Below are 61,128 nucleotides of genomic sequence, written 5' to 3'. Positions count from 1 at the left end.
AGCCACACAAACACTAGTGTTTATACCAAAATTGCTCTCCAGGTAGCAAGTACATTAGTCATTATGACAAATGTACAAGCCACAACTTGCAAATTTGAAGCAACTGTAGATATAAACCATTTCATGCAGCATTTACAGACCAAGTCCAGACCAACCCCAAGCAACAACACAGATGCAACTACACCGTCGAAGCTACGCCAAGCCTAAACAAGCTTTTAGGATTGATTGGTGATGACGCTTTATAGAATGTAGTATGCTACCTCTTCTTACTAGAAGATTGCAGCAGTAAAAAGTTCCATTGAAGATGGCTGCATTGAACATAATTCTCTTATCTCCAAGTTATCAATCAGGCATTGTGAATGTTGAAAGAACTCTATTGCATACTTACTGTTGCTAACCATCGAATGCACGAATATGCACAATGGCATTGTGAATTCTGAAAGAACTCTTATTGCATACTGCTGTCGTTAACCATCGGATACACGAATGCACAATTACAACTTGAAAAGGCAGATATCATAAACAATTAACCCTTATTATATCCTTATTGGAACAAAAAAATACAAGCTTATGTACAGAGGATAGCACACTATAACAAAAAGTACTACCATACATTCCTCATTAGGGAGAGGGCACAAAAGCAAATCAGAACCAGCTTCCTATTTCTCCCCTGCGGCCAGGGCCATACTCGATTATTATTAGTCCACACAATCCAAAAGCTTAATGTATCTGCACATCACCAGGTTGTGTTTGAGAATCCTCCATTGCTTTACCTGCAGCTTCCTCCGCTTTCTTCTTCCCCGACGGAGACGTTCCAAGGAGCGACGACACCACACCTGTCACCTTCCCAACAATACCTGCCTTCTCTTCTTGTGGCACATCCGGTTTTGTACCACCCACCGTCGAATGCACCGGGTCAGCTTCAACAGCCGCTGCTGAAGATGGTGGCGGAGTAGTTGTTGGCGTCAGAGATCCAGCTGTCTTTGAACCAAAAGGCTTCATAAGAGTATCCTTCACCGTTGCCGCTCCCGTGCTCATCTTCTCTGTAATAAGCTGAGAGAGAGCTCTATCCTCTTCCCCCGGGTGGAACCGAGCAGCTGTACTAGCAGGCACATTCTGCTCTTCACCATACGCAGACTCTGTTGCTGCGGTCGGCACATCTTTATTGGCATAGCCCAGTTTTGATGCCACTGCATCCTTTGCACTCACTGCCGTCTCTTGCGCCTTCTGCATATATGATTTGTTGTCACCTTCTGTTGCGGATGTTACATTCTCCTTTGTTGAGGTTCCACCATATCCAAGCTTTGCTGCCACCGCATCCTTTGCTCCAAAGGCCGCCTCTCTTGCCTTTTGCGTGTATGTCTTGTTATGACCAGCTGGATTCACCTGGTCACCCACTGCTTCGGATGGGCTTCTTTCAGCAGATGGGCTTTGATTATCACCATAGCCTAGCTTGCTTGTTACGGCCGCTGTTGTGCCTGCTGCTCTCTCTTGTATTTTCTCCAGAGCTGATTTATTCTCTGGATTTTGTTCACCAACCTGAGTGGGGGTTGTGTCTAAAGGAGCATTGCTGTCGCGAGTCAAATTTTTGTCAGAGCCATAGCCCAGCTTGGAAGCAATTGTATCTTTCAAGCCCGTCATTGTGCCGGTTGCGCGACTAGTGATAGAAGGCTTGTTTTGACCCCCAGACTCAACTAATTCACCGTGAGGTGCCTCAGAAGATTGTGTACTGGGGGTTGTGTCCAAAGGCGCATTGCTGTCACGAGTCAAATTTTTGCCAGAGCCATAGCCCAGCTTGGAAGCAAGTGTATCTTTCAAGCCCGTCACTGTACTGGCCGCACGACTAGTGATAGACGGCTTGTTTTGACCCACCGACTCAATTACTTCACCCTGAGGTGCCTCAGAAGAGCCAAACACCTTCTCTTTTGCTTCATCGAAAGCGGTCTTTGATTCTTCACTCCTCTCTGTATTTCCACTTTCATCGTAAGATTTTAGTCCCACAGAACCTGCACCTGTAGCAGCCGCGGTTGCAACGCTGTCTTTCGCAGAGGTTGCACCCTCAACAATGCGGTCCTTCAATGGCTTCTGCTGCTCACCTTCTGCCGATGTAGGTGTATACCAGGCACCTTTGTTGTCCGATGTCTTCGACACATCGGAAGGTTGATCATAATCCATGGGTACGACTCCAGCCTGGGTAGAAATGATTTAAATTTCAGCCAAATTGAGCAGAACACTTATATTATAAAGTGCATTAATCGTCAATGACCTTGTCATCAGAAGCAGAAGGTGTGACAACTAAATCCTTTCCATCAGCGGTTTTGCCTTCTTCAACTGGGATACCTTGGCTAGCTTCTGTGGTCTGCCCACTCGCAATATAAGGAGAGACACCTGCAGACACTTGCCCTGTATCATTACGCAGGAATGGAAAAAAAAACAAACATTCAATTTATGAATGCTATAGAGTCATTAGAACTAATTAGCTTAAGCATTTTCTTTGATGATAGTCAGAATTGGCCTCTAATTATCAAATACAGTGGATAATTCTATGTTGTTTACTTCTATGTTAATCCCAAAATGCAGGGATAACTTCAATTGAATGTTTTGATGATTATGATTTTTTTTGTTAAATCACTTGTATGTTTAATCCCACAATGCAGGAATAACGATATGCTTTGATAATTATCAAAATTTTATCAGGCGCATATACAGACAATTGAGTGTATTGCTCTTTGTAGATTATTTGGATAATTAACCAAACGAAACAAGGCTGAAATTATCAAGTAGGCCACGACTATTAAAATCTTATTTTCCTTAATCCTAAATAAAATCAGCTTTCCCACATGGTTTAATTGTTAAGGCGGCCGTCAGCTACATAAATTTTCCATCATTAGCATCCAGAACTCTTCTGCTAAACTAGGCCCGACAGCACAGGCATGGTCTTTTGCTTTTACAACATCCTCATGCTGAAAATGCCAGAACCCGGGGTATGCATATTCTCTTCAAGACATTTTTAGGTTGTGCAGTACTAGCAAAACATCCTAGTGCTCTGGGGGGGAGTACCTGGTGCCTCCTTTGGCTTTGTGGCCTCAGGCTCATCTCCCAACTGCAGTTGAGCCAAACGCTCGTGCACACCAGCAGCAGGATCTACATGGGGATCAGGAATAGCTTCATAGGCCTGCCCCTTTGGCCCAGGCTCCACAACCACATCTGCACATCACCGCATTTCTCTTAGCGCTTATTGCATGATCACACTATTTCTTCACCTTGTGAATTGACAAAGTTTACCTTGTTCCTCCCCAGCTCGCTCGCCTGATTGCTGCGACATTTTTTTTGCCAACACCAACAAGATAATATTGGTCAGTATCCATCTAGGATCAAAGATGTATATTGAACAAAAAGCATGGTATTCTTGCACGCGGACTGCACATCTCTTAGGTTCTCTTCCAGTCTATGACATCTAGAAGCAGGCTAGACAAAAGTCTTCATGCAGGTCGCTATATATGCGACACAATAAGATAATTAATCAAGCAGAAATAGATGATATTCGGTTCGACCATGCCACTAACCTGCTCGTCACTTCCGCTGTCTTCCTCTTCACCGCTGCTGGACTCATCATTGTTTTCTCCTGCTGCACCCGGTGATTTGGGCTTCTTGATCTTAGTTTTGAGTTTCTTAGCCTTCTCCTTCACCTTCCCGATAACCGATTTCTTCTTGTGCCCATTATCGGGCTGCTCCTCTGTGCCCACAGCATGTTCCGGACCGACTTCCTGGAGCGGGACACCCAATCCAGTAGCTGCTGCATATGACACAAAATGATAAGCACTCTGAAGGTCGATTACCAAATAATTGCATTTTGATATAATATCAGTCTTAAATGGATTACCAAATAATTGCATTTTGATATAATATCACCACTACCCACTAATCAAGGAGTTTAAGATAGTGTTAAATGGGTACCAAATAATTGCATTTTGATATAATATCACCACTATCCACTAATCAATCACTCTAATAGGAGTATTACACTTCTACCTCTTTGTCGTAATAGCCACAAGAAGTTGAATCTGATTTGGTAAAGACACCTCTTGCAGGGCGCAGTCCAAACCAAGACAGAAACTTGCATTACATTACTAAAGGGCCTTTCAGATTAGTCTCAATTAGAAATTAGCTGATTCTACATTTGATGGCCATTGATTCATCCCCACTTTCGGGCTTGTAGATCTATCGCTGCACCCATGTACACCTTTTCTTATTCAAGTTGCATTGTTGCGACAAAGATGGCAGAGACTCACTCTCTACCAGGAATTGGATGATGCTCAGAGAGAGCTCCCCCCCCCCCCCACCCCCAGCAAAGAAAGGCCATTAAATCACAGTTTCTACCGGACCAAACAAAGTAGTTACGAGGAGAGAATTTGCATACCAGCAGAAGGGGGTACTTCCTGTGCCTGCATATTGATGGAAGAGCGTTCCAAAAAGGAAGATTATGGACTGCTGTCTTGCAGAGCTGGTGAAGATGTAAGTGATGAAGAGCTAGAGTTAAAAGATATAAGAAGAGGATGTTCTGTAGATCGGAGGATGAGTAGAGTATATGTGTGTGTATATATTGTACGTGGAAGTTATGAGAGGGAAAGATAGAGAGAGGTAGGATATATACGAGGTCGCTAGTGCCGAGATGGAGAGGGCCAGATGGCAGCTGCTTCTGTTCGGACACGTGGAATAGAAGAACACTCGACACACACACACCCTCTCATGCGCCTTTTCTCGCCTGCTTAAAATTATCGCCTTCCACTCGCCACCTGTTCTCTCTCTCTCTCTCTCTCTCTCTCTCTCTCTCTCTCTCTTTTCAAAACTTGCTCCGCTATTGTCAGTGCACCACATTTGGCATACATATCCACCAATGCATTAGCAAGCACATGGTTATTTTCTATAAAACCCTCTCTAGCAATTTCAGCATGTACTTCTTTGCCTTTCTCTAGTGCTCTCATGCTATCACACACTTTCAGGACACAAGGCAATGTTAGCATATCGGAGGAGAGACCCTCGCTTTGCATTTTTTGATGACGAGCAAGGGCTTTCTCATGCTAACCATCTTGGCAATAATCCGAGATCAATGCAGTCCAAGAGACTTTAGTTATAACTGGAAGCTCATTGAGTACTTGTTGTGCTTTCTCAAATATTGCGCCGCATCTGGCATACATGTCTACAAGTGCATTCCCGAGCAGATCATGTATTTTAAGTAGGCCCCTGCTCACAATTCCCACATGTATTTAGATGGCCTTGCCAAGTGCTCCTAAGTTGCCATAGGCTTGTAAGACACACAACAACGTCATTGCATTGGGAGACAGGCCCTTACCTTGCATCAGTTTCAAACACTCAATTGCTTGCTTGTCATGCCCGGAATGACGTACCCAGTAATAAGGCCATTCCAAGAGACAACATCCTGAACTGGTAGCTCATTGAGCTACCGGATGCGCTTTAGAAAGAGCACCACACTGTGCGTACATGTTCACTAAATCATTTCCAAGAACAATATCATTCTCTAGAAGTTGATTTCTCGCAATCTTTAAATGTATTTCTTCCCCCATTTCAGTGGCCCCTATGCTCCCACAGGCTTTGTAGCAATTAAAACAAAAGTAAACCACAATTGCACGCTACCATGTGCACTCTACCAATTTCTTCTGGTCATGTTTTCGTTGCAGGTGCAACAATTGAATTGAAAGAAGAAGAATTGGATAACGCGCACAACATGGACTTGGAAGGTAAAGCATGTTTGGTTATTGTTAGCGTATAATGTCATGGTGTATGTGCCCTATCGGTAGAGCGGGTGGAATGGGTGAGACGCCTTGTTGTTTCTGTAGAGCCAACAAGAAAGCAGTCGGGGCTGCAATCGCAGCTACAAGCTAAGAAAGCACCTTCTTCATGCAATCGGGACCGTGGCATGGTGGAGATTTCTGAATCCTCAGCCATCACACCTTGCAAAACCCAAAAACGTGTGAGAGTTACTGACGACAGGCTGGTCGAAAAATCCAAGGGGTGCCCAAAAAGTCAGCTTCAAAGTAGGATCTCATTCTGCCATCACTTTGACATTTTTCAGTAAAGATTTTGCACCCTCCATGCGTTTCTAAGCATGGGCTCATTTGTAGGTCCTGCGTTGGTGACAAACAGTGCAACGTCGAAGCTGCTTCCACAACATGAACATTCCTTCGAAGAGAAGGCTACTCTGTAGTACTGGGAATGCCCGCTTCTAATCGCGAAAGCGGAGGACGGTTAGCCTAGCTTGATTGAAGCGCATGAAACAAGCAACGTTCCACTTTTGAGTATCATCGTTGTGAGGCAAACTGATGCGTCATGAGTGCGAGTGCAAGTGCAAGAGAGTGAGCGCTCAGTGTGGGTGGAGCTGTTGTGGATAATACACCACCACCCCTTATCATGTTTATGTATTAAAGAATAAGGTTAGGAAAAGACTACACCCTTATGATCTCCCACTTGAAGGCCATAGTGGCCCAAGTGGCCTATGTTAGTATAAACGTGTATTAATGTGAAGCATCATGAGGCTTCACCCTATGCACATAATCTCAATGCAATGTGCGAACCGCTTTGTGGCTAAGCTCTTCGTAAGAGCATCTACAAGGTTGTCATCCGTGTGAACTTTGGCTAACTCAATGCGTTTGCTAGCCAAAATATCCCGTATCACATGATACCTGACCTCGATGTGTTTTGACTTGGAATGAAACACGGGGTTCTTTGCTAATGAAATCGCACTCTGGCTGTCACAATGTAATAGTGGAGTCTGGTGTATACCAAGGTCTCCCACTAGATGAGATAACTATACAGCTTCCTTGCTAGCACTAGAAACTGCAACATACTCAACCTCAGTGGTGCCTAGTGTCGACACAACCTGCATAATCCGAATCAGGGTATCCAACTATGGATGCATCATTGTTCCCAAAGCGTAAGCACTTGCTGGAAGAACCCTTGATGTATCTCAAGATACGTTTCACTGCTTCGAAATGCTTTCTGCCCGGATTTTCCATTTACCTACTGACCACTCCCACTGCAAATGTAATATCTAGTTGTGTGCTAACCTTGGCGAACTTGAGATTGCTGCCAACTGTCGAAGAATATGGCACCTTTTCCATCTCTGGCTTTTTAGCATCTTATTTGGGGCAATCATTCTTGCGAAGTTTTACATATGCAGCCATTGAGGTACTCAATGCTTTTCCCCCTTGCATGTTAAAACATTGCAAGACCTTGTGAACATACTCTTCCTATGACAGTTCAAGTATTCCACGCTTATGATCTCTCTTGACACACATACCAAGAAAATGATATGCATTACCCAAAATCCTTCATGGAAAACTGCTTGGTTAAGGCATCCTTGAGAAGTGAAATCTCAACTTTAGACTTCTCGGCTATAAGCATATCATCCACGTACAAGATCAGAATGATGAGGGAGCCATCGTTCCACTTCCTTGTGTATAAGCAGTGATCCTCTTGGCTTCATACATAACCTTGGGATTGAATGTACTTATCAAAATTGATGTACCATTGCCTTGAACCTTGCTTTAGACCATACAAAGCTTTTTTGAGTCTACACACCAGTTTTGGCCTTGTTGGCTTCTCATGTTTGATCTCAAAACCTTCTGGCTGCTTCATGTAGACATCTTTTTCAATATCTTCACATCCATTTGGACCGATTCCATGTCCTCGATGGATACTGAACCAAGCATAAGACGTAGTGTAGTCATCTTGACTACTGGAGCAAAAATCTCGTTGAAATCGATGCCTTTCTTTTGTTTGAAGCCCCTAGCAACCAATCTAGCCTTATACTTAGCTTGGGATTTTTTGCAGTGTACTTTTGTTACCATATACATGTGGTAGTGATGTGTGTGAAAACACTTAGGACCGCCGGTGTATTTTTTTCCTCACTAGGATGTTTTCCTCCCCGTGCATTAAATATATGTCCACCACTTTAGGGCTATCTTATCTTTCCATTGTGCACTAAGTAAAACACTATTTGTTGTGTGCCTTGAGCTTCTTTTGTCTTCTCCAAGGTGTGTGTTTTTTCCTTCAACCCTAATTCCAACAATTGGTATAAGAGCTGGATGCACGGGCTTAGTAGTCAGTGTCGCCAGTACACGCCTGCTCACTTTCTCAGATCTTTGTGAGATTTGGTGAGCGTCAACAGGTTGACAAAAAACTTCAGTAGTGCTCATAGAGCTTGGTGTGCTCAGAATTTTCATTTGGGCTCATTTCGGCCTCCGTTTCCACTATAGGCAGTATTGTGCAGGCTATTTTGTCATTTTGTGCAAGATTTTTGTCAGTGTCGTTTGTCACATAACAGGTCATTACAGTCTTGTATGTTTTGTGCTATATATCACGAGTTTTTCACGCTTTGTTTCTCCTCCTTTTGGGTTGTTTTCACATTAGGTGCATGAATTCTCCATGGCTGACAACAACACATATGTGTTCAAGATGTTTGCTGCCGAGGACAGATTGGATGGGGACAATTACCTTATGTGGGCTTACATGATGCAATATGTCCTTGTGTCAAAGGGCATTTGGAACATTGTGCACGGCATTGATGTATGTCCTGGTTCTGTGGATACATGCAATGTTCAGGATGCTGCTGTTTTGTTGTAAGGATTGCTACTTGGGTTGCATTTATACATCTGTATTGAAAAAAATATACGTACGTATAAAATGCTATTATACGTCGAATTCTTGAATAATGGTCGAATACTCATATTTTTTTATTTCGATTGAAAGATCTTTCGATCAAAGTATCTTTCGATCGAAAAAACTACTTATATAACGACAATCGCCAATTTCGATTGAAATTGGTGACTGTCTTTTACATTGCAGAGGTTTGACTACACAGTTGGAGAGCTCTAGTGCATTTACCGACAAATAGAGACTATTGAGGTATAATTTTTTGCTTGCTTATGTGTACTAACTTGTTTTTTTGTGTTGTGTCAGACTCGTGTGGTGTAGAAGTTTTTCTCTCACCACAGAGTTGGCTTGTAGGCTATAGTGTAGCCATCCAGCCACTCCAAAAGTAAGTAGAATCTAGTCGCTCTTCCCATTCTGTGTAGCTACTTGGCTCACTGTAGGGAAGGGTTTTATGATAGACTTAGATTCTCACTCGTGTGGTGCAATAGTATATCTCTCACCACAGAGCTGAGTTAAAATTTAGTCGTTGACTCGTGAAGTAGGCATGGTGCTACACCTCTCACTTCAGAGTGACCTATAGGTTTCTCAATTTAGATCAGGAAACATCATCGTTTGTACCACATAGAAACGCAAGAGTATTGCTCGTCAAACAGAGAGTTGAGAGATGCATACCTCATACCCTCTTCATCTCTGCGTGACACACCGATTACCCTTGTGCTTCAGACTCCAAAGACAGATGGGGGTCATATCTTACACATCTTTAAAATAGATAGTTTTAAAATAATATCTTGCACATATGACAGACACCAAGCTGGCGAAACATCAGCAAAAGTTTTCCTTCCAAGTTATAGTACACCACTTTCATCACATGTCAGAGCCTTAACTTCATCGCTGTCTAAACCCTTCAACTCTGGAGCATTATTACCAGTTCACAGAGGCCTTAGTGAAGTCTATATTTGAGCAGGTCCAACTCATATTTACGCCCACTTTTTCTGACATTGTCATCAGGTTCATTATCGAACATGGTCAAGCAGTCTATTGGACATATTGCAAAAAGATGTTTTAGGACCTAAAAAATCCAAAATCATTACTTTGCTAGGCATAGCTACTCACATAAAACTTGTGCAACACTTGTATATTGAGTTCAAGAGCAAGGAGAAGCTGGAAAGAGCAGCAAAGAGAATGAGAGTGGAAGCCAACTCTTTCGATGCTGCCGAAGAGCTAGGAGCTACCATTAGAATAGAGCCTGCTACTAGTGCCGCTCTCGCTCTCGATCAGTCTCAACTTCCCCCTTGCATTGCATCTTTTACAAGATACTACAATCTTCAACATATAGGCTCCACACCTGGGAGAAGGGAGAGGGCACACATGAAGCGTGTGAGTGTCACCCATCCTGCATTTAAAGATCTACTGTATGCGACTAAGATCTTCAAAATCCACTTGCATGGATCCACAATGGATCAACAGGTTAAAGACGAAGCCATAGTTTTGGGCATTGCTCATCACAACATTATTTATCCACTTGCCATGGTTCGCCAAGTGGATCGTCCAATGCTCACTTCACGCTTTTGGAATGGCGGCCATCTAGAGCAATGTATAAAAGAGTTCAATGCAGATGGAAATCAACTATTCGCGATCATGTGACCACTCAAGGAACAGTAGAGATGTTCCAAAATGACATTTTGCAGATAGTTAACTATCTTCTTCAGACCCTAAAGTATTTACATGCGCACGACTATCTCCACAATGACCTGCACTCCCATAACAAGATGCTTTATTTTGGACAAAAGGGGGTCTATGGAGGCATTGTGGATTGGGGTTCATGTACAAAGACTAAAATAACGGTATTTCTTTCCTCCTCTCCACGGCTGGCAAATAGAAACTAGAAAGCAAAGCGAGAGAGATTTTCCATGGGCCGCCTCAGAATGGATATCCTAGTAATCTCCCTCCCTGGAATAAAGCCTTGGACATTTTCTCCATGTGTCATTCATACTTGTAAACGGATCTTAAAGTGCATGTTGGTGCTCAAGAGAAAAACAAAAGGGATTTTTAAAGCAATGTACTTATCCACCTTGAGAGTGGCAACTCAAGAAACCATTGCTTATCTAATGCTTCATATATCGTGTGTCTATTGGATGATGCTTTTTTAACTTTAGTTGTGATAGAATCTCCTGATGTTGTTGTTGAAGCATGTCCATGAAGGGGAGTTGATTAGGGAGTGTGATCATTTGCTTACGTAGACACATGCTCCGTCCCCTCATTGGCATCAGACATTTGAACATGTGTTCAAGTTGTTTGACATCATCAATTTTCTTTTTATCTGCAAGAATTTGCTATGCTATGCGAGTGAACTTTGGAAATCTAGCATGAATATCTCTTGGTGGAGAGGTACACTCTGACACAGTTGCCAAGGACTTTAAACATATGCTCTTTGTTCTGGTCGCATTTGTCATAAAATATAATATCTAACTTTACCAAATGATTTTCTCATATTAAACTGATCATTTAATATGGCAAGCTAAAAGGAGAACAAGAGTTAGGATATAGACATGTGCTTCTAGACCTATCTCAACATGGGACCAAAAGGAGAAATGGTTGCATCTCAATAGGGGTCCAAAAGGAGACGGTCTACCAAAGAGCAATGTGCAATAAAAGAGTTCTACATTTACCTCAAAAAGGGACCAAGAGGAGAGATGGTTACATCTCAATGGGGGTCCAAAAGGAGGTAGTCTATCAAAGAACAATGTGTATCTAATGGAGCTTAAAAGACCTTAGGGTTAGATTCATTAAAGACCTCCAAAAGTTTGTGTTAAAAAGTCCTTTGACCTTAGGCAAGTTAGGGCTGACCTTGAGGTGGGAATCCTACCCAAGCATGATGTGCTTGTCAACTTGTTAAAAGAGTGTGAGAACCTTGCCCAAATCTTGAGGTGATTTTTATGCTTAAATGACTAAGGTTCTTGAAGTGTTCAATTCAAAGATAAACTCTCAAGAGGCATAAAGGGTTTCCATGCTTGAAAGACTAGGTGCTTCAAGTGTTCAATTCAAACAAAATGGCTTAAGAAGCATAAAAGACACACGTTAAGATATCCTCCACATGTGGTTCTCATGATATGGTTAAATCCTATTGGATAGGCTTTAAAGGGGTCCAATTTGAATTTAGATGCATAAAAATAAATAATTAAGTTCTTTCTCTCAAAGAGGAAAAAGAGGACACGTGTTCAAATGATATAATTAATAATAAGAGAGAGAGAGAGAGAGAGAGAGAGAGAGAGGTGGACCAAGCTTGAGAGAGGGGGGGGGGGGGGGGGGGGGATACTCTCCCACACACACACACACATTCTCACATTGTGTAAAGTGTGTGCAAGAGCTCCATCTCCTTCTCCAAGATTGTTGAGAAGTTGAGAGCCTACACCAACAATCTTGGCTGTGGAATGCAAATCCAACCAAGAGCCATGCTTCAATACTTAAGCTTGCCATATTCTTCATCTTCATTACTACGCTATAATGCTATTGCTAAGTAAGAAGAGTGATGATAAGTGAGGAGCTATTTCTTTCTCCTATGAATGATTCTTCTTCCTCTTCCCTACCCTCATTCCCCACTAGCTCTCTCCACCTTTGAAGGTGTTTGAGGCCTTGGGACTAAGGCTTGGGATAGTTAATTCTTTTTTCAAAGTTTATGTTATGCTTGTGATGCATAAAGCTTTCCATCTTCATAGCATCACCAAGGTCACAAGGAACACAAAGATTGTATTATACCAAGTCTCTCTTGATGGGAGAATCTATAATACAAACGCCTTTTGGAGGGAGGTACCGGCTCCAAGTAAATCCGGTCCTCAACTATTGTCATGTTCTCTAATACTCTCTCTCTTGCAAAAGTATTGTTCATGCCAAGTTAATTGAGTACTATGTTTATGTTGTTACCATCAATTAAGTTCACCCTCTATGCTCTCAAAGTGATCTCACAAAAATGCTCACTTTAATTCTTTTAATTCCGCTATTCTCAAATTTCATAGGCCATTTTCATTACATTGGTATTAGAGAATTTGATTTCTCTTTTCTTGCTTAAGAAGAGAAGTCCTTAAGTAGCCTATTAGTAGTTGATTTTGTTAAGTAAGTGGGACTGGATCAATTATCAGTTTTGTTGAGCCCACTATGTGGGATATGGTGCACACCTCGAGAGCTTTGGTCTTGATAATGGGATCTTTTTAGACTTGCCTACGGATTTACCATTATTGATCCATAAGAAGTCGTTATCCCTTGGAAATTCTGCTATGTTAGACCCATCCCACTACTCTCTATCATTAACCAGTTTGAGCCGTGGATGTAGATACTTAAGTGCTTATTTTCAAAGGCTAAGAGTAGTAGCAACTAAGGTTTTGAATCGCCAAAGGATACACTAAGTAAACACATAAGTATAATTAGTATGACTGACAATAGCCAAGAGAGTAGAATGAACATTGATAACTTTGATTTTTCACATGAATGTGCTAATGATGATGCCCCCATGTTTATCAATTATCTTGTTACTAGGTTGCATCAAGCTATGGGCAACCCTACTTTGCAAGCCGAAGTTACCCAACAACTTCGTGCTTATGGGATTTCCCTTCCTCTCAAAGAGGAGAGAGAGTTTAGGAGGCCTCTTGATGAGACTCCCAAAAGAAGACTCTCTCCCATAAGAGAGGAGGAATCCAAAGAACGAGAAAGAAGTGAATCCCTAAGTTTCTCTAAAGATGTGGCTCCATGAAGACGGCGATCTAGACTATCACCAACTCCTCCCAAGAGGAAATGGTCAACCCATAGTCCTTCTCCTCGTCACTCCGAAAGGGAAGAGAGGAAACAAAGGAAGAAAAAGGAAAGAAAGAGGTCACCCTCTTCTCGTTCTTCTTCACCTTCCTCCTCTTCCAACAAAAGCTATGACTATCCTCCTAGAGAATACAAGAGAGGAGGACATCGCAAATCATACCCTGCATGGTGAAGATCACAAAAGCTCAAGAAGTTCAAAGAGGGAGAAAAGAGTATCTCTTTTCTCACCTATGATGGCATCTTTGGTGCCACATACAAAATATTGGCCTTCATCCAACAGTTTGATGGGGCCTTTAGAGACGAGGGCTTCACGGAGTCCTCCAAGCTACACCATGTAGCTATGCACTTCCAAAAATCTACTCGTCAATGGTGGGCTAGACTTTGTGGCAATAACAAGGTCCCAAAGACATGGAAAACTCTTATACGCGTTTCCATCGTGAAACAATTCCTTGCAAGCGATGCAAAGGACAAAGTGCTTACCGAATGGTGGAGCTTGAAGCTGTTCTTCAACGAGTCTTTCCACAAATATGTAGACAAGTTTTGGGATTTACATATCAAAGCTACAATCTTTCAAAGGATAGACTTCTCCAAACAAAAGCAACAATTTTGTGCGGTATTACTTGAAGAAATGGCTGAGTATGTAATCTCACAACGGCCTAGCACTATCACCAAAGTCATCTACTACACTATGGTTGCTTCAAGGATCAATTTCCAACAAGGGGTCAGAAGAAATTTCAAGCCCATGGAAAACAAGGATAAAAAATGAAGCTAAAGGGAAGAGCAATGCTCAAAACTCTTCCCAAGGCAACACCAATACCAACAACAACAAGTCCAAGAAGAGAGGAGCTTACAAAGGTAAAAATAATCTCTCTCTCTCTTGAAGAATTAGAGGCCTTTCATAAAGACCATAAATGATTTAAGTGTGGGGAGCAAGGACATGGTTATCATTCTTGCCCCAAAAGAAATGTACGCAATGACACTTCTAGAGCTTCCACGGTTGAAGCTCCAAAAGAGGATACTCATTTCAAAGGCTCATCCCTCTCCTGTGCTTGGGGGAAAGGGAGCATGATGCCTTCATCTTGTTTGACCCTAGCTCTACTCACAAATTCATATCAATGGAGTTGGCCACCATGTTGGGCATTCAAGATTTTGAGATGGGAGATAATGTAATTACTGACACAGCTTTCAAGGGACACCAAGCCTCCGTTACTCCCTTGATTGGGAAGTTGAGGCTTTATGTCCAAAGCTATGTCGACAAAGAAGACTTTTTTTAATCTCTCCTCTCCAACATGAGGATGTTATCCTAGGGGCACCATGGTTCAACCGCATGGCTGCCAACATGAAGTTCCCTGAAGGGAGAATCTACTTCACCTATAGGGAAAATAGCATGTACATGTACATAGATGCTAATGAGTCAGGGAACACCATATCCCTGGTAAATACGCTTGCTTTTGATAAGTCAATGAAAGACTCTACTTTTGCGTATATGATTTTTGTTAGAGAATTTGTAAATAATTCTAATGTTTTCACAAGTAGCAATAAAGGGAATCAAAAGTGAAAGGGCGGTGGTAATGCGTGTGCTAGTCTCCACCCAACCGTGCTATCTTATAGCCTCCCCCTAGCGTACACATTGTCCAGCCGTGCCGGTGGCCTTGCCCGTAGGACCCATGTCCTTACATTACCCCCCCCCCCCCCCCCCCCCCCCCTCTCCCCCCGCCCCCTGGAGAATCGTTTTTGTCCTCGAAAATGAACGTAGAAAAACTTTTCTTAAGTGCGGAGACATTCTCCCATGTAGAACCTTCTTCAGGTATATCTAGCCATTTTACCAACACCTGTCGTCTGACATGATGTCTGGTGCAAAGGTCATGAGAATCCAAAATCTTTTCGAGCTCATGAGGGATGCTTGGCGGTTTGATAAGGTCAACTAACACACCTGTGTCAATGACATTATCATTATGTCCTAGCTGTTTTTGTAAACGGCTAACATGAAAAACGGGATGAACTCGTGAGTGCTCTGGAAGAGCTGACTTATAGGCCACTTGACCTATACGTTTGAGAATGGTAAACGGTCCACAATAGCGTGGTGAAAGTTTAGAAACTTTTCCCGTCTTCAGACTTTCTAAATGCTCTGGAACTTTGAGGAAAACCTTGTCTCCTTCTTCAAAAGAGCAAGACGAAGATGCTCATCTGCGTACTTCTTATATCGATCTTGAGCTTGCTTAACATTTTGTCAAGCAACTCGAAGGATGTCAAAGTGGTCTTGGAGAAAATTCTTCGCTTGCTGTATCTTCTCCTTAGCCAACCCCACCGTAACGGGTGATCTGGGTTGAAATCCATACAAAAGCATAAATGGACTAAACCATGTAGTCACATGCTTTGAACTATTATAAGAAAATTCCAATATAGGTAAGTAGTCTTCCGAATTGGTTTTCTTCTTGCTAACGTACGCTCGTAGCATATCCTCTAGCACTTGATTAACTCTTTCTCTTTGACCATCCGTTTCTGGATGATCAGCCGTACTTAGATTAAGTTTAGTTTCCAACTTTTGGAGCACAGCTCTCCAAAAAGTGATTATAAAACTTTCAATCTCTATCACTAATGATACCAGTTGGAAGCCCATAGAGTTTATATATATGCTCTACAAATAGCCGTGCTAATTCCGGTGTCTTAACCATAGTCTTAGTGGGAATGAATCGACCCATCTTGGTAAGACGGTCTACAATTACCCATATGGCATCATGGACATGATTTGTAGTAGGTAGTCCTGCTTCAAAATCCATAGAGATACTCTCCCACTTACCTTGTGGAATCTCTAAAGGATGTAAAAGGCCACCTACCTTGAGGTGCTCTACCTTATTAACTTGGCACTGTTGGCAGTTTAGTACGTACTCTTGATATCATGATGTAAAACCGGCCAATAAAATTTCCGTTGAACTAAGGCATACGTCTTACAAATACCTGGATGACCAGCACTTGGACTATCGTGACACTCAAATAAGATTTGGTGCCTAGTGTCTGAGTCCTTTGGCACACATACTCTACCTTTGTGGACTAAGTAGCCATCATCAAATGGAAAAATTCTTCCATCGCTTAAGCTCTTCTTGAGTAGGGGTGGAGCTTTGTGTGTTGGAGTTTTTATCTGTGCGTGCAAAGACATGTTGATCTGGCTGTACAGAGACATGTGAATGTGAGGGATCCCTTTTTAAAACTGCACTCCATACTTTAGCATATGATTGATCTTGTGCACACTTTCCACGTAATGATTCTAAAAATCCACTCTTTATTTTCGTGAAAGCAAGTGAATTAATCTGAGGCATCCGACTTAGTGCATCCGCTACTACATTATATTGCCCCTTGCGATATTGTAACTTACAATCATAATCTTGAAGGATTTCGGCCCATCTAGCTTTATGGCCTTTCAAGTCTGTTTGAGTAGTAAAACATTTGATACTCTCATGGTCAAAAACTACTTCAAACTCGGCACCACATAAATAGTATTGCCACTTTCGTAAAGCGTGAATTATGGCATAGAGCTCTCTCTCATAGACATAATAATTCTGTTGAGCTCTATGTAACTTTTTACTTTCAAAGGCTATAGGTCTTCCCTCCTGGAGAAGTACCGCACCAATTGCTTTATCACTAGTATCAGTCTCTACCACAAATGGCTTAAGTGGATCGATGATTGCAAGGATGGGAGCAGTGGCTATAGCTACCTTGAGCTGTTCGAAACTGCACTTTTGGGCTTCTTCCCAAGAAAAGGTCTTACCTTTTTCTTTAAGTTGATCCGTCATAGGAACAACAATTTTGGCATAATCACGGATATAATGTCGATAAAATCCAGCCATGCATTAAAATATTTGAAGCTCCTCAACCGCGTTGCGATGTGGCCATCGAAGAATGGCAGCGACCTTGTCAGTGTCCATTTTGATGCCAGAATAAGAGATCACATGACCGAGGTAATGTATCTCTGTTTTAAAGAAATTGCACTTGCTTTGCTTAGCATACAACGCGTGAGCTCATATAGCTGTTCAAACACTAATCTTAAGTGTTCTATGTGTTCATCTTTAGTCTTACTGTAAATGAGAATGTCATCAAGGAAAACCACAACAAATTTTCCAAGATAGGGACGTAAGATACGGTTGTTTGCTACAGATTTACATGTGTGGTATTTTGACAGTGGTGCTACAAAGCACATGACCTCACATCATGATTTGTTTAGCTCTCTTGAGTCTATCCCTCTTGTGACAACAATGCCTCTTATCCGGTTTAGAGAGTTGGAAAGATTGTGCTTACTACTGTAAATGCAGTTTTTTCACACTTGTTGATGCATTATATGTTCCTGGGATCAAGAAGAATCTTTTGTATGTATCTGCACTTGCTAGACTTGGGCTTGTAGTAAAATTTGTGGATGACAGATGTATGGTACATGATCTCAATTTTGGTGATGAAATGGTTGCATATGGCATTTTATGTCGTGGGCTGCATAAGCTCACTCTATATGACAAGTGTGGAAAAAATTTTGCAAATGCAATTGTGGATTCTAAGGCTATTTCAGATGCAAAACTTTGGCATGCACGTTTTGGGCATTCGAATTTCGCCAGTTTGTTGCAGAAATCTTATATGGCTGCTTCTTTGCCGCCTCTTGAAGCACCTATTAAACATGTTCGTGAAGGTTATATTTTGGGTAAGATGCAACATTTGAAGGTTCCAAAGGATGGTTCCAATAGGGCTCCATGCAGGTTGCAGCTTGTACATAGTGATGTTTGTGGGCCCATCCAAACTCCGTACATTGATGATTACTCGAAGCATGCAAGGATATATCCGCTTAAAGCTAAGCTCAAAGTGTTTATGTGCTTCAAATAAATTTTAGATATTGTTGAAAATGTCTTGAAGGGGTGATTTGCCTCCTAGAAAAAAGCCATTGGTACGAAGTGGGTTTACAAGTTGAAACGTTAGCCGGATGGTGAGATTGATCGCTATAAGGCTTGACTTGTTGCAAAGGATTATGCTCAACAAAAAGGCATACATTATGAAGAGACTTTTTCTCCCACTTGTCGTATGAATACTGTGCATTTTTTATGTGAATTGGCAGATCATTTTGGTTGAGATGTACATCAATCAGACGTTGTTACTGCTTTCTTGAAAGGTGACATATTTGAGGAAGTTTATGTAACATAGCCTCGCGGTTTTGTCAAGAAAGGACAAGAGGATAAAGTGTACGTATGTAAGAAAGCTTTGTATGGGTTGAAGCAATCTCCTTGTGCTTGGTATGAGAAATTTGATACTCATTTGGTCAAACGAGGCTTTCGTGACAGCCCAACAGAAAGCACATTGTATGTAAAGCATGAGGGTGATGTACTTCTCATTGTCGTTCTCTATGTGGATAATTTGCTGATTACTAGACCAAATGAGAGCTATATTTTTGAATTTAAGGCTGATTTGAGTGCTACTTTCAAGATGAAAGATATGGGGCTATTGCATCATTACTTGGGTATACAATTTAAGCAGTGTGATGATGGTATTGCCTTGTGTAAAACAAGTTACATAGAGACATTGCTATGTAAGTTTGGACTTGAGGATTGCAAACCTATTGTCACCCCCATAGAAACATGTTTGAAATTGAGTCTTCATGATGCTGGTGATCCTGTCAATGTCACTCTTTACCAAATTTCTATTGGCTACCTTATTTATGTATGCAACACGAGGCTGGATATTCAGTTTGTAGTCTCACAGGTAAATAGATAAAGGCATAGCCTAGGGTCTAAGCATTGGCAGAATGTCAAGAATATTTTTTGCTACGAGTGACACTTTACATATTGGCTTGTTTTATCCCAAGGGGGGATCATTGCCGCTAGATTTACATGCTTTTTTGGACTCAAATTGGGCTTGTTGTTTTGACACGCGAGTTTCCACGAGTGGTTTTTGTTTCATGCTTGAGAGTTCATGCATATCATAGTTGAGCAAGAAGAAACCTACTGTGGCCACTACTAGTTGTGAGGTTGAGTACAAGGTAGTCTTCATAGCTACAGTTGAGTGTGTATGGCTCACACGCCTTATGGCTGATTTGGGTGTTGGACATGACACTATCAATACTATCTACACTGACAGTCAGAGAGAATTGGTAGTTACGAGGAACCCAATTTTTCATGCTCACACAAAGCACATTATGGTGCATTACCACTATGTCAGGGAGAGGCTCTCAACAGGAGAGATCAGCTTGGCTTATGTGCCAACAGAGGGCAACCTTACAAATCTTTTCATAAAGGCATTGTCTCGTGAGAAGTTTGAAGCTTTCTACAAATCTTGGGGATTACTCCCCTTTGTGGACTGATCATGTCCCCAAGGCATGGCACTTCCCTATACTCTGTGTGCCACCTCTCATTCACCCCATCACTCCCAAGGGGGATTTGTTACCATATACATGTGGCAGTGATGTGTGTGAACACACTTAGGACCGTCGGGGCATTTTTTCCCTCACTAAGAGGTTTTTTTCCCATGCATTGTATTTTCGTCCACCATCAATCTAGGGCTATCTTATCTTTCCATTGCACACTTAGAAAAACACTCTCTATTGTGTGCCCTGAGCTTCCTTCGTCTTCTCCAAGGTGTGTGTGTTTCTCTGCAACCCTAATTCCAACAACTTCTCCTTGTACACCCATTTTCAAGGCAATGCCTGTTTACCCCTGGTAACTATGTCAATTCCCAAGTCTCATCGGCTAAAATCAAGTTACGGCTCATCGCAGTCAGTGACAAACACATAGTCCAATCTTGGCTCAAACCGCTCAGGGACATGAGATACACGCGTAGATCTCCTCACTGCCTGTTTGTTGGATTCCGCTCTCTCTGGAGCACTATTAGTGGTAGGAAAATCACTAGTAGACTGCGTTGGTTTTCCCAAATTTGTGGAGGCTACAACCTCAACTCTAACTTTTCGATATTCGGTCTCTTTAAAAGGATGTCTATGCATTTTAGACTCATTGAATATCACTCGTGAGCTACAAATAGCCTTTCTTATTTTTGGGTGCCAGAGACGATATCCCATCTCTCCATATGCCTAATAACCAATGAAGATGCACTTGTGTGACTTGGGATCTGAAGTTCTTTGGGAATGTGTGAGAATGCTTCATACCCAAACACACATAGTCTATCATAAGTTGGCTTCTTGCCAATCCACATCTCTTGCAAAATCTTGAAATTCAAGGGAGTACTAGGCCATCTATTGATGATATGTATTAGTGTCATAATATTCTCTCCCCAAAAACTCAGGAGGTAAATTCACCACAGATAACATGGGTGTGACTCTTTCTTGTATCGTACAATTCATGCGCTCAACAATTCCATTCTGAGTAGGTGTGTACAGTGTAGTAAACTATCGCCAAATCCCTATTCACTATAGAAAATTTGAACTCCGTGGAAACATATTCTCCACCATTGTTCGTTCAAAAATAATTTAGTTTTCTACCAGATTGGTGCTCAACCATGCTAGGAATTTCTTGAATGTAGAAAACACTTTGTGTTTCCCCTTCAAGAGGTAGACCCACACCTTCCGAGTAGAGTGATCTATGAATGTCAAGAAATACAGTGATCCCTAGAGATTTGTGTAGCATAGGCCCACATAAATTGCTATGAACCAAATCTAGAGGGTTTCCCAACAATCAATGTAATGGCGGGGAACTTTGCCTAGTTTTCTTTCCATATATGCAATGCTCACATAAATTGAAATCAAAATAGTTTAACACAGGTAAGTACCCCAAATGTTGAAGGATTTTCATTCCTTTCTGGCTCATAGCCAGCTATGCCACAACTCTGTAGAAGGCTGCTCCGCTACATAGATAGAGATCTCTTTGAATGAAGAGACATATAAAGAGTACATTGAGCCAGATTTGTGACCTTTTATGACAACCAAATTTTCTTTACGCACCATCCAAGAACCATTGCCAAAAATAGTAGTATAGCCTAGAGCATCAAGCTAACCAATTGACACCAAACTCTTAGTCAATTTAGGAACATGTTTGACTCCACGAAGCATAAATTTAGTGCCATTCGTCATGCATAACTTGACATCTCCATACCGCATATATCAAGCTCATAGGAATCTTCAAGCTTGACTGAACCACGCATAGTAGTATATGTGAAGAGTCATTCCTATGGGGAGTAACATAGAAACTGGCACCTGAAGCAATGATCCAATTTTTTGCATAACACTCATTAAGAGACAATAACGCATTTGGACTCAAATAAGAAGCACATCTAACGCCTGCTGCACATCAGGACAACCTCTTGATGTGGATATTTCTCCACATTGATCTCCTTGATTTTTACACCGATCCATAATAGCTTTGCCCTTTTCACGCTAAACACGAAAATCTTTCTTTAAATGGCTTTTCTCAAATCATGACCTCAACTCTTGATGCGATTGTGGCGATCCTTACGATCCTGTGAATGACCACAACTATGACTACATCCACCTCTTTGCCCATGTCGATTATGGCCATTTGCCATATATGCATCTCCATGCCCACCACTATCAAGAGATTGACGTCTAGTCTCTTCACTGAGCAATGCACTACATCATTGAACTTTAGTTTACTACCTGGTGCGTAGTTGCTAATCGCACTATTGAAAGTATCCCAAGGAGATGGGAAAGAGCATAACAAGAAAATGGCCTTCACTTCATCATCAAAACCCAACCCTTTTGATGTCACGTGAGAAAACGTGCTATTGAACTTATTCAAGTGTGCATTAACAGTGCTACCTTCTTTCATATTCAAATGCATAAGTTTTTTCATCAAGAAAACTTTGTTAGAAGTTTTCATCCCAAGCTACGCATAGAGAGTCCCAAAGATCTTGTGCTGTAGTCTTGTCTATAATTGTGAAGAATATGGTCTCGCCAAGATGTAATCTAATCGTGGACATAGCACGGGCATCCAACTCTTCCCACTGATATTCAGTGTAAGCATGCTCTCTATGCTCTTTCAATGGCACTGCCAGGCCCTTGTTGACCAAGACATCAAGCATATGTTGCTTCCAAGGTGCTATCGTAAAAATGACCAAGGATTTATGGCAAAAAAATTTGTGAGAATTTTGACAGAGTTTCCCCTAAAATAGGAGTAGAAACTCAAGACAAAATGCGGCAAAATCACTGGATGTAAGTAGTCAAATGTTGCAAAAATTCATATGGTCGACTCGCGAGAAAAATCCGGCAGAGTCTCCTCTGTACCAAGAGAAAAATCTCAGGACATGAAACAATCAATGCATAAACTAACAAAATCAACCAGTAGGCATAAGATTGACGTAAAAAACTATCATGTGACTGCCAACTTGGCATCAAAAGCAAAAGTTTCTGTCCAGATAGATGGCCTATGGCAATGATACCAAAAGAGGGGTACTCCAACAACCTGTATCACCGTTAGTGTCTCAATATTGAAGAACACTCTAGCTCAAGAAAACCTCATGCAAACGATCCTCCAAAGGCTAATAAGACTCAAGACTAGTCATAGTCTTAGAAAGGGCTCTTCCGGACCGACTCTTAAAAACGACCGAGAAACATTCTACCAAAATCGCCAAAAAATGTCTGCACACAATATAACCGCAACTCAAGGTACATGAGAAATCACACACAAACAAGCGCCTAGAATTGTTGCATGTAGTAAACATATTCGTGCAAGGATATCTGCTTTCAAAAGAGCTCAATGCCACTATGTGTGCTCAAGAAGTATGCATTTGTCAATGCATGACCATCCAGAGAAGCTGCCATCAAAATGACTGCCAAGAATTCTTGAAAGGTGCTATACCTGTGTGTATCTGAAAATCTATAAAACTCGTAAAACTCCACCTGTGATGTTGATGCAGAATGCTACGCCTCAATCAAAAGTGATCTACAGCCGGATATCCAATGCTAACACCACTTGTAGTGTCAAATCCAAATCTATGCCTCCGAGCAGTGTGCTCAGGAAGTCCTGTCTCTCAAGACCGCTAGCAGAGAGAGTAGCTGCTCTTTGTGTCCCACTAATCAAGCAAAAGTCTGGCTTGTGGTGGGAATTATGGACTCATGCAAAATCCACAAGTGTATGCATCAATAAACCACAAAAGACATACATCCAGTCTGTGTTTGTGTCTGAGAATGATGTCGATGACGTTAAAATTGATGTCGGAGATGTCAAAGAAATTCAATGCTGAAACCAATGTCGATGAGAGTCGATGCCAAAAACCGAGATCGAGTAGAGTCGATGTCAAAGCCGGATGTGCATACACACATTGTGTGTGGCGATGTCGGAGAGCGGATGTCGGATATTTGGAGTTGGAGAGACGAAGCCGATGTCGAAGAAGCCCAAACACTCTATGTGTGGTCAGGTCTCTGATGTCTCTCGCTCTCTATGCACACATGCAAACAATCTTTCACTCTCTCTCTCTCTCTATGCACACATGCGAAGAAGCGTTCTCTCTCTCTCTCTCTCTCTCTCTCTCTCTCTCTCTCTCTCTCTCTACTGTAGTGCTCCAATGGTTAGCAGAAGAAGAAGATGAAATTTAACGGTATGCGTTCATCTTAATGCTATGCTATATTGCTTCTGTAGCGCTATATTCTAAGAATTGACAGTGTTAAGAATTTAAATTCTACTAGATTAAGCTACATCCAACATTATCTCCTTTCCAAAATCAATGCTACCTCAAAATACCAATAGTGCTTTCTGCGTGCAAGAATAATCAACGATATGTATCGTTTTGCCTTCAATTTGCAGCATAGATTTGTGAAGCAACTCCAAAAAGGATTCCTTCTTTGTAGAGTGTCGAACTTCAAAGAAAAATCTATGGAATAGAGCCTTAGTTCAAGACAAAGCTCGTGCATTCGCCCCCATCATTGGTGCCGAGAGAAACGTGCTCTGATGCCACTTGTGAGGCGAGCGGACTCGTCGTGAGTGCGAGTGCGAGTGCAAGTGCAGGAGAGTGAGCGCTCAGTGTGGGTGGAGATGTTGTGGATAATACACCACTTCCCCTTATTATGTTTATGTATTAAAGAATAAGGTTAGGAAAAGATGGGTGGCGCTTGACACACGGCCGGTATGGCCTGCACCCTTACAACTACCTATCAAAATTCACTCCCAGGTTTGTAATTGAAGGAAAAGTCCTAAACAACTAAGAAGCTTACAAGATGACCACCCAAAATTTCCAATGTACTTCAAAGTGGACATTGTGGACAAGCATAGCTTTGATACTATTACAAATTTTGTGAACTCATTGATAAACCGGTTCACTAAGAAGCTGCCTGTAGGTACCTTTGTCCGAGTGGAGGGAGCAACAAAGGGGACGGCGATAGCTCTGGTCTATCCTTGCATGTTGAATCCACAATTGTTGTCCACTCCACAAACATCGTTCCCTATTCGCTTGAGCTGAATCTACCACAAAACCATGATCCGACAATTCCTAAACAAAGCTGCAAATGGAGCTGCTAGAGGTAGTATATTTTGTTTTGGTACTATTGATTTTTTCATAGTGCATAGAAAAAACTTAGAAATGAAGTCTGGGAGTACTCGCAGTGAGTGGCGCATGGGCCGACAACAACGATATATAATTTTTCTTCTTTATTCATGCGCTCCTCCTCTAGTTCTCTTCTCCTGTTATTTACACGTGAACAATTTCATGCAACTCACGTTTGTCATAGATCGCAAGGAGGAGTACACTATCTTCTTGAGGGAAATTGATTATGGGAAATTGGTAATGCGTGTGGCACATAATGTAGGAGTTTTTATGGGCCCCGAAGACACTCTGTCTGCGATGGACTTGACTATTCTCATCCCCGTTTATAGCAAGAGAATGCACTCAATACTTACGAGGGATTTCAAAGGGCAAGTGAGAAGCTTTAGCTATGGTAAAGAGGTGAGGCACATTGTCCCCAGAGTCATGCTTAACCACCTTGTGCACTTGCCTATTTGTAAGCTTGAAACTGATGCTTTTCTTTATAGGTAACCGGAGTGCCGAGTTTCGAGAATGCACTCAAAACTTACGAGGGATTTCAAAGGGCAAGCGAGAAGCTTTGGCTATGGTAAAGAGGTGACACCCCGGTTGTCCCCAGAGTCATGCTCAACCACCTTGTGCACTTGTCTATTTGTAAGCTTGAAACTGATGCTTTTCTTTATAGGTAACCGGAGTGCGGAGTTTCGTGAACGTGGATAGTGTAGGTTTCGTGAACTAGGGAGATTCTTGCTTGGACTTCCCGTGCAGGTACCTTTACTGTGAACATAGGAGGACATGTAATCGCCTTTAGCGAGAGGAAAGCCTAAACTGCTTTTGGTTGTACATTCTATGTGCATAATTGCACCAGTGTGTATCTTAGGCCTGGGAACTTTTTACTCTCTATAGGAGAGGTTTTCTCCCTTGGCATTCAAGCTTATGTAATGCAACACTTTTCCCCTCATATATTAGCTGTATATATTTTGTCAAATGCTAGTTGCTTGCACTATGGTTGGCAGTTAATGTCAAAATTCAATGTCTATAATTCTCTACTCATTGTGTCAGCATCCCAAAACCTACACTTTGTCTCAATTGTTCTTGCAAAATTGTATGAGGCATCTATTTACATGACACCATAATCCAGATAGTGGTTTTGCAAACTTTATCCAGAGAACCTTTGATAGCATGGCCCATAATATATAGCTAGCTGCTTTTAAATCTTCTATAAGCAATGAAACTTCCTTCCAAATGAATAGTCACATTTTGAGATAAGCTTTAGGTCTTGTTGGCCTTTCTTGAATGGCACCTTCAAAATAGCCTTTAGCTATGTACTAAAATGCTTACAACACCTTGTTGATGTTTGTTTGGATAAAAAATTTGAACTGTAGAGTCTACAACCATACGAGTCCTCTGTAGACAATGAAAAACACCACACCATTTTCATAAGCATGTTACATGCTCATTGTCATGAGCATGTAACTCCTACCCTTTCCTTAAAACATCGTGAAGTGTTCAAACTCTTTTTTACCCTTTGGTACCTAGCTTCACACTGCATATTACACTATATACATTATGGCATTCTAGCCCACGCATCAAAATGAGTAAACGTGAGGTTTCAATTTTTATTTCACATTGTATAGGTCCCATGGCACAAAATCCACTCCCTATAAATTTTCATATCCTCTAGTATGTGCCACAATAATCTTTGTATAGCATCCTATTGAATGTTGGACATTCCATCTTCACTTTCATCCTCACTTTGCAGATAGTAAGGTCCATCCGCTTCTTGACTTGCTTGTGCATCAAATGATGAGTATCCTCTCTCCTTTTGAACAGCTCAATCTTTCCTTGCAGTAATGGAATCTTCATTTCTGTCCCATCCAACTCACACAAAATATAAGTTACATTTCCTTGACAATATAGGACCAAATCAGCACTTGGCAAGATTCCTTATTATAGTGTGTTGGTTATCAAGGTTCCTATTATACACCAATACCAGATATCCTTCTTTAATAGCTTTTAGCTTTAGTTTGTGTCTTTTATCAAACCTTGTCTATTCTTTAACCTTGCATCTTTTGATCATTCTACTACAATCTCGATATCTTCAAGCCTTCTTTCTAGTTTTTGTAAATGCAAAGCAAAAGGTCTTTCCTATTAATTTCATCCTCCCAAGGCATTACATTCCATGTAGGAATCACATTCTCAAGAGGCATTAAGGGTTTTCGACCATACACCTACTCAACTGGCATATCCTTAGTGAGTGAGTTATGTGTTGTACGATCAACCCATAAAGCATAAGAAAAAAATGTTGGCCACTCTTCAATTTTGCAAGCCTTAGCAAAATCTTTAATAATAAGAGAATGCCTATGCTAAGATTTACCATTTCAATCAAAATTGTAAGCAATAGTGAGAGCAAGTCTGATAACCAATCTAGACAATATCTTTTTTTAATGTACGACCTTCCACTTTGTTAAGTATGGAGCCTGATGTATCCCTTGTACTTTTTAGTATTAAAAACACACATTTGTAAGGCCCCTGTTATGAGGTGAAGCCATCGTGCGTGAAGAAAAATTACTTGCTGGGAAAATCACTCGGCGGACTTCTCATCTCAAGGGTGGCCACACATGGGCGCATTGGAGAGTCCAACTTGGACTTGTCTTGTCTATACAAGGGAGGCTACACACAGCTACCTCTCATAAGAGAGGGAAGCCCTTTTGGACTATAAAAGGAGGCCTCTTCTACCCTCATAGAAGTCCTTTTCGAATGGCTCAAATGAAAATTTCATAAACAATTTGATCACCCTTAGCATAAACAATAGTGTAAAGCTTTGTTCCTATAACACCATTTCCCTCCATTAGGAAGGGAATGGGGTGTAGGAGGGCCTCTTTATCTGCCATGTGATTAAAAATGAGATTAAGGAATGAGAAAATGGGAGACTCCCGTGTGGATTGAAATGGTGGGTGTGGAAAGTCCTAAAAGTGAGTGGTCAAACTTATAGGCCTAGAGGTGGAGGGTCTTTTCTTTTATCAATAAAATGAGAAAACAAAAAAATATGAACCATTTTCCAAATAAAGTTGGGTTAAAAACCCATTGTTTCTCTCTCTCTAGAGGCTATTGACTCCCCCCCCCCTCCCCGCCAAAAAGGGAGTCTTTCAAAAAACATGCTGACATTATCTCTCTTCTCTTTACTCTCTCCAAGGTTGCTACCTTGTTTTGAAGATTAGGCACTTGAGCATTTCTTGGTAAGCTCATTAGGATTCTTTCAGTATATATGTTGGTAAGAACTAAGCTTCATTCCTATTTCCAATGTTCTCGTCACTTTTCTCACCATATTGGTTTTTTTTTCATCTTGCATGTAGAGATTTGTAGCATTTCCATTGTCTGCTTTTGTATACATCTTAGCATTTTTGGTTATGCAAACATAAGAATAATTGTGTATATGAACTAATCTTGATTTTTTTTGCAGGGTGTGTTGCATTTCTTTCATGGCTTCTCCAAGTGCTCGTCAACCCAAGAGTGTTATTGACCTCACAATAAGTTGCAGTAATGTGCTAGATGCAACCAAGCTCAAGAGGTGTACACTCAGTGTCAAGGAGACCTATGGATTCTCGGGTGCATCCTTGAAAGGAGAGAACCATGGATTTCAAGGAATCTCAAGATGGAAAGCGGTTAGCAAAGGTACATCATGTGTATATAGCTTCTCAATTAAATCTTGACACATCCTTGTCTCAACCTAGGTTTCATGCAAACTTTACATATCCTACTTCTTTTTTAATGTTTTGGATCATCTTGTTTATGCTCTTACCTCTTAGGTTTCTTCAACCACGCTCATGACTTGGTGTGTTTTTCTTTCATATATATTTCCATCTAACTTGTACAATGGGAATTTGTGAAATCTTTTACATGCAGCTTTGAAAATATCCATGCGGACATTGACAAAGTTGCTATATGTAGATTGTTTAACTTGAGGGCTTGCCTCATAGGAGATATTCTTCTAGAGCCATGCTTATTTCACATTGAGGTGAAATGGGTGTTGTAATATGTCTCCCATTAAATTATCAAACTTGGATAGTCTACAATGGACTAAACCAAAAAATGCATTGATAGCAACAACCAAAAGAAGGATGGAGGTGGATCGACATGCTGCACTGAAGTGTACATATGCATCCATAGAGAAGATGAAAGAAAAAAATGGGAGTTTGGGAGGCATTCGACTCTGATATTTTTCTTTAAGAGACTGTGAACCTTCAAATATGTCCCTACAGTGATACAATGCTCGACATCTATGTCAATGATGACTGGCATCTTAACCACCTTTGGAACTATCTCAATGTTGGATATTAATTCCTTGAATAATATTCATTTTGTGTGAATAGCAATGTTGTCAAATCTAGAAAAGGGAAGGGTTTTACTTTTAAGGATCTCTCATTCCCACGATGTATCATTGTACTAGCTCAACCATAGGGCCATATCTCAATGAAAATTTTGTTTTACATCCCATCTCTGTGCATAATTGGTGATTGTAAAGTTAAAGTTATTTTTTTAGTTTTTAATTCAATTTAGGTGATGACTTAGGTAATTCATTAATTTTTTGAGTTGTAAACATGTCAAATTTAAAGTAAACAAGTCTTAAAAAAATGCGTACAATCATGTCAATGCACTAGTTCCCATGTTTGAGGGCACAATTGACATGGGGGAAACATCATCCATCCATGCAATCAAGGAGTTTGTAGAGTACATGGAGGCACACATGTCCGAAATGAAATTGTTTTAAGGGACTTACACCATATGGTTTTCTAAAGCATATGTACAAATTTGACAATAATTTTTAATATTGCCTATTGGAACTTGTCAAAAAGGGCTTGCTAAGAGGGACTAAAAGGTAGAGGATGAGGATGATCTCATCGACTTGGAAATGGGGTATATAGCACCTTAATTGGAACATGGTCATAGCTTTGCTAGTGCTTAAGGAAAGAGAGAGGGGTAAGAACAAATAAAAAATCAAGCAAGAATACTTTGAAATCCTTGTTGATGAGGAAGATGGGGAGGTTGAAGAGGTATGTGAGCATGAGGATTGAATAGAACTTGTGCTCCTACAATACTTTGGCCCCACAAATGGCATAGATCAAGTACTAGATGGAGATGGGGTGATAGAGGAGGTTCTAGTCTTCCATCTACTCACTTTGCATGCAATGGTGAATAGTGGGTCATCGATTTCTTTTCCTCAATGACATTTCCAAGAGTGTGGGACTTCAAGAGCATGAGAATTTTAAATTATTCACACTCCACCCTTAAGAGTTTAGCTTTGGGAATAATGAGCTTCGTGCTCTTTTAATATTTTTGTATATCACACAAGGTCATTATGTTGGCTCTTTATTTCCTATTCTTCTTAGACATTGGTGGTGGGGGAGGATGTGGTTTTCGCTTTTTATGAAAGGACATGGTTCTTGTAATTTTTCCTTCACTCTCTTGTGATGATCTATTCCTTTGTGGTTTGATCTGTAATCTTCTCTCTCCTTTAAAAATTATTTGTCCTATTCAATGAGGGTCTATTTTTGTGTGTCCTTTTTGCAATAAGTCCAGTTATCTCAAAAAATGGGGTCAATTGGAAAAGGATACTCAAGACTGTGTTACATTGAGGACTTGTTGGGTCCATCAAAGTATGGAGACATTTTTACACCATGATCAAGCTGCATGCTACATTTTTGGGACCATAAAGAGGATTTTTCCATGTGATGCCCTGCTTGTGGGGAAAATTATGGCCAAATCGGGCGGTATTTGCACCAAAGTGCCACGTCGAGGCGTTTTTGAGGATCGAAGGAGTCGAGAAGATGCTCTCTGTATCAGAACACACAAAAGGGTAGTTTGAGTAGAGCTTTGGTATAAATGCCACCTGATTTGGATTTGCCCCGCAAGCATGGTCTCACATGGAAAAATCCTTTTATGGCCCCAAAAATGTAGTACATGTGTCAAACTTATACCATGGTGCACGGACTATCCTCAAGCCTCCTTGAGACTCAACAAACCCCTTACACATGATTTTTTGGTACATATTTTTCCGCTGGCCATTGACCATCACCCATCGGCCTTGTATATATCGGCCATTTTTTGGCCATTGTTTGGCCAATATATTTTGACAAAAGGGAATATTTTTTCATAAGCAAGTTTAGTGGCCCAAGCCACCGACTTGATCCAGGAACTTTTGTGCATATGTCCTAAGAGCCACCACTAACTTGGCCCAAGGAACTTTTATACATACGTCCTAAGACTAGTAATAACACAACCCCCCACCATTCTAGCCTTTGGTCAAAGATTTATTAAGTTTTAAGTACCTCCTTCAACTACTAAATAAAGAGGCCCTCGTATACCCCATGATCTTATTAATGTCTATAAAGTTTGATTGTACTATTAACAAAACCACATGTATCATATTCACATTTAGATTAGATGTCCTTTATCTAGAAATACCACTAACAAGATTTCCTTTGTGACCAACCTTTCATTGGCCACTATTGACATCCAAATATGTGTAGGAACGTGCCACTGTAAGAGTTTTTTGGCTTTGAGATGAGCCTTGATATGAATTTCTATGGGGCCTAGAAAATGGGAGAAACTTTAGTATTTCAAGACAAGTGTACACAATTAACCACTAATTAAATGATAACATAAAGTGCTTCAAGACAATGACAAAGAGTAGAACAAGTAAAGAGATGAACATTGTAAGATGGTAAAGATTGGATTGCATTTATCAAGTGCATGAGACCTCTGGCTTAGAATATCAATTGTGTACATAAGTGTTCCATATATAGGAAAAAGAGCTAGGCTCTCACGTCTTTCTCCCACCACCATGATGAAGGGTTCGTCCCTTTTTTTCTATTGCTCCACCTCCTCTGGCCCCATTATTTTGTCTTTCATTTGCGACACCTTTATTTGCAGTAACTTTAGCAGACACCTTCAATTGATTCTTGGTTTTTGAGGTTTGGTTCCACACTTGAATGTCCATCTTGGTTTGGTTGGTTCTTGGTATGCAACAACCACTAAGTAATTGATTATATCTCCTTAGGTCTTGAGCATTCAAATATTGTAGCCTTAATGTCCATGGAATTCCACATTATTGACTTTTGTGATAACCTTTTGAAAATCAAACATGTACAGTATCAAAATCTCAATACAATGCGATCCTCTTGAATCCATAGGTGATTTTGATTGCAATATAAATGTTCAACACTTTACCTCTTCCAAGAGTAGGTAACTGCGCATTGTTGAACTTGAGCCAATCCATACTTGAGGTCTCCAATGTTGTTGAATATATGGAATCTTCTGAAAGAAGAGATGATTAATAAATAATCCTTCTAATTTCAAAAGAAAAAGTTCTAATAAGTCATTCATGGGAAAAATATACTAACCACACACACTTTAAACTGGCACTTACCCAAGGATCCTTTGCCAACATTGAAAATGTGTGACCCTTGATAAGCTTTGCATTACATTGAATTTGCACCATATAAAGTAGATCTCTAACTCCATCGTAATCCTTTGGGAGCTATGTGCAAGCACACTTATGCTAGAAATTACTTGCATAGAGCATAGTTCTTAGAGAGAGAGAGAGAGAGAGAGAGAGAGAGAGAGAGAGAGAGAGAGAGAGAGAGAGAGAGAGAGAGAGTGAGTGAGAGAGAGAGAGTAAGAAGGAGATGCTACAAACTATGGAAAGAGATCTCAAAAGTGATAGGGAGCTAGAGTTGGGAACTTGACACTGTACATCAAGAAAGAGGTTATAGGACTACAAGCTTGGGAAGAGAGCTTCAGAGGAGAAGGGAACTTTGTTCAAAAAAGGATATGTTGGAGCTATGGAGAAAGAGGTCACTGATCTAGAAGGAGATGTTGGAGCTATGGAGAAGAGGTTACAGATCTAGAAGGAAAGGTTGGAGCTATGGAGAAAGAGGTTACATATCTCGAAGGAGAGGTTGCAACTATGGAGAAAGAGGTTACAAATTTGGAAGGAGAGGTTGTAGCTATGGAGAAAGAGGTTGCAAATCTAGAAAGAGGGTTGTAGCTATGGAGGAAGAGGTGCAAATCTAGAAGGAGATGTTACTATAGAGCTAAAATGTTTGGTGGGTTACTTTACAAAAAGGTACCCTAGCATGAGAATAGAAGAGGAGAGAGAGATGTCAGGGCGTTTTCGAGAGAAAGTGGGGACAAAGATTTCAGATCTTCACTTTTCATCTTGGAGGGGGAGAAAAAAGAAGAGAGAGATGACAAGGGGGAATAGGAGAGGGAAACTTTTAATATTTGAAAATTAAAAATTTAGTTTTGGTGGGAGTAACTCCATGCAAATATAGTAAATCTACATATACACTTCAAGAAAAAAGAAATATTATTTTTATAAAGGCATGTGTAAACTATCTACCCCCCATTCTAGACTTTGATCAAAGCTTGATTAAGTTTTAAGTATTTACTTAAACTTCCAACTAAAGAGGCCTTCCTATACCCCATTCTCTTCCTAATGCAATAACCATAACCTCTTCATCTTCATATCTTTCCCTAGGTAGCATTTGTGCCATTGGTTTGTATTCCCTGTATTATGCTTAATATCCTTAATGTAGTAAAGTCATCACAACATAGCAATATCAGGAGTTGAACAATTCGTAATCATCCCAAGAAGAGGTAAACAATCCATTTTCACAACCACAAATACCCATTCGAGTACTCTTTGTCACACTTCAATGTTATAACATTCCCGACAAGTTCCACTTTACTTGTGCATAATCTCGCTGGCGAAAACTCAGACATCAAGTGAAGGAAATGGATTGATATCAAATTTTACATGATATCTTCAGGCTTTGAAAACCACTATCTTGGATTTGTAAGCTCCTCTCATATTAGACTTGATGCATATGTGAGCTCTTCCCAAACTATTGGTTAATGGGCCCTAATCAAATGACTAAACCATAATGAGTCTTTCCTAGGTAGGTTACTATCCTTGGCTATCAATTAATTACGTATTGACCATGCTTAGGTTGAAACCAAATCATCTACCTCTTGCATACCAACTGTGACACCTTGGGGTAATATCCACATTTTCATAAATAATATATTGCATGGAAGATTGTTCCAATGAGCATATGTCTCCATCCACGTTGCAAACACACTCTAGACTAGCATGCCACTCACTAAATTAATCAATGAGTTCATGGATATTTTATATGGAGCTACATAAGCTCCAGCTCCATTTTGCAATTTAGACATTCCCATCCACTCGTGTGCATTGTATATACATATGATCGAATAGCAGATTGAGAGAGAGAGAGAGAGAGAGAGAGAGAGAGAGAGAGAGAGAGAGAGAGAGAGAGAGAGAGAGAGAGAGAGAGAGAGAGAGAGAGAGAGAGAGTTTATAAATAGATATAATAACAAATCCTCATATGTTAGCATCTAATATCATCCATTAGATTATGGGCAATAATCCAAAAATTTAGTTTCTTTTCATTCATGTCCTACAATAAATGTGTGTTAGTATCCTATAAATAAAACACCAATACATATCCTCCCATTAAGAAAGAACTATCCTTAGCTGCTATGTTATGACCCTACAACTCATAACTTCAGAAAAAGGGGTTAAATACACCAATACATATCCATTAAGAAAGAACTATCCTTAGCTGCTATGTTATGACCCTACAACTCATAACTTCAGAAAAAGGGGTTAAATAAAATATCAACAATATAATACATCAAAACAAAACTACAAAACTTAAACAATCTTTGCTGATGGATTGAGTCATCGACATACTGTGTATTCTAGTGTCCCTTACCAGTAGAAAAAGAAATATATGCCATATCTTGGTAATTCATGATACATTGGTCACAAGCATCATGTAACAACCAAGATCCATCAATACCATACCGATGTCATTATCATATCAACCTAATTTTTTTCCTTTCCTACCACAATCTAAACAATACACCATTATGGGTGGCACTTCAATTTGCTCATCCATACCAAACTCTTGAGATGTTTTTGCCCCCGTGTTGGCCAAGTTGTCAGCATCCTCTTTAAGAACACTCAACAATAGGTTGTAGAATGATCCATCTTGATCTATATACTTCCTTTGGATGGGTTCTCTGATAAGTCTTGCTTCAATTATATGAGCTATTGTGTTTTCCATCTGTGTCTCTCTAAAATGTGTGTTTTCCATTATATGAGCTATTGTGTTTTCCATCTGTGTCTCTCTAAAATGTAGACGCGACCACTATAGTCCATATACAAAGATCCCGACTGCATATATACCAATTGTACGGTTTGATGGCTTGTGTAGATCTTCAAATAGAAACTTGGGTCAATTTTCTAGATATCTTTTTTCACGTTGTCTTGCAAAACCTTGCTTCATTGAAATCTGTAAACATCTGAGTATTGTGGATCTAGCTTCACTTTGATCTCTATAAATTTTTCTTCTTTTGTTGCTCCTTATATCCCTATGGCCTCCTAATTCAGCATACAAAATCTTGTCTCGACTATATGGCATAGAGCTCTAAGATCTGCTTGTTGCACTCTGCTCCATGCTGCTTTTATTGGCTAGTGCTACTTCATTTGAATTCTCTGCTCGACTTGTGTCCATGATGTGCTTGGTATGTAAAACTTTCTCCTATTAGATTCTGATGTTGCTTAATCAAATTTCCTCCTTCTCGGTTTGAAAAGACTGCTTGGGCCAAAGAAATTTTCCTAGCTGAATATTCTTTCGACTTGCAAGAGTTGGCTGACTATATCTTGAATGAGTTAGAATTGTCTACCACTCTTTGAAATGATGAAAAACTAGGCCTTTAGTTCTTTAATCATTGCCCCATGTTTTTCCAATCCTAAGTTCAGATTGCAATGCAAACACACAATGATAGCACTCGCAAAGTTGTAGCTTGCATGATCACTCTTATATTGTTTGACCCTCCTTGAGTGAACTGCAATGCTCTTTCCAAAATTGGGCTAGAATAAAAACATTTTTGGCTAGCTGAAGAGGTTACGACCCAATTTTGAAGGTTTTATAATTTCCACGTCAAAATTTGAAGCTTTGCCGAGTTTTAATACTGAAATTTTATAATTTTTTTCCAAAATAAGTTCAAAATCTTAGCCCCAATTCACCCTTTTGAAAATGTACTAAAGGCCACGATTATCCAAAACCAGTTTTTGGTTTGGAGTTTAGGGAGATCCTTTTTGGCTTGTTTGGTTCTAATGAATTTTTGATCGCTTGATTGAAGTCGATTCCTTTCGTCCTTCTCAACAAGATTTTTTGCATTTTCAATCGGCTCATGACTCAATTCACAATTTTACCCTTTTGAAAATGTACTAAAGGCCGCGATTATCCAAAACCAGTTTTTGGTTTGGAGTTTAGGGAGATCCTTTTTGGCTTGTTTGGTTCTAATGAGTTTCTGACCACTTGATTGAAGTCAATTCCTTTCGTCCTTATCAACAAGATTTTTTGCATTTTCAATCAGCTTAGTAGTCTCACCTTTTTTTTCTTTTTAGGCTTTATTTCTTGATTTGTTCGTGGTTGCGGTCACCTCAATGAAATTTTTGCACTTAAAAAAATAAATAACATGATATTTTGATATTTTGATGTTTTTTAATTTTTCAAAGTTTTTATATTTTTTGTTCATTTTTATATTCTTTTACGATTTTTTCTAAATTTTTGGGATTTTATTTGGATTTTCTATTTTTTGTAAATGTACTAAAGGCCGTGATTATCCAAAACCAGTTTCTGGTTTGGGGTTTAGGAAGATCCTTTTTGGCTTGTTGGGTTCTAATGAGTTTTTGACCGCTTGATTAAGTCGATTCCTTTTGCCCTTCTTAACAAGATTTTTGCATTTTCAATCGGCTCATGACTCAGCTTAGTAGTCTCGCCTTTGTTTCTTTTCAAGCTTTATTTCTTGATTTGCTTGTGGTTGCGGTCACCTCGATGAAATTTTTGCACTTAAAAGAATAAATATTATGGTATTATGATATTTTGGTATTTTAATGTTTTTTAATTTTTCAAAATTTCTATATTTTATGTTCATTTTTATATTCTTTTATGATTTTTTTAAAATTTTTGGGCTTTTATTTGGAATTTTTATTTTTTGATTCTTTTTTATTGTTTTTTATTGTTTTTTATAATTATTTTGTTTTTTTATTTTTACTTGATTTTAATGGTAAAATTTTTACTTTTGATGTTTATTGGGGTTTTAGTTGGTTTTTAATTTTTTAAAAATATTTTGTTTTTTGTTTTATGAAAATTTTGGGTAGATTCTTTGGTATTTTTCTCTTTAAAAAAAATAATATATTTTTGGATGTTCTACTATTGAATAAAGGCTAAGTAAAGAAAACTAAAAAATGAAATCAAATAAAATAACAAACAAACAAAAAACAAAAATAAAAGTACCTCAAATTAAATTAATAAAAAATCAACCAATACTTACATGGCTTGCAAGTTGGCATTGACATCATGGATTACGACAACATGCAAGTGATGGTGCGCGGTTGGTATTGGTGTGTCTGTGCAAAGAGGGCGATGTGCAAGCGTAATAAAGAGTGAGATTGGGCCACTAGGTGTTGTGTGTGTGTGTGTTAGGTGTCGTGGGGTGTCTTCAAACACAAGTCACCAAAGAGGAGGTGGACCCAAGAGTAGGAGCAAAGAGAGAGAGAGAGAGAGAGAGAGAGAGAGAGAGAGAGAGAGAGAGAGAGAGAGAGAGAGAGAGAGAGAGAGAGAGATTATAAATGGATATAATGACAGAGCCTCATATGTTAGCATCTTATATCATCCATTAGATTATGAACAATAATCCAATGATCTAGTTTCTTTTCATCAATGCCCTTCAAAAAATGTGTGTTAGTATGCCATAAATGTGTGTTAGTATCCTATAAAATAAAACACCAATACATATCCATCCATTAAGAAAGAACTACCCTTTGGTGCTTTGTTATGACGCTACAACTCATAACTTAAAAAAAACGGGTTAAATAAAATATCAACAATATAATATATCAAAACAAAACTCCAAAACTTAAACAATCTTTGCTGATGGCTTGAGTCATCGACATACAGTGTATTCTAGTGTCCCATACCATTAGAAGAAGCAATGTATGTCATATCTTGATAATTTAGGATGTCATTGGTCACAAGCACCATTTAACAACCAAGATCCATCAATACCATACAAATGTCATTATCATAACAGTTTAAATTTCTTTTCTTTCCTGCCACAATCTAAACAGTATACCATTATGGGTGGCACTTCAATATGCTCGTCCACACCAAACTCTTGAGAGGTTTTTGCCCATGTGCTGGCCAAGTTGTCAGCATCCTCTTTCATGACACTGAACATTAGGCTATAGACTGTTCCATCTTGATCTCTATACTGCCTTTGGATGGGTTCTCTGATAAGGCTTGCTTCAATTGTCTGAGCTATTGAGTTTTCCATCTATGTCTCTCTACTGCAGACTCGATCACTATAGTCCATATACAAAGATCCGGACTGCATATATACCAATTGTATGGTTTGTTGGCTTGTGTAGATCTTTGAATAGCAACTTGGGTCAATTTGTTAGATATCTATCTGCACCTTGTGTTGCAAAACCTTTATTCACTAAAATTTATAAACATCTAGGAGTACTGTGAATCTAGCTTCACTCTGATCTCTGGGATTTTGCCTTTTGTGCTGCTTTTGTTGCTCATCAGGTATCTATGGACTCTTGAATCAACATACAAAATCTTGTCTCCACTGTGCCATAGAGATGTAAGATCTGCTTTGTTGCACTATGCTCCATGCTGCTCCTATTGGCTAGTACTGATGCATTTGAATGCTCTGCTCAACTTGTGTCCATGATGTGCTTGATATGTAAAACTATCTCCTAGTAGATTATGATGTTGCTCAATCAAATTTCCTCCTGCTCAATTTGAAAAGATTTATGTTGTTGGGTGATGATATCTCGAATGAGTTAGAATTGACTGCCACTCTTTGAAATGATGAAAAACTAGGCCCTTAGTTCTTTAATCATTGGCCCATGTTTTTCCAGTCCTAGGTTCAGACAGCAGTGTGAAAGCCTCAACACACAATGATTGCACTCACAAAGTTGTAGCTTGCATGATCACTCTTAGCTTGTTTGACCCTCTTTGAGTGAACTGCAATGCTCTTCCCAAAATTGGGCTAGAATAAAAACATTTTTGGCTAGTTGAAGAGGTTAATACCCAATTTGGAAGATTTCCCAATTTCCGGGTCAAAATTTGAAGCCTTGGCGAGTTTTAATATTGAAACTTTGCCAGTTTTTTCCAAAATTAGCTCAAAATCTTAGCCCTTATTCACACTTTTACCTTGTTGAAAATGCACTAAAGGCCACAATTATCCAATTAGTTTTTGGATTGGGGTTTAGGGATATCCTTTTTGGCTTGTTGGGTTCTAATGAGTTTTTGACCGCTCAATTTAAGTTGATGCCTTTTGCCTTTGTCAACGAAAAATTTTGCATATTCAGCCAGCTCATGACTTGCGGCTCATGACTTGGCTTCTTCCTTATTTTTCTTTTCTAACTTTATTTCTTGCTTTGCCCATGGTTGGGGTCACCTCGATGGAATTTGCGCACTTACAAAAATAAATATCATGATTTTTTAGTATTCTTATATTTTTAGAAATTTCAAAGCTTTTATGATTTTTTGGTTTTTTGGGTTTTTATTTGGATTTTCTATTCTTTTAAATTCTTTTGAATTGGTTTTATAGTTACTTTTGTGGATTTTTAAAATTTTTACTTGCTTTTATGTTAAAATTTCTACTTTTTGATGTTTACTTGGATTTTTTTAAAAAAAATGTGTTTTTAATTGGTTTTTTAATATATATTTTTGTTGTTGGTTTTATAATTTGTTTGCAAATTCTTTGGTATTTTTCTATTTTTTCTTTTTTGATTTTATTTCATTTTATATTATTGAATAAAGGCTAAAGAAAATAAACTAAAAAATGATATCGATTAAAATAGAAAACAAAAAAAAACCAAAAATAAAAGTACCTCAAATTAAATTAACAAAAAAATCAATCAATACTTACCTGGCATGCAAGTTGGCATGGAGAACGTGGATTACGACGATATACAAGTGATGAGGCGTGGTTGGCAGGCAACGTGTAGGTGTAGCAGGGAGTGAGATTGGGCCACTAGGCATTGTGTCTGTGTGTGTTAGGTGTCATGGGGTGTCTTCAGACACAAGGCACCGAAGAGGAGGCGGGGCCCACACACACAGAGAGAGAGAGAGAGAGAGAGAGAGAGAGAGAGAGAGAGAGAGAGAGAGAGAGAGAGAGAGAGAGAGAGAGAGAGAGAGAGAGAGAGAGAGAGAGAGAGAGAGAGAGAGAGAGAGAGAGAGAGAGAGAGAGAGAGAGAGAGCGCTAAAAGAGCAACAACCAATTGATAGTGTGTGTGTGTGTGTGTGTGTGTGAGAGAGAGTGAGAGAGAGAGAGAGAGAGAGAGAGAGAGAGAGAGAGAGAGAGAGAGAGAGAGAGAGAGAGAGAGAGAGAGAGAGAGAGAGAGAGAGAGAGAGAGAGAGAAGGTTCCAGCAATGTGATCAACCCTTTCAAAGTTTCTTTGCACCGTGATTCAGCCAAAGCTGAGCATGGGTGTGTGTCCGCGATTGCTAGGAGGGTGAGTATACATGCTTGATTTTGGATGCAGAGAGAAAACGAGCAGTTGAAGCTACAATTGTACAAAACTACACTTATGCGGTGCATTTACTAGAGAGCATATGGTAGTGATCGAACATGCATTTTTCTTTTCTTAGTTGGAGTTTATTAAAGCTCATTCATAATCTCTAGCTCTTAGGTGATACTACCCTGAAGGGTCCTTCATACAATGCATATTAACAGTGCAGTGCCTTTGTATTGAGTCGTGCACATCTGTTATGCATCTCATGGTCCTCTAGATGCATGGTGAATTCAAATCCTCAAGGTGCAATCCACTATTTTGTATAGGTAAGATTACAAATACTGTCTCATTTTCTTAGGTCATTTGACTCACATTAACTTGAATCGTGTTTGTAATTAGGATACCATAAAGCCAACATTTTATATGAAACTGAGGATTATTGAATATCCTCTTTTATCGAGCTACACCTAGTTCAATATATTAGGTATGATGAGAGGTGAGTGCTAGCGGTGTTAACCTTGTTGTTGCTGATAAATATTGAGCCATGCATGCATACAATGCATTATCAATACCCCATATAGGTTCAAAATGTTAGTCAATCCTAGCCTACAAGAAGTTTCAATTCTCATGTGCGACTAGAAGTAGGCTGAGAGAAACCCTCCCAGAGGATTTATTCTCAAAATATACAATTTACACTTTTATACAATTTTCAATATACATCAGAGTTGTGGAAGCATTTGCATAGGGGAGGAGTTATCAACGCCCGTCCAAGCATGGAGTTTAGGCCATGAGCCGGACCGCATCCAGAGGTACCTAGAGACTAGTGCTACCCCTGAATGGGTGTTATGAATGAAAGCGTACTCAAGAAAAATATAACATTGTGGAGGGTGAAATAGAGTGCACAGAGACATGAGAAAAATGACAGCAATAAAGAATCTTCAAATGCCCCTTCTAAATGAAACAGGAAACCATGTATTAATGTAATGAAAAAATTTGGGTGTGACCATAACATTAAAAAAAGTTTATGACAAAATAACAAGTAGAGCACCGGACCCTGTGTAGGGATCGATCGGTCCACCCATCCACTTCCACTCTACTACAGACAGAGAGAGTTTCACTTCACCGGGAGTGAGCCAGAACACCTCCAACCTACCTGAGCCAGACATAAGCTGAGGCCGCTTCGCCTCTCTCCATGAACACGAGCTCTGAAAGGATCCCAAGTACCAGTAGGTGGTAGGGTATCAACACCAACCATGCCAGTTTAGGCGTCACGCCTCTTCGATGCCCAAAACTGGGTGTTTAGACAAAGCCAAGGCAAAATCCTCGATGCGTTAGCCGTGTAGGTCATTCAACCCCCGACGCACTAACCGTGTAGATGAGCCTAACAAAAAGAAGAAGACCTAGGCAACACCCCCGATCTAGCAAAGCCCCAGGTCAACGACCCTTTAGTCTAAGGCTAAGCGATGTAGGTGATCCTAGTCTTGTAGAGACACTACCATGAGAAACATAACACGTGAGTCCAATCACAATAGCACTTTTTGTATGCACAAACAATCTTTTCCAAGCAGTTAGATTGTAGAGGGTCTCTACCCTTACACGTCTACCATAAGCCATCTAGATCATTTCATGATCCATTCCCAAAACCATAAATCCATAATCCAATCACCTCACACCAGCGAGCACTCCACCCAACTTGGGTGAGGCACGACCAATCCTGCACTCTAGAACATAACATGGCTGCAAAAATTTTGGCAGCATAACCATATCCAAAAAAAACCATGAGCCACACCGGCTTACACCATAGAATATCAACCATAATCCATAAGAGAATCTCAGCCCTTAATAATGAATCATAATCACATTCAACCAACTTCCACACTTGGAGTTTGACATAACCTCTGCAATCAATCGAAGTCCACACACATATGACCCTTAAGACATGATTCTTTCATGCATAAAAATATTCCAACCAGCAACTAATCATGATATAAAAATCCAATTTTGACAACATCCAACCATGCAAAGTTGATGCATCACATCTGCACTTCACCTCCCTAGCACATAGAGCTAGTTTGACCTAGAAAGGTGGAAAGCAATCATAATCATGCATATGAGGCATCCACATCAATCCATGAGTTCCCATACATCGTATGATAACATTTCATCACCATAAACATGATGCAGAACAGCTCCGACCTTTAGGTCAACCATAAACCATAACTTCACACATATGCAAAAAACAAATTTTTGGCATTTTCGGGAGTATGCAGAACATGCAAATGGAAGTATTTGACCTCAAAACAATGCATCAAGATCAACTCTATAATATAGACTATCAATCTATCACATCACTTCACCCATATGGTACTCACACAAAAAACGATAACCCAAAAAGAGCCACTTTAATCATAATTGCCTATGCGCTTCTTCGGGATGTCTAACCATATCCTCTCACATAAGTTTATGGCCATCTAATAGTTGAAATCAACTCACCAAAAAAAAATCATAGAACATATAAAAACATTTCGGTTAACTCACGACATCATATGGTACCCCCCTTGGTAGCACCCCTACACGTGTAGGTAAAACCGATTATAGAACGATTAATAACTCGCATTCCCGAGGTGATAACGGAGAGCCAAATTCATTTATCATCAAGTTTCATCAAGATTTTCAATTGGTTAAGTGGGTTTGCCCCTTCGGTGAATCTATATAGTGGTTTTCCAAGGAACCTGGAGTCAAAACATTTGGTTAAGTACAGTGGACAGCAAGCTGTTTTTTGACCATATCTCTTAACTCGTGCATGATTTTCACAAGACATCTAAGGGATAAAATGTTCTGAATGATGTGTTTTATCTTTGTTATAAACGGTTCGTGCTGATTCATAACGCTTTGTGATTTATGACCAAAACAGTGTTCCTACCACCTCTATGATGTGAAACGAAAAGCTCTTTTTATGCAGGCACGTGATCATAAACGCATCATGTGCATAAATCAGCGTGTTGAAAATGATGAAATAATCATGGGGAAACTTCATACGTACTCGGTTAATCCATACATGCACTCATATGCGAAAAAACAATCACCGAGAGAGGGTGACTACTCAGAAAAACGAGAGAGAGAGAGAGAGAGAGAGAGAGAGAGAGAGAGAGAGAGAGAGAGAGAGAGAGAGAGAGAGAGAGAGAGAGAGAGAGAGAGAGAGAGATGATGGTTATCGAGTTTAGAGATTCTTACCGTGCTTTAGAATTGATTAAGGGATTTTGAAAGGCTTCTTGCTTTGCCGCAAGAGAGCAATGATGAGAGCTACGTAGAGGTATCCGTCATGAAAGCTTCCGGAGAGCACGTACACCGTGAAACGAGAGAGAAGATAGTAAGCAAGTAGAGAGAGAGAGTATCCTTCTTCTTCTTCTTCTTCTCGAGAGAAGAGCTTATGGAGATGATGATGAAGAGCTTGCACCACTCCGCATAATAGATATGTATAGGCTTGCGGTAGTAGACCCAATAGACGACACTGAAAACTAAGCACTCTATGCCAATTTATAGGTTCTCCAATTGCCCGGAGTGTGCCCCAAGTTATAGGTAGCGCTAGTTCTTAGCTTGGATTAGCCTCCTCCTTTTGGAAAAAAACTCCAGTCTTTTCTAAAAACATGGCACAGGTTTTGGTGGTCAACTCAGGTCATCATAAAAAGCACATTGCTTTTCAAAAACATCGAAAATCACAAAAAGCTAAAAATAGCGTAAAAAGAAAAAGAAAAATCTAATATTGAATCACGGGTTTCTCTCATCCACCACTAGAATAAGAAAGCGGATTCGCTTTCACTGAAAAGCACTAAAATTCATGAAAAGCTAAAAATAGTGTGAAAAGCACTCAAAAAGCAGATTTTTACAAAATTGAACCATAACTTCCTTGGAACATGTAGATCAAGGATCTGACCCTGCTTTTTGCAAAAAAGCACTTAAAAGCATAAAAAGCTAAAAATAACGATTTTTTTTCAAAGCTGAACCAAACATCCGTCTAACCTACTAGAACATGGAAACGACCTTGCTTTTTACTTTAGAACCTTCCAATACTGTCAATCAAGCATCTTAAGCCAAAATTTGACAAAATAGATATTGAAAGCTATTTTTCTTATTTTTAGGAGAGACCCAAAAATTGGGGATCTTACATCCTTCCACACTTGAAAAATTCGAGGTGTCCTCACCTCGACATGAAATCTGGATAATTTAGTGTCATTACATCATCACGTTCCCAAGTGGCATTTTCCTGAGGATACGTTGACCATTTAACAAGGTGTTCAATAATGGTCCGAGGCTTGGTTTTTCTTTGAAGTATTACTTCGGGATATACTTTAAAAGTTTTGTCAGTAGATGTAGATAATAGAGAATCATCAAGAATATGTTGCAGATCAGGTACATACTTCTTGAGTAAGCTGACGTGAAATACATCATGTACCTTTATGTGTGGTGGTAACAAGAGCCTGCAAACTTGATCATTAATCTGTTCTGTGATTACAAAAGGTTCACAATATCTGACACTTAGCTTCTTACACTTACCCATTGATAAAGAACTACGTTTGGGTTTCACCCTCAAAAATACCATATCATCCTCTTCAAAAAGTCTGACAGATCGTCTTGGGTCAGCATAACTCTTCTGTCTATCTTGAGCGGTCTTAATATCCTGTCATATAATATCGGTTTGTAGTTGTATTTCATCCAACATTTCTTTGGATGCTTAAACTCGTATGAGAGGGTCTGTCCATTTGAGTGGAGTAAGACACTCTTGTTCATACAGTGTTTGAAAAGGAAACATTCCAATTGAGCGTTGGAATGAGGAATTATACGCAAATTCAACCAAATACAAATATCTAGTCCATTTACTGTGCTTATGCATACAATACACTCTTAACATGTCTTCAATGATTTGATTTGGTCTTTCTGTCTGCCCATCAGTTTGAGGATGATAAGCAGTACTAAAGGCTAACTGGGTTCCTGTATCTGAGAATAAGGCTTTCCAAAAATTAGACGTGAACTTCGCATCATGATCATAAATTATTCATTGAGGTAAACCATGATACATGAAAACACCTTTCATGAAGACTTGAGTTGTATCCTTAGTCGTAAATGTTGTCTTGAGTGGAAATAAATGGGTCATGTTTGTAAGCATATCAACAACCACAAAAATAGAGTCATATCCTAGAGATGTAGGAAGTCCTGTAATAAAATCCATGGATATGCATTCCCATTTAATTTGTGGAGCATCAATAGGTTGAAGCTTACTGGGGTATCGAATTTGTTCAGCTTTAATATGTTGACATGTTAAATATCTTGTAACATAGTTCAACACATCACGCTTTAGTCCTGGCCAAAAGAAACTCTTTCTTACAGTAGAGTAAGTCTTGATGTATCCTGGATGTCCTGTTATAGGTATATCATGAGCTTCCTGTAATATATGAAGTTTAATTCCACCTTGATTTGGAATACAAAGACAATTACCGAAGTAAAGGTCATCTCCTTCAACGTGAAAGCCTTTGATTTTCCTTTCTTGCTTCTCCGTGCGATTATTTAGGTTCATCAAGTATTGGATTTTTATGTAATACGGGTCCTGATTCATACCTTCTCAAATAAGGTCAATTGAAGAACTAGTAGAGGTTGTGATAGCCACTACAATACTCTTCCTGCTTAAGGCATATTTTCCTTCCAGGTTTTATATTCGATTCCAAAATCATACTCGTAGAACAACTCCATCCATCTTCGTTGCCGCATATTAAGGTCAAGTTGGGTGTAGATCCACTTCAGGCTTTTATGGTCAGTATGTAGTTCAAATCTCCTTCCAAGAAGATAATGTCACCATACTTTAAGAGCATGCAAAACGGCCAATAATTCCAAGTCATGTGTAGGATAACTTAACTCATGTATGCGTAACTTACAAGATTCATAAGCTACTCGTTTTACTTCTTGAGACAGAACGCCACCAATTGCTTGTCCACTTGCATCAGTGAGCACAGGGAATGTCTTTGAGAAGTCCGAAAGTTGTAGTATTGGAGCATTCATCGAAGCTTCTTTGAGTTTCTCAAAACTAGCTTGAGCACATTCATTCCAAGTAAACACTTTAGCCTTCTTAAGTGTATTAGTTAATGGAGATGCAATCTTAGCATAACCCTCAATAAATGTACGATACCATCCTGTCAAACCAAGAATACCACATACTTCTCGTACTAATTTTGGTGTAGGCCAAGCTATAACAACTTCCATCTTACTTGGATTAGTAGAAACACCATCCTTAGATAATAAATCTCAAATATTCCACCTTGTTAGTAAAGAAGGTGCATTTGCTACGTTTGGCATAAAGTTGATTTTGATGGAGAAGTTCAAGTACTCGCTGCACATGTTATTCTTGTTCTTATCTGTTTCTTGAGTAAACTAGGATATCATCAAAGAAGACAAGAACAAAATCATCAAGATGCTCTCGAAAGACGTCGGTCATAAGATGATTAAAAGTTGTAGGAGCATTGGTAAGCCCAAAAGGCATAATTATAAATTCAGAATGTCCAAAACAAATATTAAATCATGTTTGGTAATACTTTAGAAGATGGCAGTAGTGACATCTACATCATCAAGAGAAAAAAATGTGATGGTTGAGTCCTTAGTACTTAGGGCTTCAGATCACTAGAAACTCCCCAAGGGTGTGATACTGCCGGTGAATTTGGTATTTCTAGAAACAAGACTAGTCTGCATCATATAACATATGTTAGCAATCAATATGTGGGCTTCTTGGGTAAATAGCCATTGTATAGCTATTCTTCTTGTAATAAATCTGGGTCAACTAACATAAATTGTGTGTGTGTGTGTGTGTGTGTATGTGACTACTAGAGAGTAAGCGCCAAAAGGAACTTCTTAATAAAATAGGTGTGTGTGTGTGTGTGTGTGTGTGTGTGTGTGAGTGTGTGTGTGTGTGTGTGTGAGAGAGAGAGAGAGAGAGAGAGAGAGAGAGAGAGTTAGCGAAGAGAGAAAGAGGGAGTGGAGAGAAAGGGATAATAAGCAGAGAGAGAGAGTGGGCGAGGGTTTTGTTTTTTTTGAGTTTTTAAACCTTTGTATTCATTGGAGGACGTTCTCACCACGAACAAGCCACACTTTTTTTCTTTTAGCTAGAGTAAAAAAAAAGGCACTTATCGTGGGGGAGGGGGATTTTTTTAGAAAAAATGAGTTTTTAAACCTTTGTATTCAATAGAGGAGGTTCTCACCATGCTAATTTTTTTTCTTTTAGCCAGAGTAAAAGAAAGACACTTACCAGCGAGTTTGTCATTGTGTTTAAAAACCTTGCCGAAGCATACACCAAACTCGTAATTTTTTTTTGATTGTCATCGGGACAAACTCTAAATCCATTGATACTTTGACAATTTGGCTGGTTAGACCCACAACCACTGCAATTTTCCTACCAACAACTGTGTAAGAGACAAAATATACGCCACTGCGGTCCAAAATACCAGTGCCGGTACGAGTACACTCATTGAAGTGATTTTTTAAATTATTTTTTGAATATCCAAAAATACCAAAATTAGTCCAAAAATCATCGGCTATTGCATTCACATACATTATATATGTAGATTTTACTACAAAAACCAATTACAATGATAAAATCATTTAAAAATAGAAAAATTCACAAAATTCACTCAATGAGGGCACAAAAGTGCTCCAAACCATGCTATAATCACACATCAAAAACAACTTATCAAGATCACAATCTATCCTATTTTTTTGAAATTAATTATAAATTAGTGCAATAATAACAAAAAAACCAAAACATTGCAAAAAATCAATTTTCTCAAAACTCCATACATTTGGGTGAATGGTGCAGCTATATAATATCTACTAAGCTATAAAAATTGACAAAATCAGGTCAAACATTTGTGCAATTAGAGTGTGTAGATCTCTTTGTAGACCTCAAACTTGCATCATTAACCAATATACACATCAATTTGCAATTACAAATACAATTAAGCATGCATATTAATCAACTTTTATGCGCACACATGCGCGCGTACACACACACACACACACACACACACACACACACACACACACACACACACACACACACACACACACACACACACACACACACACACACACAAACAATTGATGCTTTTTTACCAAATTTCTAGGTGTGCATACACGCGTTAATCTTGCCAAATTTCCACATTAAGCACTCAAATGAATAATTTGCAAAGCCCATTGTAAGGAGGTAGTTGTAGCATGGGCTAATTCTTACAAAATCATCAATCCAGAGAAAGCATCACCCGCATGGAAACATCCAATGCAAGTAGAGAATAGTTATGGCAAGACTAAATGTAATCACACTTTAATCACTAATCAAGCAACTCCTACACACATCAAGCCCACCAAAAGCAACTCCTACATGCATCAAGCCCACCAAAGTCCGACTTTCCAATCTTATTCGACTCACAAGAGCACATCATCATCACAAGCATCCATGACCAAAGCACACACTCATTGCATTGAAGCTGGCCTCCCCAATCATCACATGCCAATCAAGGTACTCTAATCATATCACACACAAGTGGCATTGAGCTCAAGGTTTTTAAACCTTCCCACACTTAAGCACACAATCAGGTACAAACTATAATCACATCACCAAGAGTGCACACCCACTACACCAATCAAGAGAATTAGAGAAGTCATCAAATAATTGAAATACTCATGGTAGACTTGAGAGTTAAATCAAAACAAGCATTCATTACCACTTTCAAATCTAAAATAATGAGAGTGTAAAAGTACTTCATGACATAATGAAATGTAGAGAAGACAAAACTAATGAAAAAAATAGAGATTAGATTAATCAAGAAGAGGTTCGCTAATAGCAAATGATTAACACATGCCTTCTAAGCATGGGCATTAAGCTCAAGGCTAGTCCATCCATAAAGTGAACACTCAAGAGTGAGCTCTCAAGAATGACTACTCAAGAACGAATCCTTAAATTCTCATAAAAGGGATTCTTATAAAGGCCTGGACTCCAAGCCTTTCTACTATGGGATTAAGTTGAGCTCTTTAGCTTATACAATTTGAAACTCCTAAATGAGCTCAATATCTTATACAATGTGGATAGGAAATATTATACACATCCATAGCACATCCCTAGCTTGGTGTATAATTGGTGCAGCATGTGCTAGTCGTTGTTAACATTCCCCCCCTCTTAATTTGGTGCATCTCCTCATGTGCCGCTGAAGCAAATCACGGTGACATGGTAGAAAGCACGTCCATGGAGGAATGTTTGAGCTACAAAACATAAGGCAAGTATGAATGTCAAAGGCCAACAAAGATAAATAAAACATGAAGTGTAATGAAAGATTATGCAAAGTGAATTTTGCTTCTTAAAGATGGATCCATCATAGCCAAAAACTAAACAACATAAAGCAAAAAAATACCTAAACCATTATAAAGATTAAACTACTGAAAATTTTAGATTTATGCATGTAACACAAGCAATCAAATATAGCCCTTGGCCAATGCAAGTTCATAAACCTACTAGCCTAAAAACCGTATGATCAATATTAATAAAGCATCCAAGTTTATCATGTCTAGAGGCCATAAGAAGATCCTCATCTGTTAGTACATTGTCACATATCTTTTTTAAGCTCATGGAAGATTTGTTTTTGGCATTTCATAGAAAAATGAAAACCACATCACAAGGCTAACACCCCAAGGCAAGTCAAGCTATGACTCTTGGCTCCTTGGACCCTCAAGGAGGTATACTTAAAGTCTACTAGCCTACCAAGGAGATGGCTAACCCCTGTCAGTCCAGAGCATCAATTTAGAGCCTTGACCAAGTGAGCCAAGGTGGTTCCGCTCGCCGGCCCCCTTGCCTGCCAAGTGCCAATAAGATGCTAGGCATAACATGGACACAAAACATATAATTATCATTTTCATGTGTCTAGTAGAAACTTCACTACTCTTTCTTCACACCTTCTTGATTCACAATTGTTCATTTTTTGCATTGTTTATTTTTTCCATAATGAGACTGCTTATGGAAAATTGACTAAAGAACTAAAGCCTAATCATAGACCTTGATTATTACACATAAAATCAAATTTCTAATGAGTTTAATATTGACAAAGCAAAATTTTCATGTATGCGTAGCTTTTGCAAATGAAATGAACCATAGCTTAGAAGCAAAATCACTTAATCCAAGCATACAAGGAGTGAAGAGATAAAAAAGAGCATAGCACGGGATTTCACCTATTTGTCTCTTTGAGCATCCTTGAGCAAGCATCCACTTTGGTAGAGGCCCCTTGATTCCTTTTATTTTCAAGCCAAGCTTCTTGAAGCTAAGTGTAGCAAACACAAGCTCCAAAATCCATTTATTGAAAGCCACAAAAAACAAACAAAAAATATTATTTAAAATCTCAAGCTAGGGTCTCAAATACCCAGGTGTGAGGTCCCCACCCCGCCGTTTTCCAATGGCGGATCTGATGGTGAACCCGATGGCCACTAGATCCATTGCGGAAGCAAACAAAATGGTTCAGGGATCGACTAGCGGACGATCTCTCATCACAAAGTGAGTTGAGTTCGAGCCTACTAGCAGGGAGATCTAGCTCCACCTCGCAGGGGAAGCGTACTTGAACTATCTAGCGATCCTAAGACCCACCTTCCAAGAGGAGAGAAGCCTCGAGTGCCTTTTTTCCCATGTTTCAGACACACGTACTCTCGAGAATTCCCCGCTCTAGGGGCAATGAGCATTACTAATATCGCGTAAGAATTATGGGGACAGAGAGTTCCCGACCAATCGGGACCACCCATCTCGTAGGCATTGGCAACCTGAGCCAGGCCCCCACTATCCACCCCCACACTCACACTTCCTTGTGTGACCTAATTACTACCACAAAGGTTGTTCAACATAAACATTCCTTGTTTTAATTCCGAAGCACATTGTTCGTTAAGACAACCCTTCAACCAGTATTGCAAACAACACCAAGACAGAATTCTAGTAAAAATTCTGCTCAAACTTATTCATAAAAGTTCCAATGTTCTGGAGGTACAACATCCTCCCTCCAGCGAGAGTTCACTCCTCCCGTTGTCGCCTAGCTGCCCATACAACTAGGTATGTCCACCGCATAGAAAGCACGTCATGGACACTCCCACCGCATAGAAAGCAAGACGTGGGTTCCCACCGCATAGAAAGCAAGTCGTGGGTATCCACCGCATAGAAAGCAAGTCGTGGATTCAAGAGTCCTTAACGAGGAACTCTGCCCCCTGTGATTAGTAGGGGGGTTAGGACTGATTCAACATTGGAAATAAAATGAACATGTTGAGCTAAATTTTCCCTAGCAGACATTCTTTCCTAATTGCAGCCAACATACCCATCAATCATTTCCTTCCTACTTTAGAACTTAATGTACAATGAATTCAATGCCGAGGTTTCCGTCGGATTTCTCCAACATGTTTGGGGATATTTTCATTCCTAACTAAACGTGTGCAATGTTAAATTAAACAACTTGAATGAAATTATGATCTACCTCTTCCATTTCTTTGTCGATGGCCCGTTAGATGGCCGGTATTTGTTCCTCCATGGGAGCTTTTTCCTTTCCGTTCACCTTGCTCGTTCCTGCCTCGTGGTCGTGGGCTCCACCAAAGCGAGTCCTCTTAACCGGGGCCATTTTAAACTCACTACTTTAAGTAATTAACTTGGGAAAAGAGCTAATGTCCGTAAGCGTCATAACAAGCCAAATGATAGATTAGCAACATCAAACAATGCCTGCTACATGAGAGGTTTAGATTTTTCCATATAGCAATCATTATGGATGACACATAATCCTATGGGAACCGGCTCTAAAGATAATTACTCGGCTTATATGATTAAGAATAATAGGATTTCACTAATGGAATTACCAGAGAGATGAATTAAGCACGATTAATCTCTTTCCTAGCAATTAGAGGGTGCAGAATCACCGCATGCATAGGTGTGAGAAAAACCACCTCTTAGAGACTTAATGACAGATTAATCTTACCTTAATTATATCTTAATGCATAACAAAGATGGATCTAAATCAGCTACAATATCAATGCGTGATAGAAAGAGTGATTCTCATCAATCTACACAATTACCAGCTTATCGATTAATTTCTATGCTACCTAGAGAGAGAAAATTCTAATAATCGTGCACTAATCATTAATTAAGAGTGATGAATGGCTGATAATTCAGCTATGGGATGATGATTACATAATAGAATATGATTAAGGAGAATTGAGAGAGTGATTTATAGAGAATTACGACTAGGAATAAGCATAATAGACGAGAAATTTAGATGGTAATGAAAAGGATTTGCAGAAAGCATTAATTAAACCGTGGTTATCGTGATTAAGGGTTGATAATCCTCTCGATTCTCTGATCTAATCGAGCTTCTTGAGGCGAGAATTCGACAGCACCTCCCTCCTTGCTTCTCCTTCAAAAGGTGTGTGTTCCGGCAGCACCTTCCAAGGGTGTGTGTAGGTGTGTGTGTGTGCACTGTGTGTGTGTGAGCATATGTGTGTGTGTGTGTGTGTGTGTGTGTGTGTGTGTGCGTGAAGGCCTTTAAATAGGCTCCTATAGGCTGAAAATCAACCAGCCCTGCTATTAGCATCTGGAGGAGCACTCAGTTCACTGCATTGGCAAGTCTAGTTGCCTACTCACTAAGTGTCAGGTTGGCTAGTTTAACTGACTCTAAGACTTAGTTACTGGCTTGGAAACTCTCCCAGGACTCCCACAAAGCAAGAGGGCGCCCCCTAGTTGCTAAAGCTGATCTGGAGTGGGCTGGAACCTGTTCCCACACAGTCCCCGGCCCTCGGTACCTCCCAGGACAATTTTTAGGAAAATTGGTTCTAGGCTAAAACGGGTCATACGAGTCGGATTTTGATGCCAAAAATTGCTATAGCAAGCTCTAACTAAGGCGTACTGGCCCGAGTACCTGCCATATTTAGCAGCCCCCGGGGTTCGAAATTGCATTTTTTTGAAATTCGGGGTACGGGTGCAGTTTTTCGAGACGATCAGAACTGGACGAGTCGGGTGACCAAAAACTTACTATTTTTGGATTTTTTTTACAAAAATTATTTTAATTCACATTTCGGAGCTTCAAATCATTCTAAACATCATGGCAGTGACAGAATCTGGAAAACTGCTAAAAATAGTAACTTATTCCATTATATTCAGTTCATGGTACAAGGGTGCTCTTTTTGATCGGGGTCAGAGACCTTACAACTTCCCCAACGTGAAAAATTGAGATGTCCTCATCTCAAGAATGTGCTTGGGTAATCCTTTATGAGCGTTGGTTCGTCCTCCCAAGTTGCATCTTCTTCAGGGTAATCCTTCCACTTTACCAGATGCTCCATGATAGTTCTGTTGCGCAACTTCCTTTCCCTTGTTTCAAGTACATAGTCAGGTTGGAGTTTGAGAACTCCTTGTGCTGGCATGACTATCTGATCTGAGTCCGAAAATTGATCAGGGTTAGGAATATAGGGTTTGAGTAAGCTGACGTGGAACACATCATGAACCTTCAAGTCTGTAGGTAACTTTAGCTTGTAGGCTTGGTCACTCACAACCTTAACGATCTCAAATGGCCCACAATACCTTGGGCTTATCTTCTTATATCTTCCTAGAGATAAGTTGCTTTTCTTTGGTTGGACTCGCAGAAAAACCTTATCTCCTTCTTTGAAAGTTCTTTCCGAATGGTTCTTATCTGCATAGTGCTTCTGTCTATCCTGAGCGGCCTGAATGTCTTGGCGAATAGCTCTAGTCTGTGCTTCCATATCTTCTAACATCTTTCTAGAGGCTTCTACCCTGATGGTTGGATCTGAGAAGTTCAGTGGTGCTAAACAGTCCTGTCCATAAAGAGCTTTGAAAGGTGACATTCCAATGCTTCTGTGTTCGGAAGAGTTGTAAGCATACTCTACCAAAGGTAGATATTGTAGCCACTTCTTTGGCTCTTGCGAACAATAGGCTCTGAGAATGTCCTCGATGACTTGATTAACTCTCTCAGTTTGCCCATCTGTCTGTGGATGATACGCTGTACTAAAGGCTAATTGTGACCCAATAGATTGGAAAAGAGAAGTCCAAAATTTTGATGTAAACTTGGCATCTCTATCGCTGACGATACGCTTGGGTAGACCATGTAACCTAAAAATCTCCTTGATGAATACCCGACTAACATCTGAAGCAGTAAAGGTTGTCTTTACGGGTATTAGATGAGCCACTTTTGTGAGCATATCAACAACCACGAAAACAGAGTCATAACCTCCTGTAGAAGGTAATCCTGTAACAAAATCCATACTGATGCATTCCCATTTCATCTGGGGTATGTCAAGAGGTTGAAGTTGCCCCGGTAACTTGATTCTTTTGGCCTTTATCCGCTGACAAGAAATACATTGCCTCACATAGCGAAGTATGTCTCCTTTCATCCCAGGCCAAAAATAACTCCTCCTGACAGCATGAAGAGTCTTAGCATAGCCTGGATGTCCGGATGTAGGGCTATCATGTGCTTCATACAGAATAGTCTTCTTTAGAGCTGGGTCTCTGGGTACACAGAGTCTATGTCTGTAGTAAAGACATCCTCCCATAAGAGAGTAATCTTTAGCTTCAGGCATCTTATTCTACTGGACTAGAGATACTATACGTTGGTACTCTGGATCTACCAAAGATGCTTCTTGGATTCTATCCCAGATAGGGTTATTTGGAATAGAGATAGATCTGAGAAAAGATTTTCGGCTAAGACCATCTGCAACTGCATTTTCCTTTCCTGGTCTATACTTTATGTCAAGGTCATATTCCTGTAATAGCTCTATCCATCATCGTTGTCGCATATTGAGAATAGGTTGAGTAAAAATCCATTTTAAGCTCTTGTGGTCTGTAACCAGTTGAAACTTGCGCCCAAGAAGCTAATGTCTCCATAACTTCAACGCATGAATAACTGCTAAAAGTTCCAAATCATGAGTAGGATAATTCTTCTCATGATCTCTCAGCTTTCGCGAAGTATACGCCACTGGTCTTCCTTCTTGAGTAAGAACTCCGCCTAGAGCAAATTTGCTAGCGTCGGTCGCTACTTCAAATTCCTTGCTGAAATCTGGAAGCTTTAAAATAGGAGCTGAGGCCAAGAACTCTTTTAGCTTAGCAAAGCTAGACTCGTGCTCGGTCTTCCATTCAATCCTCATTCCTTTCTTCAGGAGTTCCGTCAAAGGTGCAGCAATACGTGCATAGTCCTTGACAAAAATCCTGTACCATCCCGTTATTCCAAGAAATCCTCTTACTTCACTAACGGTGGATGGTTGAGGCCAATCAACGATGTCCTTGACCTTGTCTGGGTCCACTGAAATCCCCTCAGCTGATATGACAAATCCAAGATAGTGGACTTTAGGCGAGCAAAAAGTGCACTTGCTCTCTTTAGCGTAAAGTTGGTGTTTTCGGAGAAGATCAAGTACTTTGCGAACATGTTCTTCGTGATCTGCCTTGTTCTTAGAGTAGATCAGAATGTCATCAAAGAAAAACAAGACAAAATCATCCAGGTAAGGTCTGAAAATATCCTGCATAAGTCGATTGAAGCTTGCAGGAGCGTTTGTTAGACCAAACGACATTACTGTGAACTCGTAGTGCCCATACCTAGTATTGAAAGCTGTCTTTGGAATATCTGATTCCTTGATCTTGATTTGGTAATATCCTGATCTTAGATCAATCTTTGTAAATATTTTGGCGCCGTGGAGCCTGTCCAAGAGTTCATCAATCCTTGGAATTGGATACTTGTTCTTGACAGTTACCTGGTTCAGTCCCCGGTAGTCTATGCATAGCCTTAAGGTCCCATCCTTCTTTTTCTGAAAAAGAACTGGAGCACCCCAAGGAGAAGTACTGGGTCGAATGAATCCTTGCTCAATGAGTTGCCTAAGCTGTTCTTTGAGTTCGATGGCCTCTGGAAGTGACATTTTATAAGGTCTTTTTGAGATAGGTTCACATCCAGGAATAGTCTCAATCTCATGATCTATCTCTCTGTGTGGAGGAAGATTCGTAAGGTCTTCTGGGAACACATCGTCATATTCCCTCAACCAGTTTGGTCGAAGTGAGGTATCTGATTGGTCCACCTTGTTGAGTTTAACTGCATATATTTGCTGACCCTTCCTTAGTCCCTTCAAAAGTCTGTTGGCCTTAACTAGAGTAGCCTTAGGTCTCCCATTTTCCCCCTGGATTAAGGCTTCATTACCCAAGTTATCTGTAAAAGTAAAGTTCCCTTGTGCACAATGTATGTGGGCCCTATTTTGCTTTAGCCAGTCCATCCCTAGTATCCCATCAATGAATCCTAAGGGTAGGGTTCGAAATTGAGCAGAAGTTGGGTGTCCCCCTAAATCAAAGTCAATTTTGCCTGCAGAGTGTTGAGATACTACCTCCTTGCCGTTTGCTAACTCTACAACTAGCTTGCTTGTTGGATACTTATCTAGCTTTAGCTTCCTCATGCATCGGGGTGAAAGAAATGAAAGAGTACTACCACAATCTATAAGGAAGTTAACTTGTTCACCTCTGAGAGATCCTGGCGTATGAATGACTGCGTATTGCTCGCAACCATTGGGATTGTCAATTGCACCATGTAGGGTTGCTCTTTCCACTGCTTCATCACCCACAGTTGGTTGTACTACTGCGGCATTCACTCTGGCGGTAGCTCCACGCCCTTGCCCTCTGTTCATCCTTTCTCGTCCTCCTCTTCCATTAGCTTGGCCACGCCCACGGGTATTCAAGGGTATGGCATTGGCATTGGTTGCCTGAATGTTCCTGGGGCAATTGGATCTGTAATATCCATGCTCGCCGCAACCATAGCATCGAACATCGGGGAGCTCCATGGTTGTGGTGGTAGCCACAATAGGGCGCTGGTTATACGCTTGGTTGGCTGGTCTGTTATCCCAAGCAGTGGTCCTTGCCCTCTTTGCCCAATGATTCCTTTTGTTCTGATTAGCCTTTTGTACTTCGAGAGCTAGAGGTTTGGCCGTTAACAAGGCATCCTGTAGCGTCGTCCTCCTGAGAGCTTCCAGCCGAGTATTCAGGGGATCGATTAGTCCTTGACAGAACCTTGCCACCTGTTGTTCCAAGGTCATCTTAGGAGCATATCTCCGAAGAGTGACAAACTTTGCATAGTATTCTTCGACAGATGAATTCAGCTGCCGAAGTGAAAAGAATTCATTCATCCTCAAGGTTCTATAGGCAGGCGGTAAATAACGTCCCATTATTGTAGCTTTGATGTCTTCCCAGGACTGGGAAGATTCCTTAATATCCATGTCCCTGCAATTTTGCTTCCACCATATCTTGGCATCGCCAGTCAAGCGGAACATCGCAAGCATGGTCTGATTTACGGGTTGGGTCCCCGCAGCTTCAAAGTAGTCGTCCATGGTTTCCATCCATACTTCTGCATCTCTCTCCACATTTGCCCCTCGCCCTTAAATATCGGAGGTTGGGCTTGCTTAAGGAGGAGCTTCTTCTCTTGCGCTGCCGAGTACAGAGCAACAGGCGGTGCCTACATGGGTTATACGAATTCTTGATACATTACTTGGATTTCAAAATAGACACGAAACTTTAAATAAAATTCAAGATTCTACTTTATCAAGAGACAGAGATTCAGAGACAAAAAGCACTTTATTGATGAAAATTTATTACAATTGAAACCCCTCAAGGTTTAGGATAACTTATGATCAGCTTATTACATGGCTTTATGGATTGCGTATAAAATACGCTTAGGAGACGGTATTCACATGATGCACTACTTCATTCGTGTAATAGTTCCTATACTCATTCTTGAGTGGATAATAAACTAGGATATCAAGCCGGAGTTCCGCTTTCAGTAATCCAAAGGTTTTGACTCGGTTCGCTGGGATCACGTTGGTGACCTTCTCCAATAGCCAGACATTGATGGTTTGATTGGAGTTGCCTGAAACAGTCTGGTCCAATCGTGTAGGCACCAAGTAGAATATCTCTATTACTCTCAACTCTTCTCCCCAACGTATCTAATTCAAGTCGGTAGCAAGAAATCCTAGCTTCCGAGCGTTGATGTAGTTAACCCCTCCTGGAAATGTCCAATCAAGTTCCCATCCTCTATCAATGCGAGTGGAGTGTGGCGTATAAGCCTTCAACAGTATCTCCATGACATCTCGCCTGAACTGGTAAACTGGGGATCTTTGCGCTTGCTCATAAATAAGCTCAAACACTTGGAACTTCCGATATTCGAGCAACGGGTCTTCCTTCAACACCAATGCAAGGAATTCGGATCAACTACCTATATTCTTCCAGTTCCTTTTAAATGTTCAAACAATAAGACTTTATTTCCCAGCCTAACCTAGGCTCTGATACCAGGTGTGAGGTCCCCACCCCGCCGTTTTCCAATGGCGGATCTGATGGTGAACCCGGTGGCCACTAGATCTATTGCGGAAGCAAACAAAATGGTTCAGGGTTCGACTAGTGGACGATCTCTCATCACAAAGTGAGTCGAGTTCGAGCCTACTAGCAGGGAGATCTAGCTCCACCTCGCAGGGGAAGCGTACTTGAACTATCTGGCGATCCTAAGACCCACCTTCCAAGAGGAGAGAAGCCTCGAGTGCCTTTTTCCCCATGCTTCAGATGCACGTACTCTCGAGAATTCCCCGCTCTAGGGGCAATGAGCATTACTAATATCGAGTAAGCATTATGGGGACAGAGAGTTCCCGACCAATCGGGACCACCCATCTCGTAGGCATTGGCAACCTGAGCCAGGCCCCCACTATCCACCCCCACACTCACACTTCCTTGTGTGACCTAATTACTACCACAAAGGTTGTTCAACATAAACATTCTTTGTTTTAATTCCGAAGCACATTGTTCGTTAAGACAACCCTTCAACCAGTATTGCAAACAACACCAAGACAGAATTCTAGTAAAAATTCTACTCAAACTTATTCATAAAAGCTCCAATGTTCTGGAGGTACAACATCCCCCCTCCAGCGAGAGTTCACTCCTCCCGTTGTCGCCTAGCTGCCCATACAACTAGGTATGTCCACCGCATAGAAAGCATGTCATGGACACTCCCACCGCATAGAAAGCAAGACGTGGGTTCCCACCGCATAGAAAGCAAGTCGTGGGTATCCACCGCATAGAAAGCAAGTCGTGGATTCAAGAGTCCTTAACGAGGAACTCTGCCCCCTGTGATTAGTAGGGGGGTCAGGACTGATTCAACATTGGAAATAAAATGAACATGTTGAGCTAAATTTTCCCTAGCAGACATTCTTTCCTAATTGCAGCCAGCATACCCATCAATCATTTCCTTCCTACTTTAGAACTTAATGTACAATGAATTCAATGCCGAGGTTTCCGTCGGATTTCTCCAACATGTTTGGGGATATTTTCATTCCTAACTAAACGTGTGCAATGTTAAATTAAACAACTTGAATGAAATTATGATCTACCTCTTCCATTTCTTTGTCGATGGCCCGTTAGATGGCCGGTATTTGTTCCTCCATGGGAGCTTTTCCCTTTCCGTTCACCTTGCTCGTTCCTGCCTCGTGGTCGTGGGCTCCACCAAAGCGAGTCCTCTTAACCGGGGCCATTTTAAACTCACTACTTTAAGTAATTAACTTGGGGAAAAGAGCTAATGTCCGTAAGCGTCATAACAAGCCAAATGATAGATTAGCAACATCAAACAATGCCTGCTACATGAGAGGTTTAGATTTTTCCATATAGCAATCATTATGGATGACACATAATCCTATGGGAACCGGCTCTAAAGATAATTACTCGGCTTATATGATTAAGAATAATAGGATTTCACTAATGGAATTACCAGAGAGATGAATTAAGCACAATTAATCTCTTTCCTAGCAATTAGAGGGTGCAGAATCACCGCATGCATAGGTGTGAGAAAAACCACCTCTTAGAGACTTAATGACAGATTAATCTTACCTTAATTATATCTTAATGCATAACAAAGATGGATCTAAATCAGCTACAATATCAATGCGTGATAGAAAGAGTGATTCTCATCAATCTACACAATTACCAGCTTATCGATTAATTTCTATGCTACCTAGAGAGAGAAAATTCTAATAATCGTGCACTAATCATTAATTAAGAGTGATGAATGGCTGATAATTCAGCTATGGGATGATGATTACATAATAGAATATGATTAACACTAGGTTGGTAACCTAACAGGACATAAAAGTGTCCTTTCAGGGTTTTGAAAAAAACCTCCAAAACCATAGTAGATCCACTCATTTTGTAAAATCCTTTCATGAGGTTATAGTTCAAGACCTACTACACATGAAAAATTAAGAAACTTGTAAAATTTCTCATCTTCTGGTTACACCAAGCCTCTAAAGTTGATGGACCAGTACATTTTCATCAAAACAGTCATTTCTTATGTTTTGTTGCATAAAAATAAGATTAGGGATTTTTGTAGGACTTGAGATAAATTCCCTAGTTAACTTCAATGGGTTGGTGATCAAAACATATGATTGCTTCTCACTCACTTTTTTTTGTTTTGCCAAAAGAAATAGGTACAAAAAGGTTGAATTTTTACCAT

The 61,128-nt window shown here is 40.0% G+C and overlaps 1 protein-coding gene and 1 pseudogene across 2 annotated transcripts; one reads left to right on the top strand and one right to left on the bottom strand.

Annotated features, from left to right (window-relative positions):
* Window positions 1-514: 514 nt before the first annotated feature.
* On the bottom strand, window positions 515-4,611 carry LOC147465567 (uncharacterized). Of its 2 annotated transcripts, none has more exons than XM_086520591.1 (6): window positions 4,421-4,611; window positions 3,567-3,796; window positions 3,286-3,316; window positions 3,061-3,207; window positions 2,267-2,388; window positions 515-2,190 (listed from the first exon to the last, which is right to left on the bottom strand). In XM_086520591.1, the coding sequence occupies exons 1-6, from the start codon at window positions 4,449-4,451 to the stop codon at window positions 721-723; spliced, it is 2,031 nt and encodes a 676-aa protein (XP_086376717.1). In that variant the 5' UTR covers window positions 4,452-4,611; the 3' UTR covers window positions 515-720. The 2 variants fall into 2 exon arrangements, with proteins under 2 accessions (XP_086376717.1, XP_086376721.1); XM_086520595.1 differs by having other exon boundaries at window positions 3,567-3,793.
* A 1,516-nt stretch (window positions 4,612-6,127) lies between these two features.
* LOC147465566 (uncharacterized) lies at window positions 6,128-24,926 on the top strand (annotated as a pseudogene).
* The last annotated feature ends 36,202 nt before the right edge of the window (window positions 24,927-61,128 follow it).

Source organism: Adiantum capillus-veneris, chromosome 1, assembly GCF_014529385.1.
Source record: "Adiantum capillus-veneris isolate H3 chromosome 1, ASM1452938v2, whole genome shotgun sequence".
Classification (NCBI taxonomy): Eukaryota; Viridiplantae; Streptophyta; class Polypodiopsida; order Polypodiales; family Pteridaceae; genus Adiantum; species Adiantum capillus-veneris.
Note: the sequence above shows the minus strand (reverse complement) of the source record. Positions and strands in the feature narration are given on the sequence as shown.

Excerpts from the sequence above, each read along its gene's own strand:
- LOC147465567 (XM_086520591.1), bottom strand. The coding sequence starts at position 4,451 with ATGCAGGCACAGGAAGTACCCCCTTCTGCTG. Across the intron at positions 3,317-3,566 it reads ACAGCGGAAGTGACGAGCAG|CAATCAGGCGAGCGAGCTGG; the intron begins GTTAGTGGCATG and ends AAAATGTCGCAG. Across the intron at positions 2,389-3,060 it reads AAAGCCAAAGGAGGCACCAG|GTGTCTCTCCTTATATTGCG; the intron begins GTACTCCCCCCC and ends AAGTGTCTGCAG.